This window comes from Gavia stellata, chromosome 1 (assembly GCF_030936135.1).
Source record: "Gavia stellata isolate bGavSte3 chromosome 1, bGavSte3.hap2, whole genome shotgun sequence".
Lineage (NCBI taxonomy): Eukaryota > Metazoa > Chordata > Aves > Gaviiformes > Gaviidae > Gavia > Gavia stellata.
This window is the reverse complement of record NC_082594.1, coordinates 96703387-96775475: the sequence shown is the minus strand read 5'-3', so window position 1 is coordinate 96775475 and position 72089 is coordinate 96703387.

Genomic DNA, 72089 nt, shown 5'->3' with positions numbered 1-72089 from the left:
TTTCTTGCAAAAAGATCTTGTGAATCTTTTCTTTCACAATGTCTTTCAGTGGAAAGAAACACTTTTTTTAAAAAAAAGAATTGAACCATCTCTTTTTTTTTTTTTTTTTTGCATAGACAGACCTGGAAAATTTCAACCTAAAAAAGGATTGCTTTGCATTTGTGGGGCTGGGGCATGGGGAAGAGTGGTAGTAGTGCTCGTAATGAGTTTTGAAACCTTCAGAAGGTAGCAGTCATTTCAAGAAGTCTGCTATAGGTCCTTTGGTTCAGCAAAACTTAGAAAGCTCATAAGAATTTGAAGCCAAATGGACTACTTACTTGCTTAAATACTTTGCTGAGCTGTTCGTAAGCTGTGACTGGTTCAATAATTACCTTGAGTTTGATTTCATTTTAATGATTCAAGTTAGAAGAAAGTTTTGTCCCACAGAAATTTCCTTTTGTTTTACTTCTCATTAATTAAGCAATGTCTTGGAACAGTGAAGAGCAGATCAAACCTATGGATGATGTAAAGCTGTGAAGCTGGAAAGTTCTTATGGAATTAGAATTAAATCAAACTTAGTTGTGAGGCTTTTGGTTGGCATGGTGTACAAAATGAAGTTTTAGAAAGAAAAACATGTAGCCATTATCAAAAGCACAGACATTAAATAACTTGGTGAGGAGTGGCACTCAGGCAAGAATTTTGAAGCTAGTAGTAGAGGTTAAGTTGGTTAGTGGGAAAGAGGAACGTGTGCCTAGATTTCATATCTGTCAGGTTCTTTACATTTACTGCAGTCAGAGGTTGTGACAAAAATTTATCAAAAAGTCTAGGGAATAAAAAACAAAAGGAAAAGGTAGCCCAGGCAAAAGACATAATGGCTGAATAACTAAACAGGTATTATTAAAAAGGTCCATTTAACCGCCATTTTGTCAAATTAGTCTTGTTACACGTGATTCCTGTTTTTCATCTGAATTTTGACTGCTACCTGCTTGCTGAGGGTTTATTCCTATTCTTCAGTGGTCATGCTCTGTCAAAATATGTCCATCTAATTGTCCACATTTGAACTGGGTAATAATTTATTCAGAAAATGCTATGGAACTTCAATGCTCAAATTTGGTATTTTTATACTGAAGTGTATCAGAACTGATAAAAAGTTTTTTCTTAGCCCAAATGTTTCTGAAATAGCACAGGACTTTCCTTGAGTGGCAGCTGCATGTTTTGTTGGTTATGTGATGAAAGAAATGCTGCCGTCTTGTTATTAAAGTTCATAGATGTTTTTGTTGCCTGCTGTAGTTGTCTCAGATGTTCTTTTACCTTTTCCATCTCCAGCCTGTATTACTCTAAGGCCCTTGCGAAGAAGCTTCTCTTCTCTTATTTTACAAGTTGGTTACATGGTTACCATTTAGTCACCTATGTTTTTGACCAACTCTATTGGTAAAGACATTTGGCCTGCATGACACCCTGAAAATCTAGCGTGTTTTTTCTCTTGCAAGGCAGTCACTTTACTGTGATTTTTTTTCTTTTTTTAACACTGAATGTTAATCTGTCTCAAGCTGGTTTTACTGAAATGTTCATTATTATCATCCTTTCCCTCCCCCTCTGATAAATCCATTTTATGCTCCCACTTTGTCAGACTAGACTTTTTTCCCCTCTTTTAGGCAGCGTTATGTTCTGCTGGAGTATTAGTTGAAGGGCATTAGCTTTGGTGACTTTGGTGGGGCATTCACAAAGGCTGTCTTTAGTTTAGTGGGAATACTGACTGTTTCCTCCCTGGCTAATGGAAAGTTATTGGGGTTTCTAGGGCAATTCTGAGTTTCCAAGTTAGGCTTTTTTTCTGAATTGCCCTCCAGACAAAGCCACAGCTTTTGCAGATGGTGCCAGCTGAAGTATCCCTTCTGTTGTTTCTGCAGTCCTGTAAGTGAAGGGCAGAGGCTCCTTTCTGACTCCTGTAGCTGCAGCAAGGCTGGATTAGATGGCCACTGGTGAAGAGCTAGATCTCCCTGTCCTTAGCAGCTGGATCTATCGGGAGAGGAGAAATAAGATGAAAGTTCGAGAATTCTGCCTTTTTGTTAGGTTACAGGGCCTAGGGGTTTATGTTGGCGTAGACTGTGTACACTTGATACAAAATACACCTTACAGGCATTTCAGTGCTGGAGTTGTGTTTCTGTTTTTAGTGACTGCTGGAAATTAGAGAATCCAAGCAGTTTAGCTGGGATTTTCTCAGAGTGCCTCTCATAATGAGGCTACAAATACTTGGTGGCTGGTGCTGTTACAAACTTGTCACCGATGAATTAATTTTAACTCAAGAAATTTAGTTATTGTAGTACATCCCTATCTTTGTTCTTTTTCTAGAAAAAGTTGAGACTTCTATGGAGAGAGTCTTCCTCCTTATCCCTTTATGTGTGGTTGCATGAGATCTGCTTCCAGTCTATTATTAAATCAATAATTATTATTTGCTGCTAAGGATATACATGATGCTTCACAATGCATAGATTTTGGGACTTTTAGAAGAAAATGGTGTCTCTGTTCTAAAATAGCTTTTTATAGAGTATGAAAGACACTAGACAACAGGTGAAGCCTTTGCTGTGTGCTCCTTTGCTTTCTCTTAATTCATTATTTTCTTTCTCATCATATCAGCTATTAGTCTATCTAATCTCATTCAGAAAGTTTACCTCAGATGCATATACTCTTGTGTTTTAAAGCCAAACTCCAAGCTCACATTTGTAGTATTTGTTATTTGTATCTCATGCAATTCACGTAGAAACCCATTGTTGAAACCTGCATGATAGGTTGATTAACTTAATTGTATTTCTCCATTTTTAATGCGAGTGGGTTTAATACTTGCACTTCTTGACCTTGCTATTCTGTTACAGATTTTTTTCCCATGTTTCTACATGTATTTTAATTTTCTCTTGTTTTCATTTTCTATGTTAATTTTTCTACACATACTGGGAGGGGATTGAGGGTGGTGGAAGTACGCGAAGACATGCGGAGAGACCCATGGCCTTGTGAGGCATATAATTAAATTGTTTATTTGATGTTAATGATTTGCTTAATACTATACCTAAAATCTAAGTTTGGAAGAAGAATCTGGGGAATTCCTTTAAAAAGTGACACAAAGTAGGAAAGAATGTTAACAGACAGTGATTAATTACTTTATTGCAAAAGGGGAGCTTTTTGTATCTCTTCTTGGTTTGAAATGAGTTGCCATATGTTGAGAAGGTAGAGACTGGCAGAAGACTTTCCTGTCTTACTAAGTTGTGAGATCAGGAAATAACTAAATTTACCATGGGGAGTTTACCTAACTAACCACAACCTTTTACTAATATATTCACTTTGTCCTTACACACAAATTTTGAAATAAAAATGCCAGTACTCATGTGTCACTGATGGGAAGTAAAAGGCAATATTTTGGTCATAATTGGTAGGAGGTGAGACTGACATTCACATAAATTTTCCCCAGTTACAGAATGAGCACAAAATATTTCATAGAAATTAAATTATTTCTTAATTTCTGTTATGCTAACCTGGTGTTTGGAAATGCTTGTACTTTCCCACTCTTAATGCTTAGTCTTTAAAAGTTTTTTTCTTTAAATAGAAAATATACTAGTTGTTTAAAATGTTAAATATTTTCTTTAGATTTCAGTCTTCAGCTTTAGCACAGCCCTCAGAATCTTGTTTTCAAGGCCAGAAAGATCCTCATGCTATCTTTTAAAACCTCCTGCATGCCGAAGGACACAGCAGTGTGCTCAGCCATGATTCTGCTGTGTTCAATATCTTGTAAAAAAATTAAGGGGATGACAGAGAATCCATCACTTGGCCTGGTACTCTGTTCAAACAAATTGTCCTCACCGATAATTTATATAGACTTAAATTCTTAAGTCCCACTTGAAGACGCTTCATTTTTATCCCTTAAATCACTTGGGGCTTTTTCTATTTCTTCTCCACTTTTTTTAGCACCTTTTGCATACAGTTCTGATGTCTATGTATTCTAGTATTGATCTCACCATACATAGAAAAAGCAAGATCCGCAAGCTGACTTCTGTTAGGTGTCTAGGGATTGCCCTAATCCTTTTTTGCCATAGCATTACCTGCAAGGCACATGTTAAGTGATTTCTTCAGTGATTTAACACCTCTGAAAGTAGCTGCCGTTCCGGTTACAGTCCCAGGTTTCAGACATGCACCAACTTTCTGTGTGCTTAGAGGAGTATGACCTTGCATTTGCATTACAGTTTGCCTTCACTGGGTCTTATTTGTGTATGCAGCTGGGAATTTGGGGAAATACCAGGCCTGACTAGAGATAAATCTGCTTATATAGGGTATCTGAGTCTTGTAGCACTCCTTTAGACCCGATTCTACTGTGTGAGCCTTAAGAGTAAGAAACAGTCCTAAACTGTGTCTTCTCTAACTCCTTGTGTTTTGTAATTGTTTAAAAATTAGTTGTCTACATGTATGCTTTCTCACATTTTACATTACGCTTTGCAGTTAAGTCAAACTGTACTTTCCTCTTATGTAGGGAAAAACTAGAAAAATGTTACTTTTTTTTCTGCAAACTCTAGGAGCTCTTGAACTCCACTGTTCCCAGCTTGCCCCTTTGCAATCTGTTTCCATCTTTCTGTTAAGTTAGGTTATTTTTTTTCCTAAGCTAGAGGACATCCATACAGGCTATGTCACTTCCATGATCTTGACCATCTGCAGTCTCATATCTGGGGTGCCTTTGTTAGAGGGTACGGGTACTAGCCTGGGTGGTTGACTGCAAAAGCAAGTTTATCTGCAGACTGTGAAGGGATGAGATCTGCAGTGCTTGGCATTCAGGCCCCATTTTGCCTGGTGGCTTGCAGTCGTTAGTCTCCTGACTATGGGAGGGGGAAAGTTAAAATGCCTGTTTGACAGTTCGTGCCTTCTGTTCGTATCTGATACGTAAGCTATGTTTTGCTGTCTTACAAAGTAACTCCATTGTGCCTGGCACCTTGTACTTAAACCAAGGTAATGCTCTGTATTTATAGAACCACTTTCTGGAGCCCTTCAAAACCTCCTCAGAGCTGCTTACAAGTCAAATAACTGTCTTCTAAAGTTCTGGTTTATTGAAATGACTTTGGAAAGGTAATGTCATCTTAAATTAAAGTAGGCATTCATCTCTTCCGCAGGTTCTTCACCTCCTGGTTGATCTTGGCAGATCTTTCTGAAACCCATGTCTGGTAGTTTGTAACTAACCACAGGCAGACTAAACCAGGCCTTCCAAAGCTCCTTCTCTCATAAGTAGTCTAGTATGTCCCTCTGACTCTGTCGTAGATTCTGGCAATGGTAGGTAAATAGGTACCAGAGACTCTTAACTGCTCAATGTCCTGGAAGTCCTAGCAGAGCTGCCTGACAAATTTGGGAGGAGATGCAAACAGTATTTCTTCTGTTACGATGTGATATGAAATGTTGGCTTTTGCATGAATGAAGCTGGAACTATTGATCTGTTTTGGACAACTGACAAGTCAGGATGATCACAGAGCTGTTCAGCTTCCCCCACATGTGCACTTTCTGTCCACTTAAAACCCTTTATTTTTCCAGCCTCTTACATGTTGCAATAGTGATCGGCTTTGGCAGCCACTACGTATTCTTGGTGTGTGGTGGTTCCCTGTAACAAGTTACACTCGCAGAGAAAGGACTGTAGAGATTCAGCCTAAAGACTTCTTTCATACAAAAACGTATTCTGTATTCCTATCCAATATAAACTAGACTAGGGCTACTCAGCTGCAGAAGTCCATACGTGGCTTGACAGGACTGTTCATGTAATCCTCTTTCCTTAGCTATGCCTGAGTTGTGGCTGGGGATAACTGAGGTCGCTTATAAGCGGTGTGAATTATCTAAGCGGTAACTGCCCATTCCTGGCAGCTGTTTTCCCATCCCAAAGGGTAGATGAGGGTACAGACTGTGTTGTGTAACATATGTTCAGGAAGCCTGATGCTTCGAGGGAGCATCCAGGATTTGCGTAGACTGTGGTGTGCTTATGTGAATTTGTGCTGCTAAGATGTACAGAGCCCCAGTGTGTGAATGAAGGGTGACACTGTTGGGGTCTCAATGATGTACACAGGGCTGGAGCAGGAACCATAGTGTCATGGTGTTTGGCAGTGCCATGCCATCACATCTGTGTGGTGCAGAGTTTTGAGAGGCTGGGGGCATTGTCTGTGCTCCTCAGCTAGTCCAGTTTGTTAGGTGGCCGTGAACACCAGTTCTTGAGGAGGCCATGGAAACTGGAGAATCAAGTCATAGTGGGAATACTGGGACTCCCTTATCTGTCCCTTGGAATATCAAGTTGCTTACCCTAGCAAACAATTTTTTGGGTCATTGGGGGAATTCAGAAACCCCACACATGCTGCATTTGTACTTTTTTTTTTTTTTTTTTTTTTTTGTTTTGCTCCTTTCGGGAAAGGGAAAAGGGCTGCAAAGCAGGAAACTGATCTTGTCATTGGGAGCTGGGAAGGGCCAAAGACAAATGCACAGCAGGGGTCCATCGTGCATGGCGTGTTCAGGCAAGATGGCCCAGAGTGACACTAAGCAAGGTACAAGGTCTTACAATCTGGTTTGGCTTGGGACTGGAGCAGTACTGTCATGGTGTAGTGGGTCTTCCTCTTCTACTGTATAGTTTATCAGTGTGTATGCAGGAGGTCGGGTCACATGCAAAGGAAAAGGAGCAGTTACAGAATCACAGAATCACTAAGGCTGGAAAAGACCTCTAAGATCATCAAGTCCAACCATCAACTAACACCACCATGCCCACTAAACCATGTCCCACAATGCCTCGTCCACACATTCCTTGAACACCTCCAGTGATGGTGATTCTACCACCTCCCTGGGCAGCCTGTTCCAGTATTTCACCACTCTCTCAGTGAAGAAATTTTTCCTAATATCCAGCCTGAACCTCCCCTGGCACAATTTGAGGCCGTTTCCTCTAGTCCTGTCACTAGTCACTTGGGAGAAGAGACCAACACCCACCTCTCTGCAACCCCCTTTCAGGTAACTGTAGAGAGCGATGAGGTCTCCCCTCAGCTTCCTCTTCTCCAGACTGAACAACCCCAGTTTCCTTAGCCGCTCCTCATAAGACTTGTGCTCCAGACCCCTTACCAGCTTCGTCACCCTTCTCTGGACATGCTCCAGCACCTCAGTGTCCTTTTTGTTGTGAGGGGCCCAAAACTGAACACAGTAGTTGAGGTGCGGCCTCACAAGCGCCGAGTACAGGGGCATGATCACCTCCTTACTCCTGTAAACTCAATTTCTAGAGGAGAGGGCAGTGGGAAAGGATGATAACAAACAATGGAGTGAGCATACATGATCAACTCCTGCAGTGTTAAATCGACTTCAAAATAAAAGATGCGCACTTTGAGTGATGTTACTTTGAGTTTTTGAGACTTAAGTGTGCAGCATACTGGAACTTGAAACTAAGAATGTCAGATATTGTTGTGACAAAGGTGAGGTCCATCTACAGACTATTCAGGCCTCTGAAAGCAGATAACCAGCTGAAGAGAGTTGAATGGGTTGCTTCAGGTAAAATTCTGTAGACAGTCCTTATATTTTTAAAAATAGTGAACATGTTGATATTTTTCTGGAAAAATGAAGAGTTTGTTTCAGAGTTAAGTGTTTAAATTCATAAAAAAGAGGGAATCATACTATTGTATACATCATGAAAAATAGGGGAACAATGCAGATCTGGACTGTTATTCCCAATAGGTTTTTCTTTTCTGTGTTGCCTAGTACATGCTAAAAATATTTTCAATATCTTAACATCTGCATTGTGATGAAAAATGGCATGTCTTTGTTTTGTTTTCAGCTGTGTCATTCTTGCATTACATTTTGTTCCATGTGCTCTCTTCAGTTGGGATGTGAAGTCATTTTCTTTTGTCAGCTGTAGACCTAATTGCCTTGACTCCAGAACTGTGCTGTGCACCACTTGGAAGAAGTTATTTCTTTTGTTCTGCCTTAAAACCCCCCAATCTCTATGTTGGGGAATATGGAGTTATCTGAATGTGAAAGTGTCTTCTGATTGGCAGAGAGGGGCAGAAAACAGGGTAAAAATGAAGAGAGCTAAGCCCCCTTAAAGGTAGAAAACATGAGGTTGAAGAAAGACTGGGTATGTGAGTGTATTTTGCATACTACTGTGTATTAGCACGACTGATCTTAAATGCACCAGCGTGTGCCATTGATTTCAACTGGAGTCTGGGATGCACAGGTAAGGTAGACCCTCTCATGCTTATCCATGCCCCTGGCAGGCTCCTAAGCACCGTGCAGCAGAGGAAGATGGGTGAGTGAAGGTTGGCTGCAGTTCTGATTCACGTGTCAAGTAGAAGCAGCAACACAGGCAAGAAACAGGCTGGACTTGCTGTGAACACATGAAAGGGAAACATTAAGACAGGCTGGTAATGAGGACAACATGGCAGTAGGTGAGGGACAGCCAGGGGAGGTCATTAGCTGTTGGATGCTGTTGCTTTCCAGTACACTGCTTGGAACACAAGATTCCTGGGTTCCTCTTTGTCTCCTAACCTGGGGCACTGCAAAAGATGATACCCACACACTGGTTTTGGTTTCTTGTTTGACTCGAGCAACAGAGTTGAGTGTTAATGCTCTCACTCTCTCAGGTGTGCAATTGTCACTAGTTTGCCACAAAAAATGAATTTGACTGCCTGGTTTGATTATTTTTTTCCCCCTCTAAAGTTGAAGAAACTTTGTATGTACACAATGCACTTTAAAAGACATGTTAAGGGGCCAAAGCCAGGCTGCCAGAACTGGGAAATGCTGAAACTGGGGTTGCATGTGTTACTTTAATTGTACTTCCTTGGATGTGTGTGTTGGTGCAAAATCTTCTAATAAATAGCAACTGTTGGGTTTTTTCCAGAAGAAACATGCCTGTAACAAAATGATGGTGTTTATGGGATGAATTGGGGATATGTAGTAGATGAGATGATCACAATGTTCCTGAGATGATTTGCTTGCACAAAGCTGTAGCAGACATTTGGCTGCCCTAGGCAACCTCCTCCTCCTAGGGTTCCTGCTGGGTGCCTTGATCTGCAACTCCCCTCTTCAGGGCACCAGCACTCATGGCAACAACAACCTCTGGGGCTTACATATGTTTAGTGCCTTTCCTTAGACAATCTCTAGAGGTAGGGGTTTCCCTTTTTTGTACCCTTGCATCGAGCCAGCAGGTCCTGGCTTTATACAAGCTTCCCATGTGCTTCAAAGGAGGTGCTGGGCTGTGCAGGCAGCCTTCATTTATCATTTTGAAGTAGCCAGCATCCCACTAATGGTGCGTGTGCTGTACTTTGGGAACATCTCATCTCTAAATTTCTTCTTGTCACAAGAGTGGTAAAGTGTGAATGACATAGGGCATTGGACAAGGACAGAGGAGGGTCTCACGACTAAGACATCAGATGGAATGAGAGCGCGCTGCGTTCTGGCACTTCTGCCTGTACCACAGAGTTTCTGCATGAAGCTGTCATTTTTGTGGCCAACTGCTCAAATGCTGGTGCGTGTCTTGTTTTCTGGATTTCCAAATCAACTCCAGGGGCCACATAGTCATTCAAAGCCAGTTTTAGATGATTTGTCATGAGGAATTCAATAAAAGGCACAACCCCTATTAAGGAGTAATAGGGAGTGAGACTTAACTATTGAATATATTACGTAAGACTGGAAGAATCAGACAGCTGGAGGGCTGGAATGGTCTAGTGTTTGAATTTGCAATTTCAGGTCAAACACAACTTACTGGAATTTTTCCCCCCAACTTTTATATTCCACAGAGAGCGACGTGCTTAAATACAAGTGATTGAATCCAAAAATGCAGTAGATGTGTCAGTTAATCTATAGCTCTTTTCTATATTAGGTTAGTTTTAAATAGCCTTAAAGGCTTAGTTTAGCAAAGCACTTAGTAAGGCATCTAACTGCATATTTGAATTGAGGCCAGGATTGATAAACTTGGATACTGTGTGATAATACATTCAAATAGGAACACTGAATCCACAATGGTTAATGTGTACGTACCAAACAGGGCTGTATCTTCCTTCAGATGAGATTTGGGGCTGCAGGTTTCAAAGCCGGTTTATTTGTAGGTTTGGTTCACACATTTCCAGTAAGAATGGGATACAAAGGAATTTTTTTGTAAGTGATGGATTTATAAGCAAATAATATTCTCTAATTTCCCAAATACCTGCTGTCTGTCACAGATCTCACTCTTGTTTTGATTCCTTTAGCACTACTTTATTTTTTCCAGTAGGTATTGGATCATTTGCTGTCACTGTACAAGATCCAGTTACAGCAGGTTTTCTGAAAGAGTGTTCTGAGACTTCAGAAAACTGCAAAGGAAAAAACATGCTTTAAGTAGACTAGCATTAAAACAATACTCATTCTTAATTTATGGGGAACATTTAAATTGTGTCTGAAAGGTCACTGTAATGAGGCCTTGGCAATTAAAAGTAAGAGATTATTTGCCAGCTTTAAAAAGCACAAAAATATTAGAAATAAGACTTTCACGACTTCCAAAAGATAGACCTCTGGGCAGTTATCCTCTTAAAAGAGGGGATACATATTAAAGGTCTCTAAAACACATGAATGACGAACAAGAAAGGGAGACTTCATGCAAGGAATAAAGAGTGTAATTAAGGTCCTATCTATAGAAGAGGCACAAGATAGATGTACTTAAAATATTAACAGAATTTTTGAAGTCTTGCTAAACTCATGTCAACCTGAACTATCATAAGCAGAAACAAAATTAAGATACATTGTTTTCACCTGACCTTCCGGTGGAAAAATATTGGCTTTTTTTCTTAATTCCTGAAAAAATTTTCAAAGTTATTTCTTTTGGCTTGGGGAAGAGCACCTTGGCCAAATGTTATTATTTAAAAATCTTGTAAAACCTTTCATAGTGTATAGGGAATAATAATATATTAAAGTGTATTTTCCTTAGCCTTGTGGACTGAGTTATACTTTCAAAAACTAAAATTAATGTTAGTGGCTCTATTCTCTTTAAGTCTCTCTGTAAATCAAATGAATAATCAACAAAATGCTACACTTCCTAAATGAGGATGTGACTTCTAGAAAATACTGTCTTTAGGTTATAAGAAAACTTAACCAAAACATGTACGTTCAAAACAAAATAGCTTTTATAGCAAGGAAGAGTATATTTGATTATTTTAGAATAAAATGTAATTGCGTTTGTTGTTAATAGACCGATGAAGTAGATACATTCAGAAACTCCTTTATGAGATAGAATGGCGTTTCCCACTGTATCCTCATAAAACTAAACAAAGCAAGTAATATTTCGTTTTCATGATGCATTTGATCAGCATGTTAAAAAAAAAACATGATTTGAATTAGAATTTAATAAATATATTACCACCTTTGTTTACGGAAAAAGAAAATGAAGTTGTCTCCTTTTTTGCTTATAACTTGTGATCCTTAGATGAAGGATTCTGTCTGGAAATCCTCCCACAAATTGAGGAATCATAGGAAACACTAATTTCAATTTTTCACCTTTTTCTTTAAAAAGAAAGCCTAAGTAAATTTGGTGAAGATTACTCATAAATGTATGTCTCTGCTAGGCAAAGTACCAAAATAACAAAGTATAACTTCCTTTTGTCTTTTTTGTAGATGTCATAAAAGTAATTATACCACTTTATTTCCTTTCCTTTTCCAAATTTAGGCTCTTGTTTCCTGTATGCATAAAGACCTAACTCATTTTTTAAAAAACAAACAGTCAACAATGATGTAAAGATCTTTTTTTATCAAGAATGTGATCCTATATTGTCCCATCTGGCTAGGGTACATTCCTCTAGGGTGTAGCCCCAACTGGCTGATCATTGTAGAGGAGTTGCCTGTGTATGGATAGATGATGCATCTATAAATTAGAATATGCTTTAACCCAAAAACATTTAAAACAGTAGGCATGGAAGGGTAATCTGTAGTCTTTCCTCTCCTTCCTGGAATAATCATTCTATAAAAATTACTTTTCACCGTTGTCTTCTTTTGTAGTATTTCAGACTCAAAAAAACCCTGGGTAGCTGATACTGGCTTAGTGATTAACCTTTTTATTTTTTTGCCAGCTCTTGCAAATGTATTAGGCCATTTGAATATTTGTTTGATATATATGTTTTAAGTATATGTGTGTATTTTTTCTATATATAAAAATATATGGGATATGTGTGCATATATTAAAAAATATATGGGGTGTGTATGTATATATGTATAAAAAATATATGGGGTGTGTATATATATACACACATATATATGATACCTATCCAACTTTGTTTGTTTCTATCATTGTGACTGAGACAGAATGTTTCTTCTTCAATGGTAATGCTTCTTGTGGTAGCTGATTTGTAACTGTAGTTGTCCTGTGTATCCAATTCCTCTTGTGGAACTACCCCTACAGAGAACATACTAAGGGAGTAACTCTGGGTGATTCATATGAACTAATAAAGAGCAGGGATAAAATTTTGACACAGAAGTCAATGGCAAAAGCCCTATTTACTCTAGTGGGATGAGAATATGTGGTGAGAGGGTGCACAGTAATACACTACCATATTAAATCACTGTTGCCCTCAAATGGACTTTGTGCTTCACCATGATTCACTGACTGTACCTGACTATTCAGCTTATGAAAACTAATTCAATTAGTAGCAAAATTCAGATAAATCTCAAAATATACTAGTGGTTTTGTTGTGATTATTATGCAACAAATTAAAATACTATTAAAAAGGTGTTCAACAAAATCAACCTCAGTTAGTTTTAAGTTTTTTTTAGGACCTTGTGCTGTCATGTATTTTTACTCTTTTGGAAAAAAAAAATTCTTTTCAGTTACAGATTCTACAGTTAAGTAGCGATCAAGAAGAGCATTGATAGTCAGCTCAGACTTGAGAAACTTAGTGGGTTTACATGATGAAGAGTAGTGAAATAATATAAGGAATCTGGGGCTGTTTGACTTGGACTTGCTGTACTTCTGATGTACATCCTTCTGCTGATAACTAGACATGTAAATCGCCCTAGTATGGCTGCTTACATGTGTAGCATTAAAAAGTTATGCACATGACTAAGATCAGCCCTCTGTAGCACAGTCGTCAAATCCTTTGGGGTGTGTACTTTGACTTCTGTGGGCTATGTGAATGCTTAGATATCAAAATTAAAGTCTATGTCTCAGCCTTGGAGAGTCTGTGCTGCGTTTGTGTACCTGAAGTCCAGCTGGTGGAGCGTGGATGGTAAAGCTGGTGTTCCTCTACATGACTTCAGTTAAAAATGGGGTAGGTTTGAAGCACGAACCTAATGTTTTGTTGCAAGTTCAGTGAATAATAGTGAGATGTTACAAAGCTGCTTATTGCTTTTTATCTAAGGAGAGATTGATGCATTGCCCTGTAGAAAATGATAAAACTAGAAGATAGTATCTAGGATATCAACATCTAGTATTTGTGATACTAGAATATCATACACAGTAGTGTTAAGATTTTAAATACTCAATTTATTCAGAACATATGTATTAAACTTGTTTTGCAAACGTAAAGCTGTGTACTTGGTAGTTTACAGATACGCTAATTTTGCTACAAGTTGCTAAGAAGTTGACAGTTTGGACCAAGGATTGCTGTGGTTGCTATGTGCAAAAGCCTAGAACAAGCCAGCGGGAAATAATACCAGGGTGGGAAAGTATTGCTATGGTTACAGAGTATTTTCTTTAAAGGAGAGGTGGATAACACAGCAAGAATCGCTGAAACTTAGGTAATATTGTATTATGCAAAAAGCAAAAAGACTGAAAGATAATAATTGTCTTGTGCTTTTAATGGCATTTTGCTAGTTTCCAGCAAAGAGGGATTTAATTAAAGTAGAAATAATTTGTGAAAGCTTTGTTAGAAAAATATACTTAGCTTTTATTTTTTAAAAGTGGAATGCCAGCACAATATCTTGCATATTTTGGCTCTGTCTCTTTGTTTTTTAAAACAGAAATATTTTTTTTGTCAAGTGGATTAAGAGTTCTTTTAAAAAGAATAAAAGTGTAATTATACCCAAATAATTGAATTCATGTGAACTATTAAGTCAGCTTTTCAGTATATCAAGAACTGTAAAATAACTGCATTTTGCAAAAATACACATAATGCAAAATAATTACAAAATGCAAAACAAATCATAATAAATAATAAAAGCCTGCTTTAAGTGGTGCTGTAAATCTGAACTGTAAAATTCATCTAGGAAACATCCTTTTTCACTTATAGACATCCTCTGGGATTTAGTCGAAATCACTCTGTTGGTTTGATCCTGAAAATCAGGAAGTAGAAGACCACTGCACAGCTCAGAGTTTCCATTTTTGATATTTGGGAAGAGCCTCTCTTCTCCTCTGCCATGTTTATCACGAGGTACGGTGTGAAGCATCTCGACAGCCTGGGATGGACCATGCCCAGCTCACCCCATCAGCTGTTCAGAAATGCTCTGCTGGGAAAGGTGGGGCGGGGGTCCAAGTAGTCTGGTGGGAGGGACAGGATAGATCTGTGCTCTAGGACCAGGAAAAGGGAAACTGTAAGAAGTGGCTTTTTTCCATGGCTACTGTACTGTGTTTATCTGTCACTCTGTAATAGCCGTGCCTCTGAAAGCTGTATTTATTGCTCAACTGCACTTTGAGGCCGATCACTGCAGTTTACTTGAGTCTGGTTGATGGAACCAGACATACATGGCAGAACTCCGACTGGTGTAACTGTATGGAAGGTCCACACCTGACCTTCGCTAACGTGCCCATTTCATTCCTTGTCTGTGCTGGAGGGCATGGAACAGAATTGATAATGATGGGGGTAAGGAATGGAAAGAGGCAGAGACGGACAGTATCTTTGCTCACAGGAGCCTGCTCTTCTTTAGAGCATGACTCCACCACACCACATAAATTGTCCATGTCACATCTCTGCCTTGGGCGCATTTTGTTGAAGGTAAGGAGGGAAAGGATTTAAATTGTCAAGTGAAATATGTTCAGCTACTTGTGGCTGTTTTCCATAGTTTTATTGCTGTTTTGCCTGTGCATTTTGAAACTTGGAGGTCAGGCCCTGCCCTTTTACTTTGCTCTTGATGAGTATACCTAAACATGGAAATAACCCGCTGTATCTAGTAGTGCAGACCCTGGCTATTTCAACTGAGATCAAAGAATCTCTTTAAGATAATATTATAGCTTTGCCAGAGAAATTCTGACTTTTATGCAGTGGACACATAAGATGGACTGTGAAGTACAAATAGGGGAAAGAATGGTCCAGATGGGGACCAAGTATACAAGGACTGGAGTTCATCTGTGTAAGAACACTGAGACAAGGGTCTTGAGGAGAGAAGTCCAGGAGAAAGACCTGACATTGGGGAGAAGCAAGGAAACTGAGATCAACTGGGGAGATGGAGGGTGGCCACTTGGGCAGGATAATAGGGAATTTAAGCAAGAAGGCCCAAGAAGTATATGGGAACTGGGATTTGGAAACCTGATAGACTCAAAACTGGGATGAAATGAGGAACTGGAGACAGTGGAAGAGCACGATAATGATGAGGGCCAGTGCTTGGAAGCTTAAGTGTGAATGGAGAACAGCTCTTGTAAGGTAAAAGCAAAGGGTGTAAAAGCAGAAGACATCAAGGCTGAGGAAATGGGTCACAAGTTGTGTGCAACTCAAGTATACTGCTCTCTGCTGTGAAGAGCCAAAGATTTCTGAGCATGGCCTACCATCTCTTCTTGTCAGATGTCATTTGTAGCTGACCCACTGTCAAAATAATCGCTTATGGAAGAGAGCATCTTACTGCTGTTTTTACTCCCTCCATTAGTACGAATGATAGAGGTCTGTAGTGTGGATCCAACTATTCCACGCTGTGGTCAGGCCACTTTCCTGTGAAAGTATTTCTTTTACATTGCACTAATTACACTTTCACATAATGCTTATTCCAAGGGACTTCTTCCACTCAGTACTTCAGGTGGATTTCCATGGGGATGCATCAAATTTGATAGCTACAGACCCTGAAAAATATGTGGTGAATGAGACAAGTTTGCAGAGAAAGAATGACTTAAGGGATGGGCAACTGAGTGCTGCCTTGGGACTCTCTTCCTGCCTCTATCATAGAAGTCTGAGAGACAGCCTCTGTCGAGTCCTTCACCGCTGTTGAAAAGCTCATTTTCCCTACTCATTTATGCTGTTTTCAGAGCGTCTGACTGCTTGATTGTTGGCAGTGCTGAGCAGTCTTTTCCTTCAGTGAGGTCAGTGGTAGCTGCATTTTGAAGGTGTCTGACTCCTGGCTGGAGACACCTTACTCAGAGATGATTGCACCCTAGCCAAGAGCCATTGGAGTGTCTTGCTGTGGGGATGGCTGAGGTGGTTTTGAAGCAGCTGCTGAACCATTGCAGTTTACAGCTCAGCCTGTTAGGTCACCTGGCACCATTTCTCATTTTCTTTGCTATAGCTTAAATCGGATGACCGCAGTCAGTGGGAACTTTAAGCCTTACTCTCTTTACACATCAATTCCCCAGATGTGAAACGAAAATAATTCTTGTTCCTTTTTTCATAGGGAGATGGTGTTTATAAATATTATGGAAGTAATTTTCACAGTATACATACAGTGGCGATAAGCCCATGAAGAAATTTGTGCTTTCTCTCTCTCAAAGCTGGAGTTGAATAGGATACAGCAGGAAAATCTATGGCCATGTGGTGAATGGCAGAGTAAATCGAAAATATCATTTTGCTCATTGAACAAACAGCTAATGATTTTGTGCACTGAATGGGATGGACCTGTACAAGAAAAATAACCCTAGGTTTTGAACAATAACTGAAGACTTACCGTGTGTGCACGCATAAAAGAAGATGGACTTAAGATGCACAAGTGTCCTTCAGTCTGGCTCCATCTGCCTTTTGAGTGCTCAACTTCATGCTATTTAAGATAGCCTTTTGTGCATCATATGTTTTTAAAAGTACTAGTATTTTACAGACCTGTATGCCTTTTTACCTTGTTAATGATTCCATAAAAACATTAAGTAACTGGGAGTACTAATGCAGTGATAAAGTTTACCTGATATAACTTATAAAAAAGAGTTCTTAAAAGCTGGTCACCAGGCCAGTCCGCATGTACCTCCATCTGGCTAACAGCGTGAAAGACAGATTTAGAAAGTAATTGGCATGTTCTCTGTAAAAATCATGGGTTTCAATCCTATTGTTAGGTGCAATGGAAGACTAGCATAAGCAAACTTCACGTTTGGTAGGACTGAAAAATGCTCTTCCTTCTCTCTGTCTTGTCTTCACTCTTGCCTGAAAGCTAGCTTTCATTCTGTTTGCCAAGGGTCCTCCACTTTCTTTCGTTTTCCTGTGATTCTCAAATTAAACAGGACTTGATTTAACTAGTGACATGCTATTGAAAAGTTAGGCTTCTAGCCATGAAAACTGTGAACAAGCTATTTGAATTTTAATTAATGCCTCACATTTGTAGAGGAAAAATTTTTGAAATAAGCTGTTGAAACTTTTTGGAGGGAAAAAATTAATAGTTTCTCAAAGACCAGTGAACTTCAACTCTCTTTTTTTTTTTAAGACCACTTTTTTGATGTTATGTAACATGCTTTAATTTTTTGATACAGCACCAGTAAAAGCAAGTGTAGTTCTTGTGCAGAATGGCACTGCTTATGAAGTATAGCATTAAATAGCTATAAGACAGCTTGGTCTAACAAGTCCAGAGACTAGGGTGCTTGATTGCTGGTCATCAGTCTGTGTTTACGCTGTTAAGCTTTTGATGTCCTGAATAACCCTGGTGAGATAACACTGAACAAGAACAATAGATATGGAGCCCCTGAAATCTTCCACCTTCTCTTCTACTGGGAATCACTGCAGATTCTTCATTTTGAGTATAATCATCGCTTCAGATTTCATAACAAGATATTAGTATGCTGAAAAATACTGAGCAGGTGTTCCTACAGACAAATATAAAAGACAAATATTCTTCCTCATTTTGTATACATGGAACAAATGCTCACTTGCATAGGAACACTGCAGGTATGAGAGATATTGTTGTCCTCCTGTTTGTGTGCTTATGTACAGCAGAGTGAGATTATTTACAGGCATGTTGCATAATAGCCATTAAGCCCCAAAAGGAGGCTTTAAGGATATCCATTCATGCCACAATCACAAAATTAGTATTGTATATCAAACAGAAGATCACCACACCAAAAGCCTGAAACTACAGCATGCCATGATAACACCGCAGAAGAGATGAGACTAATCATTGGTCCTGTGTCCCTTGATTGGCCTTTCTGAAGAAACAGAATACATGCCAATACACTTGCAATGCTGCTAGTCCCTGAGGACTCAGTTCAGAGCTCAAATATCCCGGTACCTCTCTGAGCCAAGTGATTGAGTTCATCTTTTCCTTAGATATCTTGGTCTGGAGCTGCTTTTCATTGGTTTTGTATTGTATTTTTCTGTTTTTCATTTGTGTATTGATGGTAAAGAAAAAATATGAGGATACCTTTCCCTCTTTTTTTAAATTGAAAAGGTCATGGGTCTGTAGATATTTTGGAATATAAAACAGGAGTTGAAAATATGGAGAACACTGGAAGAGATGCAAAGAGAATTTAAGCAGTGACAATGTAATTATTTTTTTGTGACAGATTCTGTGAAATTTCATTGGTGATATGAGGTACAGGTGTGGGACCCTGTTATGTTTTGGCTGGTTTGCTTGTGCTGCCAGTATCTGAAGGGGTCTCTGGGAACTTCGTGCTATAAGAAAAGACACTGGGTCACCTAGTTTGTTTCTTTTCTTATGTAGTGGTAAGATGGCCTAGGTTTGCCCCTGTTCCTTGTTGAATTAGAAGTAGTTTCTAGTTTATTGCTTAACATAATTGCTCTTGCTTTGGGACAGACAATGTATACACTTGTGTGAATAGATTGTTGTTTTTTAGGAAGAGAAGGATTACTGCAGTAAGGAGGAAGGGAGGCAGTTGGTTGCAAATTGGAGCACAAAGCTTTAGTCAACTGATTCTTTTTCCTTATCGCTCTTGACTTCTGTCTTCTCTGGACTGTTTTGCTGTTGATTCAACAGCACAGAGGACTGAGTGTCGCTTTATACCCACGTCTCACCCAACTTATTTAACTGTGTGCATGAGCAAGAGTCACGTTGTCATTTGGGTGCTTAGGGTGGGTTTTGGTTGCCTACACGCCATTGGTGCTCTTCGAGGTGCTGCAGCATGTCCCAGGCCTTTGCATAGGACATGTAGGTCTGGTGCAGATCTTGAGCCCTTTGGAATTTGGAGGACTTGCTGCAGGAGGTCGAGGGACACACAGCACCAGAGGCCTGGACTGAAGGAACTGAGTTGCACCCATAAAATCTGAAGAGAATTTGTTGTTACTGTTTTTGTATCACTAAAGTTGTTTGTTTTCTAACTAGCTAGCCCATTTAGCAGTAGACTGTGTGACAATGGGACCCAAAAGAAAACATTTTCTACTCTCCTTAGCTGCCTATGACAGTTTGACACTTCAGAGACTGCAATGGGATGCTACTAGTTCATCAGTCAAACTCAAAGAGAGTGCTTTTGCTGCTTCCATTCTGTTTAAAAGCACCACAAGAACATCCTACAAACAAATACCTGAACAAGTTTACTACTTTTAATTATGTAAATGTTTTACGTATTCTTTTTCTTTAAGTTCTCTATTCTAAGCCCATTCTCCCAAAATGCTGAAAAACTGTGGCAGTAAAAGGCAGAAAATCTCAAGGTAACAAAAATGAACTGTCACTAAAATCTTACTACTTCTATTCCAGAGAATAACTGGTATTTGAGAGAGCGGAGAGAGTAATGAGCCTGAGGGATTCCTTGTCAAGGAGGGAAGGAAAGTAAAACCTCTTTCATAAAGTCCAGCCTGTAGTTGAAAGGAAGATACAATGGTGTTAATGAAAGCAGTGTGCACCTTAGTCAAAGTATGCAACTTTTTGTAACTTCTTGAAAGACCTGGACATCTGAAAGACCTGCATGGGCAAGTGCCAAGTCCTGCACCTGGGGAGGAACAACCCCATGCACAAGTAAATGCTGGGGGCTGCCTGGCTGGAAAGCAGCTTTGTAGAAAAGGTCCAGTGGTCCTGGTGGACACCAAGTTGACAATGAGCCAGCAATGTGCCCTTGCCTTGAAAAAGGCTAATGGTATCCTGGGCTGCATTAGGAGGAGTGCTGCCAGCAGATCAGCGGAAGTGATCCTTCTCCTCTACTGAGCACTGGCGATGCCATATCTGGAGTGCTGTGTCCAGTTCTGGGCTCCCCAGTACAAGAGAGACATGGAGCTACTGGAGAGACTCGAGTGAAGGGCCACTAAGATGATGAAGGGACTGGAGCATCTTTCCTATAAGGAAAGGCTGAGAGAGCTGGGACTGTTTAGCCTGGAGAAGAGGAGGCTCAGAGGGGATCTTACCAATGCGTTCAAATACCTGAAGGGACGTTGCAAAGAGGACAGAGCCAGGCTCTGTTCGGTGGTTCCCAGTGACAGGACAAGAGGCAATGGGCACAAACTGAAACACAGGAGGTTCTATCTGAACATCAGGAATCACTTTTTCACTGTGAGGGTGACAGCATTGGCACAGGTTGCCCAGAGAGGTTGTGAAGTCTCCATCCTTGGAGGTATTCAAAAGCTTTCTGGACCCAATCCTGGGCTGTGTGCTCTAGATGGCCTTGCTTGAGCAAGTGGGTTGGACCAGATGACCTCCAGAGGTCCTTTCCAACCTCAACCATTCTATGATCTTGTAGTTCTAGTGAGATGCCTCCTCTACCATATTTCTTTAACAATAAAGAAGGTGGAAATTACCATTCTGCTGCCCTTCACTACTGTTGCATCTGCCTCTGTTTATTTAGCCCTCAAAAGATCTTCTAAAAGTTATTTTTAATTTATAACATAAATTTATATTACTGTCTAAAAGTTGTTATTTCTTTTAAAAGCCATAGTTAATAGTTCTACTGTTCCTCTGTAGTACTAAAACATCTGTGAATAGTTCCTGTATTTGTGCTGCATTGCACAGCCTACATGGCTCTGATGCTTGCTGATACAAGTAAACAACAGCTAGTATGGCAGAACACCGCTGCTCTGTGGAATGTAAGTCTACTCAATTTATAGACTCTTAGAAAACAGCTATGACTGGAGGCAAAACAAATATTAAAACTCTCTAAACATATCTAAGCTCCTAGATATAAATTTGTATACATTGTCTGACCAGACTTTTGGCATACTTTGATCACATGGATTATTCTGGGATAGTTGGACAATTCTTTTCCCTCTGATTTCTTTAGATTTTCCTTTTTCAGTTGATTGTTACCTTACCATTACTTTGATGTGTATTTATATGTAATTCCATTCATTCTTGCTTAGGGCCATAATGTAGTTTTGAGACAGTCATGCATACTGAACAATGTACCAATCTGATCGTTATTACTGTACCAAAGTCTCCTTTGGTACAATACTACTCCTCTCTTTTCCCATCCAGCTTTCCTTGCTTGTCTAAGTAGCAAAATGCTGATTAAGTTCCTTGTGCTTGGAAATTTTGTCCTGCTTATGGACATTAAGACTTTTTGGTTTCTTTTTTTTTTTTAACCTACCTCCAGGTAGAAGTAGTGATAATCTTTCTCTTCTGACACAGTTTTCTCTGAAATAATTTATTTGATGCTATTTGTTCTCCAGAACATCCGTGTTTAGGTAGTGACTCAGTAGTCTGGATGTGCTGGTGGAGGTTGCTAGTTTGGAGGACATAGTCATGCTAGTTAACTCCACAAAGAATTTTTCTTGTATGTTGATTCAAGACAGCTATTTTGAAGAAGATAAACTTCGAAATGTTTGCAACATTTTTTCTTTCTTTTACTGCTTTTTTGGGTGCAATTTTTTTTAAAAAGTGAACTCTCATGCCATCTTTGGAAGAATTTTCATCAGTATTTTGTCTTTTTCTTCCTCTTTCTTCCTGCTACAAGTTATCAAGCCATTAATGATCATTGGTGCTGAAATAGTCTATTAGTTACAGTAAACCTGCTTGATGTGAGCTAGGCTATATTTATTATATCTAACAGCCAAGTGTGGGGTTTCTTATATTTGTTTTATAGTTCAGCTCTCCTCACAGTTCCTTGGGGACTGAAAACTAAAAATATGTTTAACTGTACAGATTGTTCTAGTTGCTAAAGAGCATTTCCTTATTCCTGTAAGGACTTGCTGTGGGAGCAGCTCTGAGTTGACTGAAGGGCAAGTTTTTGGCAGAACAAATGTCTGCCACCTAATACCAGATCAGGAGACCATCTTTCTCAGATAGATGCTATTGGAATAAAAAAAAAAATGTCCTTTTGAGAATTAGAAGCTTGAAAGTCACAATTAGAAAAGCAGCTACCATGGCTCTGCAAACAAGCTGACTGGTTTAAAAATAAAAAGCGCGGGAGCATCAGTAAGTTGACCACTGACAGTGTCTGGTCTTGCAAAATTCCATGTAAATGTTATCATTCCATCCATAATGTTCTGCCTTGGGGACATGTTTTTGTATCTCGGTATTAATAGACTTGCTACCACATAATCAGTGAACTTGTTGCAGCAAGAGCCTTGGAATAAGAATTGCATTTGAGTTCATCCCAATAGTGCAAGACAGTAGGACACCTAAAAGGGACCCATGTATGTAAAGATATTTAGGATGGCTTTTGCTCAACATTATAGAATGCTGTCCCTTTGGCAAAATGACTTAGATATAAAATTTCTTGAATTTCGTTGTTTTAAGAACTAGATGTTGCTTCAAGTGAAATCTGAGAACTTTATTGATATTAGTGTACCAAATTTTAATGTCTTGAAAAGTTTGAAAATGTATGTTATAAATAAATCTCTTTCCAGGCACAGTATGTGCTTTTCCTGCAACAGTGAAACATGAACAAATGCACTTTGCTATTCTAACCTGAATTCCTTTAAAAGTGTTATTCAAAACTGAAGTTTGTAAATTATTCTGGTGTAAAGTTGGGTTACTGGATCACATTGTTTCCCTATCCCTGCAGAAAATACCTGTGCACCACAGTTCATTTTATTAGGTTAAAACTTTCAGGACTATTGAACCTTGTGATGCTTGTTAGTATAAAGCAAGGAAATTAGTCTTTTTGTCGGGCACAGGACTGGTAACCAGGGGATGAAGGTCTGTTCTTGCCTTAGTCTCCAAGCCTTCCTGTATGACCTGGAGAAAATAATTTAGTCTTCTTGAGGCCTTATGCTCTGCACCTATAAACAGGAGAAAGTTCTGCAAGTACTTGCTAATGAGGCCTTTTAAATCCTGAGTGTTGTCATGATGCTTTGGGATCCTGAAAAGGAAGGTACCAGATAAAGGCAAAGGACAGATTGTGATGTTCTTCCTTTTCAAGATTTGAAAGCACAATTTGGAAAAGCCTCTTGAAGTTTGAAGTCCTGTTTCCTTAATATAGACATCATCAAACATAAATACCTTTTTTTTTCCCCCCCCTCTGGCTTACTTTTCAGGTTTTATTTCTTATTCCTCACCAAAATCTCCTAAAACTGGTCCATATGTTTCTGCTAATTATTACTCTATGCCATTTTAGAAAAATGAAGAAAAATTAAGTAGTTAGAGGTACTGGGCAGTAAAAGGGGTAGCTTTTGGACAATTCATGAAATAGTCGGTGCCTTTTAGTGGTAGGGTACTCCCTCTGCTCATGAATTATTCATTTTAATGCTTTTGTTATAATGGCGACAGTGTTCAGTCTCTGAGGCAGTTCTGGATAGCCTTCCTCTGTTGAAATACCGCACAGCAGCGGCTACCATTTGTTTTACAAACTAATGCATCTAAGTCAATAACATAGTGAGTTAATGTATTTTCACAATCAAGAAAATGAGAAAAGGGGAAGAATAACAATATTATAACTCAGAGGGTCTGTTTTACTGAAGGGTTCAGTTTATTTACTTTTCTGGGAACTATTTAGGGAAATCATTTAAATATTTTTACAGATTATTGTGTTTAGTATTAGATGCAAATTATATCTATAATGAAAACAGACATTAGTGTCTCTGCTCTGTATAGCATTGTGCAATAAAAGGCAGTTTAAAAACATTCATTGTACATAAACACATCAAGTTTTTCTTAAAACTAATGTTTAAAGGTCTCTTTCAAACAGATTTTTAAGATGAAACATAACATAACCACATAACCCACACAGAAAATGTATCTGAGTCATGTGTGTACAGAAATAAAAGTTTCTTTGTGATATCTAGTATCAGTCTTTCATTAAAGCATGGACTTTCCTAAAGAGAAATTCCAGTGCAGACGGTTAAGGGTTCTCCCCCATCTTCCCCCCTGCCTCCCTACACTGACTGAAGCCCCTGAATCTTGCAGGGTGCATTAGGGACGGTCCCCGCGCAGGGCGGGGAATTCAGGGCTGGAGACTCCGTGGTACTCGTCTCAGTGGGCACAAGCATGTGCTCCAGCACAGCGCGCCCGCTCTCTCTGATGTCATTTAAAAAGGGGTGTTTTCTCCTAAGCCATACATGTACTCCTAAAATGCTTTCAAGCAACAGATAAGTGCGTGTGGGGGACGGAAGCGGTGAACAGATAGATGAGCGATTAGGTCATTTGGATTAGGACGGCGGGTTTTTTACGCTGAACTCTCGTCTCGTTCCTTGCTGATCAGATTCTCCGCATACACAGAGGGTTGAAACTGCGTAAGTAGAGAAAAGAAAACTCCATAGATGGATATAGTTGCAGAAGTATAAGGAGCATTGAAGAAGAGAAAAGTTTGAACTGAAAGTATATGTGGTTTCGGGGAATCTGAATCATGCAGTATTACTTTCACTTTTTCTAGGCTTGTATTTGCTACGAACAAACCATGGGGGAGATAGAAGTTCTGATTTAGATAATGTCTTGCAGTCTTTGGAATAACACATTCTGCTGGAGGGGGAGTCCTTTCGGCAAAGGTCGCGCTCCGTGAGCGGAGAGCTTTCTCCGCTGCCCACATTCACATTGTTTCTGCCGGGAATGTCAACTTTGGGCCTTTTCCTGCGAATTTTTCATATATTTAAGTGGCTACCTCATGTAAAATGGAAGCACTGATAGGAACCCCTCCTTTCCTTTTTCCTGTAGCTCTGCTCAGACCATTCTCTGTTAGCATGGTAGTGGTACAAAGTGTGTGGTCTTTCAGCTCTGACTAATGCATTTTGTGCTGTGTGACTGAAAATGCCTCATAGTCTGCCAGGGCTGACTGAGGGTTGTGGAATGTGGTGCCTTTTCTCTGTTTCTCTCTGATTATTTTTTTCTTTTTTTTTTTTTTCAGTAGAAGTGTGTAGGCAGCTTGTTGAGAAACCTCGAGATGCAGGGGAAATGCTTGTACGTTGTGGAATGCGGCTTCCCCTGGGAGACCCCAGCCGGGCGGGCAGTGAATGAGCAAAGTGGAAGAATGAGAAAGGGAGGAGGTTGGAAGCAGGGACAGATAGGAAAGAGTGAGAGAGGAGGAAGGAAGGAGGTGGAAACAGAGGGGCCCGTTTCCCTTTTTCTGAAGCAATGACAGCTGGTTCTGTCCTGCCTCACATGACGAACTGCTGTGGAGAGGAGTATTAAAGCTGGAAGCCAGAGAGCAAGGGTGGTCAGCTGATTTTATTTTATTTTTTTTTTCCAGGCTTTAGTCAGGTGATCACTGATGACTAGTCAGCCCACCAAGAAGGGACTTCAGCACACAGGTAAGAGAGAAGCTGTATACTCTTACATGCAACTGGGGGGTCCAGACCAGGGAGGTAAACAGCCCTAACATTGTTTGGATAGTTTAAAAAAAAAATATTCCTGACTTGCTTGGGTGTGTAGCACTGATTGTCTCTTTCAATGCTGCTACTTTTGATATTCAGTCTTGTTCTCACATTTTTGGGTTTTTTAAAAAAATGTGTCCTTAATTAGAAGCTTTATTGGAAAAAAAAAAAGACCTATTGTGTGTTGCTAAATATAGTCCTGGGTGTTGCATGAATGTTGCATTCTGTTACTTTTTGAATAAAATAACTTTCCATAATGCAAGTGTGTCAAACTCATATTTAGAGGGGAATTCCCAAATACTTAAACTATGAGTCATAAAATGTTAAAGGACCGGTACAACAGTTCAGGATAAAAACTCCGTTCAGCCTTGGGTAGCTGCTTTTGTATGTGCTGGTAGTTAAATACGTCTTCAAAAAACCCCAGAGATGTGCAAAAGCTGAAGCAGTTACAACTCTGCTGTGACTGTCACCCAAAACATACATAGCAGAGGCTAAACAGATGACTGGGGAGGAGGATTGTTTGAGCGCTCTCGGTTTCATGCATCTTTTCTTTCATTGTTTGTATCTAAGAACCTGGTGAAAGAGTCTTCTCACGTGCTGAGCGTGCTTCAAAGGGCTCTGACTCCCTAATTCCTTTTATGTAATGTCTTAGAAATAAAACAAAACAGCCAGTAATAAGTACACTTACTAAAAGTGAAAAATCACAAAATAAAAATACCTAGTGAGTGTGACAGATAGAAATGGTGTTCAGCTGGTTGTATGCCTGGCTATTGTGCCACATTCCCTTCTCTTTAAACATAACTATGTAATGTGTTCTTCCTTACCATTGCTTGTCTTTACTACAAGATCTCAGATACTCTCTGAAACTTTGAATGACTTGTATTAAAATATGCGTTCAAGAGTTTTTATGATGAAAAAGACAAGTGTTCCCAGCGCCCACCTGTAGCTCTGAAAAACTCCTCGTGGTCTAGCATTGAAGAAGACTTTATTTTGAAAAGCTGTCATACAAATTTCCATATTTTACTGCTAACCTTATTCCTGTCCACTACTTTGCAGTATTTAAATAAAAACTATTTGAGACATGCTTTTTCCTATCAGTATATGCAGTGTTTCATAAGATAGTGGCGCTGTACACAACAGGGATAAAGATGCATGACTTTCCAATTACTTTTAATTTCTTGATGTTTCTCTTTTCTCATTGTTGCAAACATCTCTACTCATGACAAGCTGGCTGTGGGATGCTGGTATTGTCTTATAACAACAGCTGATGCTTAGATGCTCAGACGTACTGAGGTTTAATCTGGGGGAAGGAGACCATGGAATTGGGGTAGTGGGATAGGTGGAGGACTGTTTCTGTTGACTTCAGTGGACCTTTATCGCATGCAAGCCTGAGGAAACACCCAGCTTCGAGTGACAGACAGGGAGGGTGATTGCAAGAAGCATGGAAAGCATCAGAGACGTTGATAGTGGTAACAGTGTATTTACAAAAAGGGATAAGAGCTGTGAAGTTGGCTTTCATACTAGATCGTGTTCTTAGGTTTCAGATACTCTTTGGCAATAGTTCTCTACTAAAGGATTTCAAGACATATTTTTCTCTTTTTATGGGATGGGAGGAGGAGAGGTTTCAGGAGGTGAGGAAAGATTAATGAAATGAAACAGTGTCAGGCGATAATGATTGGTCAGCAGAGATTGCTGTGAAGAGACTGGTCTACTTGCCATAAGGGCCAACAACAAGGCACTTGCTCTTCAGTGTTCCCTTTCTCAATGAGAACTGGGAATTGAATAGGCTTGGGGCTCTGGAGAAGTTAGGTATCAACTCTGAAAGTACCCCAGGTTCCTGTAAGCCATTCCACGTTGGCGTCATCTTAAGCAAAGTGATCTTTTATGAATGGATGCAAATCTTCTTAGATTTCATGCAGTTGTCCTTAGGGGAATTTCTGGCAGGTGGGCTTGTCTGGGCTGCGCGCTGCAGAAACACTGTTGGCGCACGCACGTGAACAAGACAGTTCATGTTGTTACGTATGGGCACTACTGTGGCATGAGAGAGGATCGGACGTGTAAAACTGGAGTGGGTAAATATAAAACTATTTCAGAGAGTACTGATTTCTTTTCCTCATTTTTTTTAATTTAGTGGGTTTTTTGTTGTGATGGTGTTTGTTTGCGTTTTTTTTAATCTATGGGGTTTCTTTAATTTATTGATTGTCTATGAGCACTAGCACCTTTAAACTCCTGGCAAGGTAGCCTGTCTAGTTCAAATATGTCTCAAAACTAGGAAATATTTTGATTTCAGGTGTATTTCTGCCTTTTCATTTGTGTTTTTAATATGTTTGCATCTGAAGAGAGGCGTTTGTTTGAAATATTTCAAGTGCAGTTCCTAGATTTTCACTTATTGATGTGAGAATGTGTCTTTCAAATAACTTCTGACGTGTGATCACTTTAGGTCATGTTTATTTAACCCTGGCATTGCCTAATGATCATGATTGCCTTGAAGCTAAGTAGGAAAAAATAAATAACTTGCATATAAATGAGGAACTGATTCTGTGTATATGGCATTATAAAGGATAACATCTGCAATATTTAATTTCCCTTAGAGTAGTGGAAGAAGAATTAAGAGTTCAACAGCTGTATTGAGTAAACTTGCAAGAACATGAGCTCTTAACACCTTTAAATACAGAGACGCTTACTTTCATAACTAAAATCAGTTTAAGAATGTCAAGAAAGAATAGCTGAATCATGTTATTTTAATGAAATATTTATTATAATGAAGTGTTTCACTGTACATTTTCTCATTGTTTTTATTAACTTTGGAGAGTAAAGATCGCAGATTTTTTTGGTTTTTTAATTACTAGATAAAGGACAGACCTTGCTGTTACTCATTTTAGTAAGACCTCTATACATGTATTTCAGGGCTTAATTTGACAGCAGAACAGTCATGATTTAAGTGTTACCACTTCTGTTTCAGTCGGACAGTGTTTTAGTTGTTCAAAACCAAAACTCTTCTTACCCCTCTTTCCTAGTTATGAGCGGACTTATGAGCGCAGACATCAGAAATCTGGAATAGGATTTTCCACTTCTGAGGAACTAAGCAGCTTAGACCTTTTTGGTATTACTCATGTGTAGCTCTTAAGGCTTTCATTTGCATACTCAAATACATAGAACTCAAATTTTACTATTGCCAGGCAAAAGCCTTCTTGTGCCTTTAAGATCCTCTTAGACGTCTTGATAGTTTATTGCGCTGCTTTAATTTTAAAGTAGTCCGAAAGCTTACTGCTTTAAGCCGTCGTTGTTGCTGCAAACCGAGCAGTGCAATTACTGGCTTTTCCTCGTGGCCCTGAGGCTCCCGCAGCACTCGCCGTACCGCGGGGCTTGCAGCGGGGCCGGCGGGTCGCCACCCGGCGGGGGCCCGGCAGTACTGCACCGCCCCGCCCCGCCCCGCGCTCGGCCTCGGGCCCCCCGGCCGGCAGCTTCCCTACGTTGGTGGCTCTACAACTGGAAGAGAGTTGTGTGCTGGGCTTCGTGCCTCTTTTTCCATTTTCCGGGGGAAAAAGAGGCTGTTAGAGGCAGCTCTAGCAAGTTCAACGTTCCTCTAGTTTCTCGCTTTTCCCCGACAGTTTATGCGTGTTTTCTGTATTAGTGCAGATTACACGATACAATACACTGCAAGTGGTGATTAATTGTGTGCAAAGTCATGCTAAAAAAAATCCACCTCAGTGCAAACTGATATTTTTCCAAAACAATGAGAGAAGACTGAAGAAGTCTCTATATTTACTGAAATGTGACATGACTGTCAGCAAACCACATTTAGTCTTGATGCAAAAGCATACCAGCAGAATCATTTTTAATATGGCTGGATAACTGGGAAATGTTGTTTGTAAACTTCACAGAATCTGTTGGACTGTAGCAAAATGTTAGAAATAGCTAAAGCTTCCTAAATGAAGTGTTTCATGTTAATATTTAACATCAATATATGTGAGCTATTTCCCAAAGCAATTTTGCTTTCTCTCTTAGCAGTTGAGAAGAAGAGAAAAAAAATTCTCTTACAACTATATGCATTGACAGAAGTAACAAGCTTCTAAAGTAGTCATGATCTCTGACACTTAATCACTCTTTCTGACAAATGATTATTCAGAAGTGAAAGTCCTGCCACAACATGCTTATATTTCAGTTGAAAGCTGTCATTGCGGCACATTCTCTAAACCTGTTACATGGACTGAATATCCAGTCAGTTCACCGTGGGAAAGGAATAAGTAAGAAACTATATTTGATATTAAAATGCCTCTGTACTTTTGGAGCATCCTAAGAATAAAGTGGATACTCCTATAAAATGCAAGAGCTAGATGTAGGGGAACTGCTTGCATGGGACTTGTCACTGGCAGCTTGCCATTTTTCCCCCCTGCCACCACATGTACCACTTTGACCAGCGATAGCAGACTGCACTCTCTGGAAGCTGATGAGAAGGATTTTTCAGAGCCTGAACACAGAAGGTGCCATAACAAGCATCACAAAATGTCCTGTATTATAAAATTACTAAAGACGAGGAAGTATGAAAAGAGTAAGTGATGCTAATGATGTGCAAAATTCTTTAGCAAAATCAGGGCTCAGTACTTGCTCACAGAAAGCAAAGTATGACTGAAATGAAGAAAAAAATGCTGCAATTTAAATGAAGTAAACTGGCTTTTGATAAGTTTATTTGTTTTCCTGTTCATTCACTGTAAAGCTAGCTATGATCTGAATCACCTTTTCTAAGGAATTTATTTGTGTGTGCGCTTTTTCTAAAATAGTGTTATGATTTGTCGTTTGTAAGAGGAGAATATGGGTAAGCCCCATAATGGTAACCTGCAACTGAGGTTGGCAATCATTTACATCTTAACAAGAGTAATCAGAAAATCCACATTGGGGTGCTTTCCCAAGGGCTGTGTTCCAAGCTTTTTAGTATTACTGTATATTCTGAAGCTCATATTTAGTTTGTTATTCAATCAAAATTCATACCAACAGAAGCAACATATTATGACAAGTTAATATAGTTTGTACTGTGCAGTGCCACTGCTCAAGATGTTGTTTTCCTGCAGATTTTTTTTCCTTAAAAATGTAGAGGCCTGTTTTTATTGCACATCTTCTCTTCTGTCATAGTAATAGAAGCTCTATACCTACTTTTCCAAATGATTTCTCCTCGTTTATATAATTATTAAATATCTGAGTGTGCACTGCCTGATAGAGAAGTTTTGATCCTCTAACCTCTGCATTTCATCCGTGATACAAATTCATTGCTCTTTTCCAAATAAGACTGCCCCCTGCTTAGGAGCTACTGGGTAGGAATTGCCGCTTTTCGGAGCAGGGTATACAGTCTTGTTCTCTCTAAATCTATGGGAAGTTTGCTCATGAGGAGAGGCCAGATCTGAAGTGTTGTAATAAATCTTGCAAATGGGCAATTATGGGTTTAATTGTCCTTTAATCTGTGCATGCTCAAACTGTACAGTTGGTTCTGAGCAATGGCTACATGGGATCTCTTATTGACCACTCTGTATGAAAAATTTATAAGACTGTGTATTTTTCTAAAGAATATTGAAGAAATTCAGTTCATTGGTTTGCTCAATTTAAAAGGTCTCCTAAAGGATGAGTTCTTTACTGAGTGCTGTTGTGAGAACTCTGAAGCTGTAATTGAAAGAGCCTTCCCCCAGCCCACCCTGGGCACCTTCTCACTGAATTCCACTTCCTTTGAAGAAAAATGGGCCATAGTGTTCAAGCTTCTTCACTGGACTTCTTGCACTGTGGGGAGCTGCCGTGCAAACCGCTGCCCGATACGGGGACGTACGTTGTGTGCTAAAGCTTGAATATTCTCCTTAATTGAAGGCAAAGCTCTTTTCAGGTCAGCCTCCGAGAAATGCTTTGTAGATACTGATGTGCAAATGTTTCCTGAGAATACCGGGGGAATCCCCCCAAAAACACTCTCCGGCTGGAAGAAGAGTTTAGCGCAGCAAGTTAAGATGGGAATTTACTGGTTGGGGGTGGTGGCTGTTGTGGGTTTTGGGGTTTATTTGGTTTCGGCCCGTTCTGGGAGAGGCTTTAAGGCAGGCCCTTGCCGTGCACCAAGCCCACGGGAAGGGAACTTCCACGCTGCCCCCGCGAGCCCCCTGCCAGGGGGGCAGCCCCGGCGCGGGGGCCCGGGGGCGGGGCCGGGGGCGGGGCCGCGCCGAGGGGGCGGGGCCGCCCACTCACAGGATGCCGGGGGCAGCGGGCGCGGCGCGCCGCGGAGCGCAGCGCCGGGGGCGGGCCCGGCCCCGGGCCCGGAGGGCAGCCCCAGTTTCCATCGCCTAACGCGGCGGGTTGGTCGGGCAGGGCGGATTTCAGGATGCTGGGTGCGTGGGCAGCGGCGGCTCTGACACGGCGGTGGGTGGAGATTACGGCATTTCATCTGCTTTTCCTCTGACACCTTTTAAAGATACAGCCCACGACGATCTTCAGGGGTTCGTGCCAAGTGCGGCTAGACTCAGCTCGCAGTCGAGCTCGAAATTTGTAGCTCGCCTCGCTGTAAAAATAGGAGTAATTCTGGGCAAAATCTAAAGCTTCTCCGCATTAGCCCGCCACCCCCCAGCTCCCATGCAGAAGTGGGGCGTTTCTTTGGTCAGATGCTTTTGATTTCCCATTAACTTCATACAAACTTATGTAAAAGTACTTTCTAGAAGCAGAGCTGCCTTGTAAGTAACGTCTTGGGGTAAGAATTGTTCTCTTCAGTCTCGGCCAAGGTGGAGAAAGATGTGTTTCTTTCCCTTTTGATTTTCTTAGCTCTTCTTCTGTCTTGCTGTAGCTATGAATGTATTCTGTGTTCAGTATTTTTGCAAGCCATTTGGCTCAAAAAGTGGTGAACAGCTTGTTGTTACTGGTGCCTGTTTCCCCCTGAAGCACATAGCATTTTTTTAATTTAAAGGAATAACAAGAATTTGCCTCTAGTAGAAAACATTTGCCTATTTAAAGTTCTCCTTTCAGTTATAAAAGCGCAAAATCATATTAATTGCCTACTCTAAACTCTTTTTTGTTCTGTAAAAAGCTTAGAAGCTGTTATCGATAAAATACTTGTCAATTTTTTCAGTATTAGTACTGCCTGGGTTTGAGAAAATGCAGGCATAGAGTGGGTTACAGTACTCGGGTTATTTTGTTTTCTCTTTTTATTAGGCTTATTCTTCAAGTAATAATGTCCAGTTAGTCAGCTACTGGGTGGACAGGTTGAATAGATTCCAACTTTATAAACGTTAATGCACGTTATGACTAGCCTTGAGTAATAATGAATGACAGGATAACATTCAATCAGAGAGGACGCCTGAACCATTCCAGTACGACTCTGCTGTGTACTTTTGGGGAGGACATAAGCGTTTCTCAAAAATAGGAAAGAATCTGGTAAATGCAAAAAGCTGCTGGGGTAATGCAGCTTTGTTTTTCCAAGGAAAACAACAGGCAAAGTCTTAAGAGATGGCTTATCCTCCTAATTAAGTGCCTTGATATGTGTTATACCATACCTTCATTTTGAGATTTGTCGGCTTTCTGCTTCTGAAAAATCTTACCCTTAGTCTTCAGGCATTTTGTAACCATTACCTTATTCAAAAATTGAGCCCTGCTATGGATGTTAATCTAGAAAAAGAAAAGTGAAGCGGTTGTGGATTGATACTTACAAAACTGAATGAGGCAGCAGCAATCCTCTAATCCTGTAGCTGTTGAGTTGGTATGAATGATACTTGTCGTATGTCCCTAAAGTATGAGCTGACATTTGTTTATTCCTTGCTAATTTAAGCACAAGCATTGTCTTGTAAAATTGTTTAATCCTTACTGGAAAAATATAGGCACTTTATCAACCAATGTTGATAATGAAAATTCATCTGTTCTTTATTTTTTAATATAATTATTTAACACGTACAGCTGACATTTGGAAACTTTAACTGAAATTAGTCTCTCTTAAATGTGTTTGTTGCTAAGATTTAAATGGGCTTCAGTATATTTGTTTCATGTAGTGGAGGAGGAGGGGAAGTAACATTTGAAAGTTATCACCATTTGCCTGGAAGTATACAAATGCTACCATATGTCCGGAGGTTTTACATCATTTATTAAGATGAGAAAATAACTTAATCGTTCCTACTTTGAATAAGACTAAAAAAATAAAATCTAAAACTGGCATTTTATTTCTCTGAGGACAGTATTGTACAGTCCATTCAGTTTCTGAGAGGTAAGAGTGATTATCATTGGCTCTAGACACAATATTGCTAAATAGCAATACATCAGGTATTTTTAAGCTACTGTGTGAGCAGGAATACGTTAATGTACCGGCACCACTTGTCTTTCAGACCTGACTGAGCAGACATATTTTAAAATAAGTTTGTTATAGTATATTTTTAATCTAACCTGCTTCCGACAACATTTATTTGTGGAGGTGTGTAAGTGGTTAGCTGTCCTGGACTTAAATGCAGGGTAGTCGGAACCTGCAGGAAATCAAAAGATGTACTCTTGCCAAGCTTTGCTGCATCTGTATCACGAGAGGATTGCTGTGGGGCAGGAAGGTGGAAGCAGAACTCTTGGTCTACCTAAACATGCAACCTTTCTTTATGCACAGCTTTTGAATTTGTAGCCAGCATGCCCTTCATGGCCACCGGCGTGAGTGAGCACCAGGTGTTGATACTACATGTGCAGTGTCGCCTGGAGTTAGTTTTGGGAGGGATTTAACTGAAGGATTTCCCTTGTGAAAGAGAGTGATTTGGGTGTTGGGGGCAGGGGGCGTTCAATAACAGAACTGTTAGTGTCCTTAACATGAAGGAAAGAAGATACGCTGGTCGCTCTTCATCTGCTTTTGAAGGGTTTAGTAACTGTTTGCACGCATTTTCCCAGTGGAGGTCTGTGAATGAGATCTTTAGGCAGTTGAGCAAACAGGGAGCTTAAAGAGCTTTGATGAGAAGTTACCAAGGTGGCACTTTTGGGAGTACTGGCCAGACAAACACTTCGAAGATTGTACAAAGTTCCCAGTGGCTTAAGCAATGATTCAGGTTTATCAATTTAATTGCAGTAACAGTTGTGGCACGTCTCCCTTGAAAAAGGTGCATAAGAGGTGGGTGCATAAGAGAAAGGAAAAGTTAGGGGTATGGAAGCAGGGAAGTCATTCTTGCAAACTTGTTTGTTACTCCTGGAGCTTTCTTGTCTTTAGTTGCTGCTCTGCTGTTCATGCTGTCTTCTACACGCGCGCACATCCCGCGCTGGTCCTTCCTCTCCAGGTTGATAGGATTTCCATAGGAGTGTTTCACAATTGTCCCTGTGTGTGTGTGTGTGTGAGGGGGGGGGGTGTGATAATCACACAAGGGATGTTATCTCTGAGTGCCGTATTTGCCAAGGCTCTCCCTGAGAAAACCAGTAAGCAAGGACCTAGCCAACCCAACCTCCCATACAGTGGTGATTGCAGAGCAGATAGCATTGAGGATAAGGCAGTCTCTCCTCTTTTTCCAAGCCCTTGCTAGCCAGATCTCCAGAAGATTTTCTTTAGGACAAGATAGCTGGCTTAGAGGAGAAAATTTAATATTACTGGAGTGCTTTTTGTTTGGAAGTGAAGATTTCTCTAGGGCTTTTCTGCATACATGTGGAGTAGCTCTTCAGGATGTCATTTGTGGTCATTTTTTGCTAGCAAAGAGGTTCTGCCAGAGCAGATTTTTAGCTATAGTCATGTGTCATAGCAGTCAAGGCATAAAATGGTGGTACCCAGAGCTGGCTGTTTGGGCAGATAACAGCAGGACAGTATTGTCCCTCGTTAAGCACCTGATTGCTGGGCAGGTCTGGGTCACCTGGCAGCCCTGGTTTTGATTCTTAGTTGGCAGTGTCTGCAGAGGAGTCTGGGCTGCTTGTGGAAGCTAAGGACCATGAATTGGGAAACTAAGTGTCTCGGCTGTGTGCTGGAGGAGGCTGGCTGTGGCTTGGTTTAAGGCTGTACATCTCTGTCTTCTAGGTGAAGTCTGGTTGGGAGTTCTACAAGCCAGGTTCCCCACACTTTGTTGGGCAACTTCTTGCAGGGATGATTATGCTGGCTCTTTTGAATACTTATGTGACACATAGGGGTTGCAGAGAGTGGTATTATAGACCAGGCTCTGTTTCCCTGCCTTGTAAGGTATGTATTGGCAGTTTTGGTTAACATTTTTCAGGGACAGTCTGTGATGCGCAGCTGTCCAGACTGCCTCTGGTGTGCCCTGTAGGGAGGAACCAGCTGGATCCTTGACTTTCCATCTGTCTTCCAGTTGGGGCACTCTCAAAGTGCCTTTAATTGTGTATGGTCAAGGAATTCAGTCTTGACAAAGTTGCTGGGAGCATCTTAACAGTGTAGTGAAAATGCATCCCTGCTTAGCAGGATTTGAGTGTTGTTAGTTAACTGGTCATAGTGAACAAAACTCTGCCATTCTGCAGTTACTCTTTAGTGCAATCTGCTCGCAGTCCAAAATGCTGTTGGATAAGCGAACTGATGAAGTATTTTGGTGGAGCTATAACCCTGCCTCCTAACCCTGCAAATTCTGCATGCAGGAAGGAGATCCTCTTCTGAAGTCCCTGTCAGCTGAGCCCCGTACAGGTGGTGAGAGCTCTGGTCCCTGAGACTTGAGTATGCCCCCATTCTCAAAGGGGCTCCAGAATTATCTGCTGCAGTAAGTAGAAGGATGGATGAAGAGAAAGACAGGAAACCTGTTGTTATTTTTGATGTGACGTAAAGCTCTTTCTCACCAGCTTTTGGCAAGAACACTGTATAAGTCTGGAAATAAAATTTCTTTAAATTGTCCTAAATAAAACCAACATACTTGTCAATGTTTTGATCTAGCATCCAATATTGAGCCAAATTGGAAATTTATCTTTCAGGAAGAAGTCTTACCTCAACAGCTCTCCCTTTCTTATTACCCTTTTTTTTCAGCGTGAAAATCTTTTGAATTCTAGTTTTTATAGTATAAAAGTTTTTATAGTATTCTAGTTTTTATAGTATAAAATACATTTCTTATCCATGTACTCCATGCAAAAGTACTGGTGTGTTGTCAAAGTCACAGGGAAGTTACTATGAGATACCTATATATTTCACGTGACTCCAGATATGGAGGGATTCCATGTTGGCTGAGCAATATAACATTTCTCAACCTTTGGGGCAAGGTATTTTTGTAAGGGATTTTTTATTTTTCCCTCAGTAATAGAGCTTGATTTGTTTGAACTTTAATAGTTGGGATAGACAAGGGCCACTGGCTACATCCCGTTTTTCAGCTTAGAGAATTTATATGGAATTACTGCTTGTAAATTTTACGTGATGTTTAGATTGTTAAAGAACAAAGTGATTAAATTACATGATTTGGATCCTCTGAAGTTTTTCTAAAGATCTGAGTATTGTTTGGTTTCAGGATGCTTGCTTTAGTGCGTTGGTTAGGGCTCTTCATAAACAAAACACAAACATTATCTTTATTACTCACAGTGCTGCTGCGTACTTGCGGTTTAGATTTTGCCAACTATTTGCAATGTATAGCCACAGACTCTGTCTGGGTGGCATAAACAAAAACAAAGTCTTTCTGTTCCTATCAGGACTTGTTTTTTCAATTAGGCACATTAGTGTATCATTAGGTAGAGAGGTAAGAGTATGCCTGTGTGTGTGACTCTCCTCTAGTCTGAAGTGGCAAAAAACCACATCAGAATAGATTTACATGCATCTTATTAGCCTTAAGCACCCATGACATGATTAATGCTCTACAAGAGAGACAGACAAGACCGTCTCAGCCCCGAGAAGCTTACAGTCTAACACTGATAAGACTTGCCTTGTAATTTAGGAAGTGTGAAATTAATTTTGTATTTATTAATATCGTGACCCTCTGGATGTAGTTCTGGGGTACAGAAACTGTTGTACGCATGTGAATTAGCCTGCAGTGGCTTCACTAATCCATGCAAATCAAACACCTCCTGTTAGCTGTGTATAAAGTGCAAGATCAGAATTGCCTCTCTTCCATTCACGGGCTAATTTAAATACTCACATGTGCATCCATCCCTAAATCACCAAAAAATCATAGTCCTGGACTTCCTTTTAAAGTTAACAGGGCAGGAGAAAAAATTCGCAGTGGAGGGCAAGCAATAGTGTGTACCCAAAGCCGTACTGTGCCTATGAGTTTTGAAGAAAAAAAGTTCTATATTTTATTATGAGTTTAGTGGTGTATTATGTGCTTGACTACAACTGCAATTTCCTCACAGTCGTTCACACCCCCACCCCCAACCTTCCTATCGTTTTCCTTCATAGGATTGGAGAAATAAAATATATAATCGTGGAGAACTGTTTGTGCTTTGGTTTTGATCATGTTCCCATCCCATGCTTCAAGTTGTATTTGCAAGTGTTGGCATTTTCAAATGGAATTTCCCATCAGTTTTTCTTGAACTGTTTCAGCAATTCTAGAAATGTACGGGATGTGTGACTTTTTTGAAAGCAAAACAGAATTTCAGTTTTCAATAACTACTTTCAGAAATATCTCTTAAGCCATTGAAGTAAATAAGTATTAGTAATGTATGTACTAATTTAAAGCCACTGAGTTTACAGGAGGTTTTCTACCAAAATCTGTGGTGTTTAGGAAAACCCTTAATGATTTTGCCAAGTGCATAAGTATATTTTTTCTGTACTCGGGATAAAAATTGCTCTCTACCCTTTATCTGGTTTTGTGGCCGAAGTGGCTAGATAGCAGGCTTCCTTTTGAATTTGACACTGAGACAGCTTAGAAGAGCAGGTAGCAAAGATATTTTCTAGCAACTAGTTTAAAGCCTCGTAGCTAAAATATACAAAATTATATTATATATAATAATAATATTATTCAGAACATGATTAGTATCTGGGACCGGGGTGTGAGAGCTTTCTGCTTAGTGGCTGGGAATGTTACTGCTCTGAGCTATATTGATATAGAGTGATTTTTTGCCAAAGAAAAGTGTTCTTTTCCTTTCTGAAGCTATCTGTCTAACACCTGCAAGAAATGGCGGCTATTTGCTATGGAAAGCTGGGAATTAACATTACCAAGCAGTGTATAACTTCTGGAGGGAAGTTAGCAGTCCTGCTAAGCTCTGCCATTGTATGCCAAAATAAGGAGAGGGAGCATTTGAGGAGTTTGGTTTATGCACAGTAACTGAGAAATAATTTAATCAGAAATGTAAAAGAAATTCAGCTGTGGTAATCTATACTGTTGTGTTATATATAATGATGACCACTGGCGAAGCACAGATAATGGTAAAGATGCTGGTTTATCCTTGAATACGAGATATTCAGCAGCATCTCTGGCTAACTTCTGACAACTTGTATTTTATTGCTACTTGGAACTTATTCTTCATTGCAAGTAGAAGCTATAATTAGAGAAAATCAGTGATTTTTGTCTTGGGGAAAGTGGAGGAGAATTGACCTTCCTTGAGATTGTGACTATAAAGAAAAATTTTCTTACATGCTTATTATACTACCACACCCGTAAGCACTCTCAAAATACTGGTGGCTACAAAGTAGCACTGATGTCTTTGCAGGAGAGTTCCTATTTCTATGTTTTGAGGGGCTTTGGGGATTTGTTGGAGCGTTTCTATTGCTATGTTTTACCGAGTGATTCCAGTGGATGCTGTTGTCTAATAATGAGTCCTGAGTGTTTTATTGCAAAGCGGTCTTCTGAGTTATTTAGTTCCCCCTCCCATATGTCCTGCGTGTGAGGTAGGACTATGAGATGCTTTTAAGTCTGTGATAATCCGTGTGAGACATGTTCAAATATGCCTCTCACCAAGCACTGATAAGTTGGCTGGGCTCTCCTACTACCTGGCAACTGTCTGAGGCTTGGATGAAACTGGGTACTGAGTGATACTGAAAAAAGGGAGGGACAACTTCCACAAGGTAGCAAGGAGGCTCTTTGGCCACCAAACTTAATGTTTGCCATGGTCAAAGGGAGCCTTCCAGCAGGAGAGCCAAGGGAATTCTCACGTGCTGTTGGCCATGAAACTTTCTGACCACCTGTGGGCAGACAGTCTGTCCGCCAGGTCTCTAAAGCACCCATTTAGTTTTGTTTTTTAAGTTATAATTGACTGTTCTTGAAGACCACTGGGAGACGTCAACAGGAATGAAGCTGGCTTGCACGTTGGCAAGAACATCAGTGGGGTCATCAGCTGGCAGCAGGCAGGAACACGAGCCACAGCTTCTGCCGGAGCTTGTGACCTTCGGCTGGTGTAAGAGCAGGGTGAGGGTAAGACCTTGCTCCAGAGCGGGTGTTGGCTTCCTGTTCACAGGCCAGTTTGAATGGGGATTGTAAAACACATGCACGCACACGTTACTCCTCTTGGGGCTTGGCTCAGGTTACCCAAGAGATGTTCCATTTTCTTCCTTCCCCCACATACGCCACTGGAAAGTCACAGCAGCTGCGGAGGTCTCCGCAGAAGTTTTCTGTCTGTCTGGGAACCGCGTCTTTAAGGCTCGTAGTTCAGCTGACTTCCCGAACACGCTGTATAGCAGTCCTTTCTACACAGATTTTTGCTGGGCACGTGCAAGAGAATTACTATGGGAAAGATCTGGAGTTGTTTAGGGGGAGGAATTGGTTCCAAATGATGTCTTGCTGTAGCTTTATTGTGTTTTTTTTAGACAAGGAATTAAATACCATTTTCTCCATACTAGGAACTTTGAGACAAATACTCTCTACCTTTTTAGTTACCAAAATCGGTGGTTTCTTACCTAGTACAAGAAAAACATATGTCCTTGGTTATCTACCTAGCTAATAATTAAGAACGCGTGGGTTTGTTTCCAAGTATCTATGTTGGCCTCTTTAGAAAGTGGTTTTATGTTCTGTGCCCATTACAGTTTTCCCAGTATCGTGTACTTAAATGGCTATTCCAGAGTGCAAAAAATCCAGTGTCTAACACACCTTTTCCAATATTTTATCTCACTCTTACAGGAAGAGACAATTAAAGGGCTATTGAATGTTTTTCTGTCTGCATTTTTCATTAAATAAGTTGTCTTTATTAGAAAGCCTAATAAAGTGTCTGTGCTAAAGTGGTAAAGCATGTACTCCATGGACTTTCATCCTCAAGCTAGCCCCAACTGATGAAATTACATGTGGTCTAATATCTACTTTTCGTTATTAGCAGCAGTTCTTTTGCCACTGGAGCAAAAAGGCATCTTAAAGATTAAGCAAGATTTTCTTTAAAGATGCTAATCTCTTCCTGTTACAATAGGAAAAATTAAAAGGAAGAGGAAAGTAATTGAAAGATTTTAATTCATGAGAATTTTTTTAATGGATTATACTGATTAACAAAATTGCTGCATCTTATGGCAGAAACTTTTTAGAAGGCGGCAGTAATTGTAATTAATTTTTAGTCTGTGCCACATATTTGATGATAGCTCTGATTCATGCTATTATATTCTCTCTTCCTTCACCCACAGCAAAACAAATTTAATTTGATTCATACCCTTAAGAAAAAAAAAAACACAAAATTACTCACATGGTTATGATTCAGCTCTTGGCATAAAACCCTGTCCTCCTCCATCCTCCTCTTCTCCCACCCAAACCACCCCCACCCTCACCCACTGTATATTTATGTCACTGTAGTCTGAACAAGTTGAGTAGCTCTTTAAAAACAGAGCAAATGAAATCCTTCTTCAAGCTGCCATATTACTTACGTTGATAACGAGTCTAATAAGACTTCCTTTTCACAAGTGGTATGGAGGCAGCAGCGGTACTCTGTTTTTCTTCTTACTTTAACAGACAACAGTACTGCATTGGTCTTGAGATGTGCTTGCTTTTAGCAGTTTAGCAAAGCTACAGCAAACGATGCTAAAATTGCTCAAGTTCTTGTATCCATGAATTTGTCTTTCCAAAAAAAAAAAAAAAAAATTTTTGAGGAAACCATGTATAGGGACTCTTGTTGACACGGAGTACTGGAAGAGTTTACTTTAATATTATTTTTGTCTTAATTAGTCTTAATGGTCTCATTGTTAGACCTTAACAAGCTTTTCCCCAAGAAGATATAAAAGCTGCACTGCTTTCATTACACAAACTGATAGTGGTGTGTCCTGTTTCCTACAGCTTGTGTCAGATACCTCTTTGTGTGGGTGATGGCAACCTTCTGTCTTCACCTACCACTGGAAGTATGAATGTTAAGGTACAGCTCACCATTGTATCTGACAAGCCGTGGTTCCTAAGAGCTGAAGGCTGAACACAGCTCAAGTTCTGTGATCAGACTCTGGAAGCATTCAAAGGAGGTGCTTTATACATGAAAAAGAGATGTTTACAGAGATCTGATATGCAGAGGTGATGCAGTCCGACAATCCCAGTGGAAGCTAGAAGCAGCTCAGTGCCTCTGAAAGCTGACACGTGTGTTTGTGTATGTAACACTGAGCACAGAGGACTTCATGCACACTGATGCTATGTAACAGTCACAGTAAGTACCACAACTTGTGTAAGTTGGTGGGAAAGTGTATTTTTAACCAAGCACTCTAACGCAGCCCTTCCACTCTTACTAAAAGAGTCAAATGGGTGGTACCTTAAGGGTAGATATCAAAGGGGATTTAAAAAAAAAAATATTCTCAGAGCCTAGATCACATCTTTACCCAAAAAATATTAATTTATTAACCTATTAGTTAAATGACGCATGTTTCATTAGCTCTGTGCTTACAAGCTTTACTTTTTCGATAAAGGCAAGAGCTATCCCAAGAAAAGGGAAGGGGATCTATAGGGGAGAAAAGAGAAAGTTCATTTCTTCCTCCTCTCCCTAACATCCTCTGCTTCTGTATAGGTACTATAAGGAAACTATGGATACACATATGTATACACACATGTCTGTGGTCTGTGACCATGTACCTAGTTCACACGTCCCAGTGATGCTGGGTGCTTCCCTGTGGGCTGGGCTCTTCCCCTCCAGCAGAGGAGGGCCTTCAGTGCAATCAGCATTAAGGGTGGTGTCAGCTTAATGTGGAGCTCGCTCCTTTCCTGGGGCTCTGGAACCTTGAGTGGATCAGGCTCTCTTGCCTGTGTCATCAACTGGATGGCCCCTGCGTCCGATACCGGTGATGAGCATCTTAAAAGGAATCAGGCAATTCACCCCTCGTGTTTGGACCAAGACACAAAGGTGAGAAAGTCAAAGGGAAAAATAGGGAAACTTCCCTATGGGGAGAGGAGAATTGCTGAGTATGGCAGGAAACGGGCTCTGCTGGAACAATAAAGAAAAACAGGTCAACTGAGGAAATAGTCAACAGAGAAAAACGTAGAATAGGGGGGTGCTTTTGTCTGTGAGAGTGCATGGAGTAGGATGAACAGAACAGTGCTTTCCCTCTCACATTCCTTGTTTTCCCCCTTCCTGGTCTAATTGGGTTTCTGTGTTAAAATGAAGTACCCCTCTCCCAGAAAGTAAAACAGACAGAATCCAGCTGAACTTCAGTCATGCTTGCGTAGCTAAGTTGCTGAAATTAGACCATCACTACCAGCAAATCAGTGATGCACTTTTCTATGTTCCTTTTCTGCAGTAGGACAAAAGTCTCAGCCTCTGACCCTAATCCCTCTAACAAAAGCTAAAATGCTGTCACCATAAAATATACTGACTTTACCCAAAAAATCTTTCTCAACAATGAGGTCAACAATGCAAACGCATCTCTTCCCATTAGACACCAGCTGCTATCACTTTTGAATGTTATGTTTTAGCCACGTAGAAGGTGACTGCAGATCATCCAGCTCAGCACTAGGTTGGAATGAGATGCACAGCCTGCTCCAAGAGATGCAGCGTGGGACAGGGAGCCAAGAGCTGCTTAGGTGCAACCCAGTTCCTGATGGAAACTTCTGTGATGTTGGTCAAGTCATTTTAAGTATTCCTGGCTTCTGTTTTCTCATTTTCTAAAGGAAACTAAAGTCTACCGTTTCACAGGGATATTATGAGGATTTACCTTAAAATGTACTTCTGAGGTATTTATAATGGTTAATCAGCTTTTCCATTATGGAGTACTTATGTTATTTGGCTGGCTTCAGCCACATGAATTCACACAAACGCTATACATAGAATACTTCAGTGGGATATTTTTTGTTTGGCTCATCTGAGTCATGGTTTCCATTCAAAAAGAACAGTAAAATAATTTGATTGTTTTAATCTACAATATTTTCATGAAGAACCTCATAATAAACGCTTTGAGAAGAAATCCGAGATGAAGCGTGATAAAATCATTAGGCCTAAATACCTCATTAAGGTCAAAGGCAGATATGACTGCTGTCTACCAGTAAGCTGCAAAATGGCAGACTGAGGGCATTTGTGGTATAGCTCAGGAAAAGGAAAAGAACTGTTTTAGCGAAGAGAGGATGATGCTGATCATTTGGTGTTGTGCCAACAGCTGGCCCTGAATAAGTTTGGGATGGAAATTTTGGAAAAAAGTTCCAAACCATCAGAGAGACTTCTGGAACAACTTTCCAATTGCAGGTGCTGAGGAGAAGCTGCAGCTTTTCTCAAGATGGAGATACGGTCATGTTCAAAAAGTCATCAAAGAGGTGTTGTCTGGTTTGCTTTCCAGTCCCTAATTTCTTCAGCTATATTTGTTGGCCTCGGTCTCTTCTTCAGTTCTGTTATCTATCATTAAACTTCCAGTAAGAGTGGGCAGTTCATCTCCCATTTTTTATGTTAATAGAAAACCCATGGCCATTTTGAGAGATTTATTCACTGTCCCTCAAGAAGATGGAAGGTGTAACTCTCCATAAGCTAATCTGACTATCTGTTACTTAAAATCACTTACCGGCTTAAAGCTCATGGCAGGATAAAGACTAAGATTTTGAAGTAGTCTGGTATCTTTATTCTGATCAAATCACTTTAATCAAAGATAAATAAAGGTTAAAACTTATGATCTTTTTATTTAAAAAAATGCAATAGATGAAAAACTGATACGGAGTTTTATATGCATACACTGCGAGTGTGAAATCTTTATTAGGTCATCTGCCTTTAATTAAACATACCATTTTTTGTTATCCCGATGCTATTCTAGGATAGGATGTTTTTGTCGTTTTATGGTTTCATTGGGCTATGGAATATTCCAAACAATATGAAAATGTGGTTAGATTAGTTTTCCCTTGGGTTTGACCTCAGTAAACTTCTCTTGCGGTCTTTATTGCGTTTATTACCTCAAGACGGTTGTTGTGAGTTTAATTAATATACTGTGAAAAGGGGGGGGGGGGGGGGGGGGTGTTTTCTGTCCTGTTGGGGTTTTTTCCCCTACCCCTGAGAGCCACTTTGAGTCATTCCTCCAAGAGGTCCCACTCCCCGTTGCTGAAGAGGGCTGTTGTTCTGTGGAACAGGAGGGTGGGGGAGAGGCGATTTGAGTCATCTCGACTGGTTTGTCCTGGCATACGTTTCCTGCCCATAAATTGGGATTGGCAAGAGCTGTCGGTGGCAGGCAGCCTCGCCGTTGTTCCGGTTTTGCCTCGGACGGCGTTTGCTGTGCCCGTGTGATGTTCGTGGCCACATGCGTTTCTTCAGGGTAGGAAAATGGAGATGAAGCGCGGCTCCAGCAGGCATTGAAGGCGCTCAGAGGTGTTGGCCTGTGTTCCTTGAGGGTTTGAGGGCAGGTGAGGCTTTCAATGTTGCTTTTAAGTCAGAGTCTGTTTCTTATATACCATTCATCTCTTCTCGCAGCGATTCCTCAAAATAAAACCATAAAGCGATAGTTAGCATGGGCGCATTTTTCTTGCGGGAGTCTTTTCTGGCACGGAGAGCTGGTAATTGCCAATTGTTCAACGCCTTTCAGTAATTCCTATTTTTATTGCCTTGCACGGTCTGCTGCATGCAAAAGTTTTTCAGAGCTATGCCGGCACACCGGTCACCACCAGCCTTCGCTTTGCAAACCATTTCCAGCTTCTACTTGAAAAAACCCCACATGTATTTAACAAACGGGGCTTCTTTCCGCCGTCGGGCGGGAGGTGCCGGTTTTCGCCTTTCCCCCCACCGTCCAGCGCCTCGGCAGGGGGAAGAGAGCGAGGCGATGGCCGCGATGGCTGTGTAAACCCAACCTCGGGGGCGAGGATTAGCGTAATGTGCGCCAGACATTCCTCCCGCGGAGATGCTGGCCGGTGCTGAATGCGGCCGTGTCTGTGTGAGGCGAGGGAGTTTCCTGCTTTAAATCACCAGCAGGCTCCGGCTGGGCGTTCCCGCTCCCGCTCGCTGCCCTTTTTTCCTTCCCCCTCAATGAGTGTCCTTTGTGTAACCCCGCTAATTCAGAAAATTCTCCGCGGTAATTGGAACTGCCCCGTCACGTGGCTGCCGCCCGCCCATTGGCCGCCCTTAATTGGCGGGTCGCTATAAGAGCGGCGTGCGGCGGCGGCGGGCGCGCAGCCCCGCTCCGTTCCCGGCTCGGATCCGCGGCTCCGCTCCGGCCGCCGCTGGGGCGGGAGGCGGGTTCCGCCGGGGGCCGCGGGGCTCTGCCCGCCGGCGGCGGGCGGTGCTGGCGCCCGCCCCCGCCCGTCCTCACCGGCGGCGCGGCCGCCCCTCGGCGGAGCCCGGGGCGCGCGGGAGCCGCCTGTCATCAGGAAGCGCCGCTCCGCTCGGCACGGGTGAGTGAGGAGCGGCGGCTTCGCCCGCTCGGGGGGATCGCCCGGCCCGCGCTCGGGTGGCGAGGGCTGCTGGCGGGCGGCGTGACCGGGCTCTGTACCGCGGCCGGGCGCTCCCGGTTTGCCGCGCCGGTGGGCGCCGGCTGGGAGGCGAGCGCACCTGGGGGGGGGGCGGCGGCGCAGTTTGAGTGCTGGAACTCTCTCAGCTCTTCCCCCCTTCTCTCCCCTTTTCGTGGAGGGGGAAGTTTCTCGGGCCCCTGTCTGGGTAAGAGTAACTCTAGCGTGTGTGGCTGCGACTTCCATGTCGCGGTGAACTTCTTTCTCCTTCTCTGGAAGGCGTGAGCGTGGATCGCGGTGTTCAGGTGTGAATTGTAACGAGCGAAATGTCTCCTGTGCGCGGAGGTCGGGGCTCCTGCCGAAGGGGGGAAGGCTGGAGCGGCAGCCTGCCCCAAGTCCACTTAGCTATTGTTTTTCATGTGGCGAAACTGAAGTGGCTTTAAATCACTAGCCAGGCACATTCGTGGCAAAATCGCTTGCTTTCTGCATGTTAAAAGTAGATATCACTTCCCACGTGCCTGTTACTTAATTTCCTCTTAAGTAGTCAGAGAAAAAAAAAGTACTACAGCTCAAAGACATTATTCTCTTCAAGGTTGAAATAGTGACACTCAGAATGTTGGTTTTTACTAGACTCCTGACTAGAGTGGGATCCTAGAAACTAAAGAAACCAAGTTACCGTGTGAGTGTATATAAAAATGTTTCTTGTTATTATATTGGAGTATGGTACCTTAATTGTTGCTGTGAAAGCTGCTTGCAAGTCGGATGGGAAATGGTAGTGCCTGTAATAATACATCGTAGACCTTGTGTGTTGGTCGAAAGAGGGGATATGTTATGGGGAAATTGGAACTTACGTTTCAAATCTGCTGTTAACTTGGTGAGCTTTATTTTTTTACTTTCTTTTTGAGCTGTAACTTCAAGATACGTTTAGAAAGTGCTTTGGTTACAGGTTAAAAGGTGTCATCCAGACTACGCTCTTCTCAGTTGGTTCTGATGCAGAAAGTACTGGTTTTCGTATTTTTAAATCTCTTGCTTTCATCTGTCTCTCTTCCCTGCATGAAGATTTTTCCAAAAAAGAAACTAGCGAGTGTTGAGATTACATTTCTGTTATGAAGCTTGTCTTAATTGTTCAAAGGCCTTTCTCTCTTTCCTAATACAATTTTCGGAAGCTCTTTGAACAATGCTGTATATAAAAATAGAGCTCAAGGTTGTTGTGTAGCTAAATTTATTGCATAAACGAGTAGGAAATGTCTAATAAGAGAAGCAATAAAAAAGAATAGATTTTGAGATAAGCGTGTCTTCTAGAGGCACTATGCCTTTGCAAATTGGAGAGTGTAACCCAGCCTCTGCTATCGGAGTCTCCTTAGCTCAGGTGTGGCTGGACACCACCTGAGGAATATGCTCTGTCTTCAGGCTTGAGCAAGTGGCTCTGAGGTTCTATGGCTGTGGTGGGGCTGGGGAGCAGCTCCCTGCAGCTGGGTACGTTTTCACTTATAGATTTACCAATTAAAATTCCAGAGGAAGAATTCATAAGGTTACCATTCTTGCCAGAGGTCCCCCAGCTCCCTTCCCCCCACTCCCCCGAAAATAAAAAGCACATACTACTCTGCTTAAATAGTCAAAGCTTGAAAAACTGTAACTGTAGTTGATTTGTTGTCTATTAATAAAATGATCAGCCATCTCCTGCTGGGTTTCACTCACCTGTTTTGAAATACTTGTATGAGGTGAAGGCTGACTGATTTAAGCATAAACTGAAATTTCAGGAATTAAATAAACATGTTCCAGTCTAATTCTGTTTAGATCATGTCTGTTACTTGTGTTTTGGTTTGTGTCATACTGTTGACTGTTCCAGTTTATTCATTAAAAAAAACCTTACGTTTTGTGTATATGATCTCATGCAAAACCTCATTTTACGCTTATTCTGTTAGTGTGTTTTTGCTGTCTGATTTTTGTGAGCATATGTAATGAAAATACTTGTTCTAAAAAGACAACACTTGGAATTACAAAATGCTGGGAGGGGGAGAAATCTGAAATTAAAGCTGCCACAAGTAAGTTTTGCTGTGTATCGTAATGACTGTTTTTATTAATTATTGCAAGTGGTGGTGCTTGATATGATTGATGTAGAGAAGGGCAGACATGAGAAATGTGTAAAACAGGCTTTTTTTTTTTTATGGTGACAGTTGTAGTCTGCGTCAGCTGGCATCTTAGATGCTGAAAGGGTTACGTGGCTGGCTCACTTCTGTCCTGGTTTATTCAGTTGTTTAGTAGCATTTCAGTGGTGGATGGGTTCTGTAAAATATTTTGATTGTGTGGATGGCAAGATGTATGTGTGGAGATGCTTGCCTGTGTGATACAACAGCACTGGATGGTCTTACCCAGAAGTGTCAGATAACAGCAAAATCTATGACTCCTTATTAATTTTGATATGTACCAGCACGTTGTCTAAGAATGTCACGCTTCTCTCTTGTTTCACACATACGCACACCCACCTCCTGGATACAGAGAGCTTTTTCCAACCAAATGGGTTTTTGAGTGAGGGAGAGCAGAAATCATTCTAATAGCTACAATGACCTATGGAAAGTTCCAATGCATGGTTGTGTGTGTGTCCCCAGCATCTTGAACTGGTTAGATTACGTAGGTCATTTCAATGTCTGAACAGATTTTATTTTTTTTCTCCCTAAAATGTGGCAGTGGGGGATTGCTTTTGGTAGTACTATGGTTCACCACATCTTAGAACGTTATTCTTTCCCCTGCCCAGGAATTGGTTTTTTTGATTAGTCCTTATACCTCTAATAGCCTTAACTTAGGGAAAGCTTTTAATAGTCAAGGATACTTGTTTTGAATCTCTGAAAATGTTACATAAAGGGAAGAAGGGGTTGCCCCTTGGTTTACTTATCTTGACAGCAGTTCTTTGAGCAGTAAGATTTTTTTTTTTTCCCCCATTTATATTCTTCCTGTGCTGCGGTTTGAAAACTGGATTCTTTATGTGGAAGCCATTCTGTGTAAATGCAGAAATATTTTGTTCACACGTCTGTAACTTTAGTACTGCAGATGGTTCTTCTTCACCTATACCTGTTAGAAATGCAGTGTAATATGACTGAAGTAGTTTTCCTGAGGGGGCGATTGGGCTATTATGTCTGACTTGATTTGTTCTTACAAATTACTTATCGCAGCAAGAGCTGAAAAGCTGAACTGATGTCACTTGTTTCCTTGGGATTTGTAAGAAAGAGGAAACGCCTCTTAAAATACATGCGTAAGAGACATGGCGCATGTATAGGCTTGTGATAGGCTGTTAATATTGCTTTAAATACCTTATTGAAAATTCTCAGCACCAAAAGAAAGTTAAACCTAAGCTGTTGGATGGGCAGACTGAGGTGGAGTGTATATCTAAATACTTCTGTCTCCTACACACATGATAACTGTAATCATAGTGGCTTCAGCTTATAATGCCAAAACATCATCATCAGCTCATTTCTGTTAGTATCTTGTATTGCTCATAAAAGCTGATGAGCAGTAAAGATTTAAATAAGTGATTTACTGGTACAAATAGCAGTATATTAGAAGTTCAATAGTCACAGGACAGAAAATCTGCTTTTATGGCTCAGATGGATGAAGCAAGGTTTAAGAATAAATTGACTCAAGAAACCTTAGAATTGCTGCATGGCTTTGAAGCTGATGATGGGAGTGATGACCTACAAATAGAAGGTGTGAAAAAGAAAGAACTGTGTGGCACTTAACAGGTTCTCTAGACCATCATCCTGCCCCCAAAGGGTTAGGCTAACTGGTTTTAAGCAAATCCTGCTGGCTGTATTTCTGACCTATTCTTAGAGATACCCGACACGGGCATATTGTGCAATTCCATGCAGAAAAGCTTGCCTTCCGAACAATAAAGATGCTGCCTAACCTGACTGCTCCTAGTGATAAGTTTGAACTGCAACTATTTGCCTAAGAAGAACAGTTTATACCTCCTTTTCAAGCTGATATGCTTGTGCACTGTTACGTCTTTGCACTGTCTCACAGAATCAGATCATCTTGTTGCCTAAATAGAGCTTGGGAAAGGTGGGACTGGGCATGGTTCACAGGAGAGCGCTGTCCGTAGTCTCCTAGAAATTACTCTGTTTCTAGAGAATCTGATTTCTTTTTAAAGATGAAAGTTTTCATCTTTGACTGTAATATACAACAGCTGGATAACATGCATCTAAGTTTAGGGAAGAAGCTGTAGTTGTTCTTTTTAAAAAGTATATTACATTGGCACAGCTCATACTATGTATTCTAAGATGGGATATTGAACCAAGGAAACTGATGATCTGACAGAATTATTGCCTAGAAACACTGAGCAGGCAGTATTTTTTCTGAAGTGGAAATACTCACCTACTTCTTGTATACCCCTGTTTAGATTCTTGCCTACTCCAAAAAAGCGCTTTATTTCTCTGTTAGAGCACATCATGGATGATCTGTTCTAATGTGCACACAAGAAATAAGTTTTCTAGGCCAGAGTAGTTCTGTTGCAGGTTTTTGCTATTACCTTACTGATCACACTCAGAAGCCATACTTCTACACTAGTGTCAATGTGTATAACTTGAAATATTTTTGCATGACATCCAGCCGTGTCGAACTCTTATTAGTGCAGCCATCCATGCTGATAATTTCTTGGTGTCTCTAAAGATCTTTGTAGATGAGGGAGGAAAAAAAACCACCTTAGTTCTGTTACAACAATACATGCTTGCTTTTAGTAGCAGATAGTGATGCAACTCTCCCAGTGACTCTGCAGGTGGTAATTGTTCTCTTTATAGTATGAAGTTAATGTCAACAGCTTGAAAAAAATTACCTTGGCCTTCTAATGGTCATTCTAAACTACATCTTGGCAATAACTATGCCAATGCATGTGTGAGTATCTTTCTGCAGACTTCTGGGTTTCTTCTTGCCCATTGGCTTGTGCTATTGAAAAGTTATGCTCTGTAGTTATTATGTGATTAGACTTACCTGTTTCACAATCATCTTGAACCAGATGTTTCACTTTTCTTCACTGTCAGAAATATCTATTATAAATAGGTGCATAGTGCTGTTCAGTTTTGTAGCTGTCTTGGTGAAACGGCATGTTTAAATCGGTGCTCATTTTAAGAGCAACATCTGGTCTAAATTTTGCAGCCAGCTGTTCACACCTTAAGGAAAACATCACAGGTCGGGATGACTTCTGAATAATTAAATATTTGTATTTTACTAATCTTTTGCTGCCCTTGCTTAACAAGTGTGTAGTTGGGCAATAAAAATGAAATGGTTTCTATTAGCAAATGTTGCCTGTATCTTCACCAAAAATACTTCAAGTAGTTGTGGTTTTGAGGGGCCTGTTTTGCTTTGTCTTTTTAATTTGGGGGGGATGATGGGGGACACAAGTTAAACCCCTGAATAACACCACTGAAAGTATTTTAAAAGAACAGACTTACAATTTCATCATATTTAAACCCAATCTTGCTTTAAATTTCAGGCTTAGTTAAAAGCTATGATATTGTGATAAGGAAGGTTCAGCATTCAGAGGTGTGCTTTACAGAATGGGATTCGAATGCTTTGAATGGGAGGTGATCATGTGAATGATCACAAAACCAGGAATGTTACTGTAAAAAGGGAGATATTTGCCAGTATCCATCTGCAAGCACAAAGGATAAGTTAGTATGCTAGCAAACTGGCAAAAAAAGGTGTGGAGAAAATCAAGTGTGTGATGAGATGGAGTACTTGGCCATCCTGGTCATTTCAGAAGGCATCTAAAGAAATTTGAGGATTTGGTCTTTTTTGAGCTATTTCCTTATGTTATTTAACACATGCAAAGATTAAACTTCCAGGCAGATCTTGCAAGTTGGAAAAGTTCTCACCAAATTCATTAGTTAGTAAGATGACAGCCTTTGCATGGGGGAGATCATCATGTAGCACCAACAAATACTTAACTCTTCAAACCTATGGCCTTGGATAAGCGTTTGAATGAATTCATATGAGAGGTGTAGTATGCAAATGCACATCATTAATAGCTACATTTGTAGTACCACTAATAACTTATCAGTGCATAATTCTTTCTAAATCAGTTGAATATGTCTCTTCAAAAGCTTGAGGGTATTTCCGTAGGTGCTTGATAAAGCACTGACTTCTCAATGAGTAAATTAGAGTAATAGTGTTCTGCTGGTTACTGTTTGTGCTTCAAATATGTGTGCTAGTATTAATCAGTTTGCACTGTGGTTACTAATGAGCCTCAAAAATGAAGTTGCACTTGACGTAGTCCCTTGTGAATGAAAAAAAATTGATATTATCGTCAATAATTGGCACTTCCAATTTACCTCTAACAATAGCAAACCTAGCCTTCAGGATGCCAGCTCCCTAAACAGGCAGGTATTTTGTTGTACAAAATGACATGCAGGCGAAGTGCCTGATGCGCCCGGTGGCGTTTGGCGGGCGGCAGCTGAAGTAGGCATGCTGCGGCACAGGCAGCTGGAGCCCTGGCTGGGAGAGCTCTGCTCCTCCACCGAAATTCCTCAGGGGAGGAAGGAGTGGATGGGAGGCCTCCTTCCCCACAAGCAGCTGTGGAATGAGAATGAAATCCAGTGTTTATTCTTTCTTCCGGAAACTATAGGAAATGTAGTGCTCATGTAAGTTGCATAATTGTATTTGCAGTTGCAACAGTGACAGCCTGAGTAGGGCGCAAGGAGAGCGAGGCGTTAGGAACTTTGATGCTCTTGGAGAGGAAAAACTGCAGTGTGGGCTATGAAAGTATTAAACTGCTTTATCAGGGAACTGCCCTGATCCTTGCTTAAGGGAATTTTTCTTCTGGTTTCTGAGCATCCTTAAAAGGTTTTTAATCTTCAGTTAGTAGGTGCCCACTAAACCATGCTGCAGTGCAGTGTCGTTAACACTCAGGCGTAACTGTTAGTTGCAGGTAGACAAGAGGAGATGTGCCTTGTGGCTGGGGTGAGGAACTGGAAGTCAAGTGACAGATTCGTTTCCACTCTGCTGCTGGTCTGCTGCCTACTGTAGGCAATCCTTTGGTGGAAGTTGTCTGTGATTTTTTTTTTTTTTTTTTTTTTGGTCCCTTTTTTTCTTTTAAGGGGGCTGCTCACTTGAATGATATTAGTTGTCTCCTCCACTGTTGTCAGCTCCAGGAGCCTAGCTCTGCTTTGTGATGCTTCGATGTCTGAGAGGTTGAAATGAGTGATGATACCCAAACTCTCCATCTTCACATATAGAACATAAAAAATGCTACCCTTGGTCAAACGGGTGTGATGTGAGTGAGACTTTTAATAGTAGCACTGCTTTAGCTGGGCAATCACCTGCCTCACTGGAACTGCTTAAAAACTGTTAGTTGAGGAATATCAAACAGGTCCTTATTAAGACCTTCTGTAATACAGCAAGCTGGAGAAGGCAACAATCTCACTTCACATTCGGAAAACCAAAATGCTTTCTTACAACTGGTTTATGGCTGTGGGAAGAATGAACCTCTGGGACTCTGACTGAAATCCATGTGTAATCTTAGTGCAAGTACACTGATGTCAGGATGATCCTCAAAGTTGGAGCTGCCTTCCTGGTTTTGTTCACCCATTTTCAGTAGGCAGAGTGAAGGGGAGGAATGGTTCATTTCTGAATATGAGAGGCAATGTCTTGTCTTCTAGTAGTTACATCAGTAATAGCAGCAAGGTTACTGTAGGAGATACCTTTATGTAATAAAAACTGAAATGTACCACTTCATTCTTATGCCACAAAAGAAACCTTTCATGACTGTTATCCCATCTAGATGTCTCTTCCTTGGAAATGATGTATTTTAGTAGCACTGTTTTATATAGCAAAAATTCCTCTGAAAAAGATATGTGGATGATATAGTAGAAAATAAGTACAGAAGGTGGCATTGTATTTGAATAAAAACTTCTAATTGCTTCTTAAATGTAAAGTATGTCTTGCTCTCCTGTTAGGCACAGAACACATCTGCTAGATTATATGATCTGGTAGGGAGGAAAAAAAGCGGTATTGACAAGTGAGTGCTGTATTTGCCCCAGGAGTTTCTGCCCAAAGAGTTGCATGTTGTAGCCAGAATGCCCCTCAATAATGTGTAACTTCAGAGATTGTGACCAGTTTGGTTTGGGTACTTTCAATATAATTTTGCTGCCTGATAAATTGGCCTACTGGAACTTTCTAACTTCTTGGCTGAGGTTAAGAGTATGTAATTCTGTGGTGGAGGAGCAGTATGCAATTCAATACCATGTAAGTACATATGAATTAAAAAGTGCAAGGATGCTTAGTCAAATATTCCTTTAGGGGAGAAAAAAAACCCACCAAAAACAACAACAACAAAACCAAAACACTTCTACATTGTAAATAAAGCTGCTGCTTCTTGACAGCCTGTTGAGCCAAAACCATTGGGAAAACCATTCCTGGGATGTCAGGTTAACCTTTTTCTAATAGGTTGCATTCAGAAGTCCAGTTAGATTCGAGCAGCAAAGGCGCTAATGGACATCCTGAGCAGCATAGTTCTGTAGTCAGACCAAAAGTTTTTTCTTCCTGGAATCCAGCATTTACTTTCCCTAATCTGTTTGGTGCGGAGTTGCTTCGTTGGCATCTTGTGCTTGTAACTGCAATTTTTATGGAATTTAGGAGATAGGCTTTTGGGATATCCTGCTAATCAAAAATTGTTAAAAGAACTTGCTTAGCAGACACCTTGATTTAAAAACAACACACCCACTTCATTGTGATGCTATTCAGGGAAGTGATTCAGTGCAGTTTCGGTGGGTTTAAACAATAGCTTAGTGGCACACCTATTTTGTAGAAAGCTGACTTTTAAATGGGATGTCGGTTTTCTGCAAGTCTATACATAGCTAACAGCTTCAAGGTGATACTTGGTAGTATACATGTCCTCTACAGAGCCTACTTCATTGCATATTATTTTCCCATGCACTGAGGTTTGCCAAGTGAATTGGAAATATTGGAATGATTTGTTGGATCCTTCAAGATAAAACAGTTCTGAAAGTGAAACTTGCAGTAAAATGTAACTAGGAATGAGTTGATTCACACACTGTATGTACAGTCAAGTCCTTTTGAAATGGTACACTTGGGGTTTTTTTTTTCCACTCTACACACAGGTTGTAATAGCATGCTAGCTCATTTATCTTTATCTCTTTGTTCATGGCCAGTTTGAGTCGCAAATAGTAAAATACACTGCGGAGAGTTCGTGGTCTTGAGCTCAGCTCACAGTCTTCAGTTCTGTGCATAAATTTGTGTACAGAAATAGTAAAGCCGACACTGACAGTGAGTGGCAGCCTGTAGTGGTAAAGATGCTTTGTGAGCACACTTTCACGTGGAGTGCTGGCATGTTGATAAAAAGAGTCCCTAACTGAAGTCTCTCAAATACAATGTGAGTTTTGACTGCTTTATCCCTGCCTGCGTACATCTCTGGCGCACATCTGAGAGTGACTGTGCAGTGGATGGGTACTGTACAAATGAGTCAGTTCCTGTTCCTTTGGCTGAAGCTTCGTTAGGAGTTCTCAAAAAAGTATTTCAGAATGTGGATGTGGTCAACATAGTCATTTTCCAGGCATCTTAAAGGAAACCCACATCAACTGTGAAAGTGAACTTTGAACTCTTCTGTCCTGCCACTAGCAGAACTAGAGCAGTGCTGGACGGGAATACTTGTTTGCTCTGCTCTGGTCTACGTCATCCCTCACAGTTTGCACTTCTTGCCCTTGAGATTAAGCACTCGGTTATTTTTCAGGAGAATTTCTAATGGTGCCTATGTGTACAACTGATTCACTACTCTACCGGTGGTATGTCAACTAGACACGTAGTTAGAAACAGCTTCTGACAAATTTTAGGCCACATTTAGTTGTTCAGCACATTTAAGTAATACTGAAAGCAGTTAAACCCACTAGAACCTGTAGTGTTATTTCCCAGTTACTACGGCAAGATATGGCACAAAGCACCTTATTTGTACTGCACCTTCTAGGATTTTTTATATAATTTTGGCTGAGTAAGTTCTCTTGAAGACATTAAAAGGGGAGCTTTTTTTTGAGATGTCAGATGGATTACTGTCACTGAAAATGTTTGTATTTTACTCTGAATCTTTGCCTATTTACAATGGCTTATTTTTAAACAACTCTACCGTAGTCTTCCTGATCTATGCAGTGGATTTTTTTGTTCCTATAGTACTTGTGATTATGCAAGCTATGACTATACCAGGATCTAGGCTCTGAATGGCGTTATCCCCAAAATGACTATTTTAATATGCTTCCTCTAGTTATTGATATGTGCAGCTCTGCCATCTAATTGTTATCTTGTGCTGATGTTTGTATTCATATAGTGCCCTGGATTTCCCCATTGGTTACCCAGTGATGCTGTATGAGGCATTCTGCCAACAAAAAGGAGATGTTTTCCCCTGAGAGCCTTTAGGAGGCTACTACAGTGGGATGGTAAAGCAAGTCTCCAAATGGCAGCATACGCTTCATTTAGAAGAAAATGCTACTACGCAGATGCTGGGAAAATTTTTTGAAAGTGTGTTGGAAAATATAACTCTCAGGTCTCTTATCTGGAAACCTGTGCATTATATACAGTGCTAACTGTGCTGTATAGGTAGAAAACAATTGGAGTTGAAAACCTGTGTTATCCATAACTCTAAAGGTTGTAAAGAAGTGACTCTGCTTTATTAGTAGTGCATTCAGCCTTCCTTACAGTTTTTGACAGGAAAAAGGAATTGTTTTGTGCCTTAATTCACATGTTTGCAGCAGCAGTTGTGAACCTCTTATAGGCAGAGGGATAAAAAGAAGTAAGACTTAATATGAAGCTGATCATGCCATTGGCAGACATAGAATGGAAAGTCAAGAGTGCCTGTTGTCCTTGCTGCCTATCGGAAGTGTTCATGTGCATGTTTTTGTTTTGGGCTTCCCCCTTCACCCTCAGAAAAGAGTGAGGATTAATAAGACTGGCTATTTGATAGTGGTTCCTGTGTTACTGCTGTGCATTACAAAATATCAGGTGTATCTAGACTTTACCAATGGTTTATCGGGACAAATCTACCTGGTGTTTTTAAAATATGCTTTAATAATAGTTAGACTTTTAAACCACTATTACACTACAAAGACGTCTTTCCTTTTTCTTCTCTTCATCTGATACTAAGAATGAAAATATACAGTGCGAGATCTGAATTTAATATGGCCATGTTTAAGTTTTCTTAATGTCATCTTGACCTGTAATAGGAATCTCGCTCTAAAGGTTTTGCTTCAGAGATTAAAATGTAATTGTAGTAACGGATCTGATACATTCCTGACTGTTGTGCAGTTTATTTTGCAGTGAATGTAACTTTCCTTTTTCAGGCAACCTTACTTTTAGATAAACTACTTTACTGTGAGTGAATATAGAACTCTCTGCCACTTGTCTTCTGTGCTTATTACAGAGATTGCTACTGCTTATTTTTAAAAAAAAACAAACAATGTGTACTGACATCCTTATGTCAGTATGTCTTGCAGCTGTGGAGAGATGGAGACCACCTCCCTTGCTCTAAACCATTTCTGTTCTGAAGTGCAATCTTCATTCACAATACTGACACAAATGCACATGTGAAACGGTTGGTCTGTATCCTCTGCTTGCTAATTCATACTTAATCTTAAGTTGGTTTGGAGCTTTCTGCTTTTGAAATGTTTATAGTGTTCAGATGTACAGTAGGTTTTTGGTTTGGTCATCTTCACTATCCTGCTTGGATGCTTGGTCTTTAAAACTCTACCTTTAGAGTATACTCTGCCATCATTTCTTCATGCTGTATCTTTGGTAATAAAAAAACCCCACAACCTTTTGGGTAGAAAATTACTCAGTTGGAGTAGGCCTGATTCAAAAAAGCTTTCTTGTTTACTCTGATGTACTGTGGATAATGCAGCTACTTGAATACCTTAAAAATACTTGGAATAAAAAAAATCCCACAGAACTCATAAAACTTCCCAGAGGAATACTTAGGACTTGCTCATGCTCTGCAATGATGTTCTTAGAAGTAGGAATAGATAATACTTGCATTTAAGATATGATGTCCTATTAAGCAACTGAATCTAATAATGTAATGAGTGGGTATTGCAGTAAATCAAACTGGATGAAATAGGTCAGGTATAGCCTATGTATCTATAATGTAGCCTGTAGTCACAGTCTGTTTTGAGTTAGTTTTTTTAAGGATGTGTTAGAAACCAGGAATAATGGCTTCTCAGAAGAGTTCTCCACTTGGAGACTGAAATCCTTTCTGTGTATATCATGGGCACTTCACGTACCCTTCAAGTAGTGCTTATTTGGATCAGGTCAGGAGTCCTCATGAGAAGCTCCAGTTCAGATCTGTTGTAATGCAGTGTTCATAACTCTCCAAGAAGAGCTTCTCAATTTGCAGAATGAGTTTAATCACTGTCCACCACTACATGCTGTAGTAGTGGAGTGTTAATCTCAAAGTTTTGGTAGCAGATATTGCTTAATATACAGTTCAAAACTGACACCACCTTGTGATTGTTGTTGTCTACTGTTCTGTCATAACCTGAACCTATGAGCAATCCATACAACATTAAATATTACTGATATTTCTTACTATTTAGGATTTCCCTTCAAGAGTCCTTTTTCAAACCCATTGGTATGCTAGTCCTTATTATTTTCTCAGTATTGTGAATTCCTTTCACCATAGTGCCTGCCCTGAATAAATTTGCCTTCTTCATTCTAAGATCACCGTAGCAAAGGACAATATTGCTTCCCATTTGTCTGTCGTGGATAGAATCTCCGAATATTCCCGAGATTCTTGAGGTATCTCATCCCAATCAATTGGATACTCAAGTGAACTACTTTTTGGTTCTTTCCAGTTACATTTTACGCAACAACAGTCCTTGGCTAATTTTTGTCTTGGAGATGGTCTAAGAACAGTTCATGGTATGGAAAAACTAGAAAGATAATCTTGGCAAGACTCTTGAGTGGATACAACAGCCTGGAGATTGTATCTACTGTGGGAGAAGATGCTTCTCCAGATGGTGCCTCCTCTATTCTGTTCCGTGGTAGTTATACCACTTGCACAAAATATTTCCACAAGTTCAATCTTTTCTTCCAGGTTTCGTATTTCCCTTTTTGAGAAAGGGATAAAGTAAAAGTTAAATCCTAATACTACAATGTGATCACATATACTTTTTGAACTATTAAGTTTGTGGCTTTATGGTTTTTCTTCAGTATCCCATTTATCTCCCCCTTCTAGTATTAGGTTGCTAAACTATGCCAAAGTCATTTTTGTATGTCACAAGTAGCCTTTAATTTATCAGCAGTAGTATTGTCAGCATCTCTTGCATTCTTGAGACTTACCACAGACTTTTGTGCCTTTTTACCTTAGTTATTGTGACATTTTCTAAAAACTTAATAATTATGGGTCAGTATGTATAGAGTGCTTTTGCACTGATGAGTGCAGCCACTTGTTTTGTGTACCTCTTAATTATTGGTATGATGTCAAACATGAGAGGGCAGTCTGGCTTTGACTTGCACATGTCACTCAAATGTTAATAGCCTTATTAAACAACTCAGCTGATGGCCCATGTAGTATGGTCCCAGATCTAAGTAGGTCTTTCTGCTTAAATGCTTAGAGGAGGTAAAGTAGTACTGACAGCCATCTCTCTCCCCTGCCAATGCACTTGTTTGTTTGTGTTTATCTAATCTCATCACTCTAGTGCAAGTGTGTGTATATGTCTGTATATTTATATATGGGGAGAGGGCAGGGGATCTTCATTTAAATGGTTGTTTCAGTAAGACACAATCTTCTTGTTTCTGTATGGACCCTCAGTCCTCTGTGAATTTTAAAACTCCTTTGCTGGTTAACTTGTAAAGCTAGATTTGTGTGACTTCTTCCACAATATGTCTGGGAGTACCAACGTGGAGTAAGAAATTGAATATCTTTAAAAGCATTTGTCAGCATCAATGCCACTGTGTCCCTTACACATCACTATTCCTGCTTTCTCTTAAGTTAAATATAGAATGTTGCCTGTCTAGAGCTGTGTGAATTGGTGTTTGTAACCTGCGTGTGACTTGCTGGTGTGTACTACTTCATGCAGGTTTAATATCAAAATATTAGCCCTGATTCTGTAAAATAGATGTCTATTTTTGGGAAGCTTCTTAGTACATTGTACCTGTTGCTCTTCTGCTGGGCACATTTCTCTTCACCATTTATAGTCTAAAGGAAGTAAAGTCATGTGAGCTGTGGGATAAACATACGTGTTTAGGTCTCTTTGGCATAGTAGCATGCTGTTGTCATGTGATAATCTTCAGGCAGGATAAAATGTGTCCCTGGCTTTCAGATTTCTCTTGTGAAGATTTCTTAACATGTCAAGAATTGTGATCCTTATTTTTGTGAGGTGCTTCATCTTCTAAATAATTTGAAGAATACTTACTTAGAATACCAATTCTGGTTTAATTTCAAATTTCCTGAAGACCTTAACTGCATCTGTACTGTAATCTGGGAGTTACGTTCAGATTTCCAGGCTTCTGAGGGCTTTAATGTTCCCTAATGATTTTTTTAGGTGTCCACCTTAAGTAATGTTAAGACGTATGTTTTTGTTGAAGTTGTAGACTCTGCATTTTCTTAATTTATATGTGGATAATGTAACACTCAGACCTTCCTAACACATGTAACTTGCCCCTTGTTTTTTCCAAAGTAAAGCTTGCTGCTCTGCAAGATAGCAGGTGTGACACCTTGGGTGGACTTTTTCTCCTTCTTGTTGGGATGGTTCTAGTGTTTACCAGGGGAAGGAAGGTGGCTGTCATCTTGCTGCATGTCTCAGAGGGAGAAAGTGAGTTCCATTTAAAACTCATATCTAGGTAGTCATCGTATCTTCCTTACCCAGGTCTGCTGGGGGGGACAGTGTTATTTTTCCTGTAGAATAGTAAGGTGATCAGAAACAGTTTAAGTTCACAGCATAAACGTAGTAAATTTCATATTGCACTTGGTTGAAAGTGGGGTGTGTGTGGATGTTTACCTCCCCTAGTTGAGTTCACTTCACAGGAAGGCAATTAAGAGGAGAGTGTGGGGAACAGGACAATAAATGAATTTATATTCACCACCCTCCTATTGCATATTAGGGGGTGATACAGGACCAGGTGGCTTTGTAGCATCATCTCCATAACTAAATAATCAAGTACTTTATATTGCAAAGCTCGAGTAACATATGAATGCTGTTCTCCGAAGTAAGTACTAACTGCACTTGGAAGAGTAATTATCTTCAAAGTACATACTTGAGGAGTATACAGAAGGATCACATGGTCAGTGCTGGGAATTAGTCTTAGGAATTGTTGCCCCTTGGCTTGTTACCCGATTTCTGGATCAAACCTGTCTCATCCCTGGCATGCTTTCACTTATTCACTAGGTTGCTGTTTCACATTGATACTTACTTTCCCCGATACTCTGTGCACACAGGTATCCAGCATGAGTAAATGACTGATAATAAAGATGAGGCCCCCTATTTTCCACACACACTGGGTACTATGCAAGCTTGAACTGTACGGCAGCTTGAATTGAATTGCATAGTGAAGACATAGTAGGGCTGTCAGAGCCCAGCTATCAAAGATTATGTGCTGTAGGGGTATTTAGAGAGGCTTGTTTGAGTAATTTCAGCCAGCATCAGAATTTAGTAGCATTTACTCTTAATCTCAACTGAATCATATGTGCACTAAAAATACCGTATTTTGTGTTTAACCCATTCAGTTTCTACTCATGTTTCAGTTGGATTGCTAGTCAAATTGTTAATATTTGGCATACTGGGGGTGTGCTGTTACAAGGTGTATACATGCTGTTCAGAAGAAAAAAAATTAAGCTACCTAAAGATCTGATTTAAAATAAGTCTTTGACACTTGTTGAATCTTGCTTAGCATCTCTACTATGGCAACATTGATATGCTGTGAGCACCAACTATTGCCTCTTAAATGGCTGGGTGGGCCTCTTCCATATATGCACTATGCCCTGATGTATGCCTGTAACACCTGTGCGCAGTAAGTCTGGCAAACCTATTGCCCAGGCATGGGGGCTGCCGACAGTCTGGGACTCGCACCCTGCATAGGTCTGAGTTAGAGAGGAACCCAGGGGCACACAGGTTTGGGAGGGAGTGTGTTTTTTCACTTTCCCTTCCTACCTCTTTTCTGCTTTGGCAATCTCCTGCACTGTAACCCTACCTTATGCTTTGGAAACACTGGTTTTGTGTCCACGCAAGCAGATCTAGCTGTAGGTGTTTCTGTAATACCATTAGCGTGCAGAAAGTGACCTTCCAAATGTCTTGTAAAAAACTGAGCTGGAATCCTCTGGCAAGGTGTTTGTTTAAGACCGTGGACCTGACAGAAACTTCACTGGCGCTGTTTGCTCTCTTTTATATAAATTACCTTACTGCTCATAAAATTGTGATTTGGTGAATAAGTTAATTCAGTTTCTCCTATTATATTACCATCCAGTGGACAGTTACAATGCACTGGGGTATGAGCACTTACTGACAATAGCTGGCAACTGAATGCTACTCGCTTGCAGAACCAGTGTGGTCCTGATGCAGGCGTTACAGAAAGGAAGTTCATTACTTCTTAGCGTACAGAGGCCTCTAGTTTAGGAACCTTAACTCATGCTTATACCCTTCCATGGAAACTTTGTGCCACTCTTCAAAGTTGTAGGCTCACTTATTCATTATTCCATCAAATTTTGGTGAACAGTTTGCTTAACTCCATATCAAACTTATTTTATTTATGCTTATATAACTTATTTTGAGTTGATCTGTAGGGGGTTTTTTGCATGCTAGAATAAATAATTATTTACAGTATCCTTTATGGGTTTTTACAACTAAGATTCTTATCTATTTGTATAAAATCCTTCAAAGACTATGTCTGTGAAGTCAACTCAAAAATAGGTCCTGGTTAAAGGTAACTGTGTTTGCGTTTATCAGCAATGAAGTTTTTTAAAACAAGCTAGTTAGTTGGCCTCTGAGAATGAAAGTGGTTTTGCCTTTAGGAAGTTGTTTTAGAAGGCTCTGCCAACTCTATACCTCCCTAGGCTTGCTCATACTAGTGTTCTCTGGCAAAGCAATTTAAAAAATGTCTTGGGCAGGATTTTCATGAATCTCTTCAGCCCAATCAGAAGCTTCACTTAATGGAGCAATGTATAAATAGTGCGGAGAGTCAAGTGACCATCAGCTGGTCTGAATGGGTTTGACCACTACAGTCACAGGGTCTGAGGTATGCAGGAGCTGGGATCACTGAAAACATGCTTTGCTGCAGAGATATCCTGGCTCTGGCGTAATTATGTAACTGCTGAGGAATTCATGTGTGTAAGAATGTGTTTTAATTAGACACCTGTATTTAATGTTGGTTTCACCTTCTGTATCATTACTGTGGGCTTTAAAAAAAGTTACTGCCTTGGTTAACTTTGCCATTTCATTAAGTAGTGCATATAGCAATGCATAGCTGAACTCCACAATTATGCATTTCCTTTATAAAGTGTATGCCTACTCGGCTGAAACAATGCACTGATCTGACTTACTGAATTTGGAACTTCAAACATAATGGCTCTTTGCCTAAGTTCATATTAGGTAATTAGAAGTTCTTGGCATGCTTTGTAAATACTGAAATTCCATTGTATTGCGCATTAAGCATGGAGAAATTTCTTCAATCGCAGTGCTAGTGCACTGAAATATAAGTGTTTTGGCTGTCCCTGGTGATGGCTTTATCAAACCTCAGTGAAACCGTCAGCTCTGAGCTTGCAAAGATGCTGGCTTGCTTTCTGTTTGGGAAGTTACTGAAGCTAACATCCAGGTATTGACTTCTTTATTGAAAGCATCCCCCTGTCCCGCTTAGAAATCTCATAATATGGATTCTAAGCAAAATAGTGAAATGGCACCTATTTCTTTGTGTTCAGTTTACTTGACACCTGTGGCAGTGCTGTTCAGAACAAGAAAATCCTACCAATTTCAGTAACTTAATGGGAAGAACTATTGTTCAAACCCAAGTAATTGGTATTTCTCTTCTTCTTTCCTCACCTTCCTTGGTCTTTTCCCCCTTTTCATTATAGATTTTAATGCTTGTCAGTGCCATCCCTATCCTTATAACGTATTACCCCATGATGTGACTCTTCCACAGCAAAGCTGGTGGTTGAGGACCTGTTCTCTTTACTGTCAATTCAACAGCTAGGCCTTTGATTTAAAAAATTGAGTTATTGGCTTTATTCAAACTGGAAAAAAATACAGTGGTGTATGTATCAGTTACCTTTCTTGCCTTGATTTGATCTACTTAAAGATCATTCAATCATATTAAATGTATCTTGATTCAGCAAGTAAAGGTAGGACTCTGTTAGGAGGTGATTCACAAGTGTTCTAGTCGCCTGCCTTTATTTGATGCACAACACACGTCCAGTAGTTTTTTCTAATTTTTACTTGATCTGTTGGTGAGCTCAGTTGCCTCTTGCATTTTTGGCAATAAACCTTCATATTAGTAGAGTTCACCAGTGTCAAAAACTTCACCTCTTGACTTTATACATGTCAGGGTTTTTCTCAGTAGCTTGGCATTTCTTGCTTTCATGAAGCAGTAGGACTCCTACCTGCACAAATATCAAACCCAGGCACTGCTCAACTGCCAACAAACCAGAAGTGCCTGTAGTGGAAGAGCTCTGTCCCTGTATGGAATAGGGTAGGATGAACCTTGCCTCCTGCATGCTGCTAGGCCCTAACCGAGAGGGAAGCTGGGAGCATTGCTTGCTCTGAGGTTGGGGATGGCTAGCCCTAGGCTGGAGCATGGTGGCAATACAGTAGGGGGTTATGGTGGTTTGTCTTGAGGAGGATTGAAGCCAGGGAAGTGTAAAATTGTTGTGTACAAAAGGAGGGAGAAGTGGATGGGTTGCAGTAAATGAATTGTGCAAATCAACTGAGGCGAGTTCTCCAGCAGAGAAATGCCAGTATTAATTTCCAAACTTCAGTGCTGCTGCTCTGTGCTTCAGTGTTATGTACTTACTTCTGGCAAACTTCTGTCAGTTGTGCAAGCTCCAGAGGTTAGCACAGGTACTGTATAGGGATTAAATAATGTTGATTCATGCTTAATAAATGCTGTTTGTCAAACTGTAATGTGGAAAAGTTCAGCAGGGCATGCGTGCAACTCTTGTGTTTCTCTTACAATGGGGGCGTAACAGCAACCACTCTTTTCCAGAAGTATTTGATAGCAAGCTGCTCCAGTTATTTCCTTTCCAATGGACCAGTCTTTAATCACTGATATTATTGCTATAATCTAGTCAAACATTAGTGGTAGAACTGCTCTAAAAAATTAAATTATTAAAAATACGTAAAAATGCTCTTAGAGTCAGTTAACAGTTCTGTGTTTAAAAAACACTTGTCAGGCCAGTGGCAGTGTTAAAATACTCTGTCCTTAAAGTTGAAAGTCTCACCAGTTCCCAAATAAATGTTTTAATTAAACAAATACTTGAAATACTTAATGAGCAGTTCTAACTTGATGGCCTTTTTTTTTTTCCTTTACTGATACAGACTTACTTTTTGCAATGTAAAATCTTAATGCTTACTCGAAGAGTTAAAGGAGTTACCTAGTATATATTTCAGTCACCATTGGAAGGCCAAGCTAGGCATGTATCCACTGTTTTTTTTTTTTCTCAGATGCGCTGCACTACGCTATGGTAGTTCCTGAGCTGGTGGAGGGGAGCTGGGATTCCTTCATTTGACACCAGAGGTGAAAGGATTTCATATCACCATGAATGGGAGTTTTTATGCGAAGACTCGAAATGCTGCACTGATTTCTAATAGAAGTTAACTCTAAGCAGCTCCCCTCCTCTCTGCTAAATTATGTAGGAATTATACTTTTTCTCACTCCAAGGTGGAATATGTTTCTCCATTTCAGGTTTACCTCTGTGCATTTAAGTTTACTTTTATTTACTTGAATGCCCTTTCTGACAGCATAAGAACAGCCTTTTTTTAATAATTCATGGCTTCTTGTACAATATTGTTTGAGGATTAATGAGAAACTTAAGACGACTTTGGTTCTGCTATTATTCTACTTCACATTTGTGAGAATTTTTTATTATCTGCTTTTGGGAACAGGTCTTTACTAATATGTGGGGATGAAACAGGTTATTTCAGAACAAAGATACAGGAACATTGAGTGCTTGTTAATTATAAAAGCTAATGACTGCATACCTGAGGTGACTGTTCTGGCAACACACTTTTCTGTTTACTGTCTGCAAGAAATCTGTGTAATGCCAACTGTAGAAAATTCTTTCTTTAAGAAGGCTTATCTCCAGAACTGTTTCACATACTGATTCCTTTTTTCTAATTGTTTCTGCAGGTCGTGTCGGATTAATGCTGTGGATCGGTCAACCCAGAACCTGTAGTTGCCCATCAATCGCTCAGTAGTCAGTGTAGATTCTGTCTTTACAATCAGCAGCTACATCTGGCTACTGGGTCTCTGATGACATCTTATATCTTCTATGTAGACTTCTTGTTGGATCTTTATCTTCTCTCCTGGGTGCAGAGCAAGTTCACAGTGCTAACAAGTTAACGTCTGAGGTGTGGCCCCAAATAAAGGATTGGATATCTGTTGGATCTACTTCACAGTGGGAATCAGATTAAATACCTGGATGTTGTGTATTTGAAAGCAACAGTCTTTTCTATAGCCTAGTCTTGGGGCTTGTAGTAGTCAAAACTGATGGGAATGGTGTTTGGCAAATTTGAGCTAAGATGATAGTTGGACTTCACTTTTTTCAGCAAAGAATCTTTAACCTCTCCTGCAAAAGATAGGTTTGAAACAGGCATCTTGGCTGATTGCATGACTACTATGCATTAGGGGAGGAAATGTACTGTGAACTGTGATATGCACAGGTGGTTTTTATCGGTTGTATGGGAAGACTGTCCAGGTTTGGGGCATGAACCTGGCATACAATGTAGATTTCTGTGTTTGTTAAGCAACAGCTACATTGTCTGCTGGGTTTCCAGCTGCCTGGAAATACAAAGTGGAAGGGTATCTACACTTTTTTTGGTCAAGTTACCTCCCTTATATCTCTGAGGAAGACAATGTAATTGAGGTCCAATTTGCTGCCTCTCCCCCTCTGTTCTCACACAAAGGATCCAGCTGGTATCAACTAGAGCTCGGAGCCAGGGCAGATCTGAAACTAGTTAAGCAGAAAAAGTTCATGGGATTGAAGTGTTCAGACACCTGAGCATGGGTAGCTTTTGGGCAGAAGCTAGTGCCTGCTGCCTGTGTAACCATTAGTTTGACTTGCTAATGGTGCTTTACTCTTTTTTTCTATTTTTTAACTTCAGATGGAGAACTATATATGTGTGTGCTGTACAGTTAGGGAATTCTTTTTGGAGAAGGAAGTAGTGGGGAGCTATTTATAAGTCTGACTTTTTTTTTTTAAAAAACACATGCTGCACATAGCATGGCTTAGGCACAGAAAGTGCCTGGAAATAATTGGGGAGGAATAAGATAATGTCTTGAGTGCTGATAGCAGCTGGATCTCTTGTTTCTTGAGCAGCACCAAAACTAGTGTGCTTCATTTGTGCACAGTGTCCAGCCACGCAGTGACAAAACAGGCAGTTTCAATTTGAGACGATTAGGCCTGGAATAGCAGGGGTCTGTTGTCCTTTCAGACCTGGACTACAGTCACAGTAGTAAATGGGGAAGCTTGTATAGCATATGTCTGTACTGTTAACCCTTTATTAGCAAGCTCCATGCCATTTGTACTTTTGCCATGGAAATCGGGAGAGTTGTGATGGCCACTCAAAGCGTGAAGGAATGTATGATTTGGCTAAGCTTGTCTGTCTGTTGGACTATACATGGGTGGCCTCCAGAACCCTTCCTCTTGAAGGGCAATGCTTCAGGAGGCAGAAGCGTTCCTAAGTGAGTGCTGCTGTTAAAAACTGCTCTTTTGTTAAAACAAATAAAACTTCTCATGCAAAAGAACTGTGTGTCTTTTCCTGTTTGCTGTATCAAACTAGGTTTGCACCAAGTCTTCTAGGACCTGGGGAATATAAAGCTGTTCATTACAATGTCTAGCGTAGACAGCCCCTCAGTACTTGCATCAGCTTGACTGTGCTCAAAAATACGCATTCACTTACGCATTTCTACATTAAGTAAAAATGTATAGACAATTGCCTACAGCCAATAGTTGGTGCAAATAATCACTCACCATTGAAGTAGCTGTGGATTGTCTATATAGCTTTGAAAGCTGCTTGTTAAGGTTGAACAAGTGTTTGTCCTTTGCTTTATATCTTGTTTTCTTTGGTGCCAGTCTGTTGGCATCTAGGTGTCTGACTTCGCAAAATCGGTAAAGACTTATATATAGCTGAGTCTTTTTCTTAAATTAACTGGCACTTTATCAGTGCTTTTACTGATGTTTCATTCCTCATAGCCTCCTGAGTCTTGACCAGCATATGCACAATAATAATAAAAATAGCAATATATTACTCTGCAATGTTTCTGTGGCTCGTTTAGCTTCAACAGTATTAAGATATCAGCAGTTTTTATAGTGTTGCTTTGTTCCTGTGTTTATAGTTGTTCAACTCAGCTTTTTAAGGATTCATGTCAGAATAAGGTATGTCTACCCCACCTGTTTGTATGGCAAGCACAATAAAGCAATTCAAAAGCAGATCCACCTAATGTTCAGCATCATGCCCCTCTCCTGTTCAGTTTCACTTCCCCACTGTGTTTCAGTTAAACTTGCGATGTTGAAATCCCCTTTGTGGGCAGGTACTTCTGGTTCCTCTTATTTTTCTGTCATGCTACTTGCTTTTGTATACAGGCACCTTTTTTTAAAAAAAAAAAAAAAGCACACACCCTCCTCTGTTACCTTATTCTGAGGTTCTTGCTTTATTTTCAGTGTCTAGCATAGCTAATGGCAGCATGTAAAAGTGGTTACTCCTCCTACTGTGGTATTTTATTTTTTTTTTTAATTCTTTATTCCTTTTCTTCTATATGGATTTCAGGGAAACTGGCATAAATAAACCTCTGTCCCTTTCTCTCCCCCTCTGAGGGTACCATTACTACTCCTGATTAAACTGCTGCTAACAGCAGCCTGAAGTTCACCTTTGGTTTCTGTAGAAGAATGTCTCAACTGGATCCTGTGACATGCTGTTTTCCACATGTTCAACCTTAGTGGGGTTCTCAGTGTTCCCATTTTCTTTGATCACTCCCAACTGTAACCTTGGCCTTATTTTTATGATGCTTCTATGCTGTGATGCTCATGAGTGTGAGGACTGCCTAGTGTGCATGCTGTTTCTCAGAGGAAAAGTGAGACCAAGGCTCTTGCCTGGCCAGAGCTGTCCCTCTCATCACAGCATCTCTGAAGCCAGGTCAAGGCAGTAAATGCTGAGAACACAACTGCTAAATTACTCGGGTATATCCTTTCTCCAAAAGACAGAGCTTGAAGTTTGGCATTCAGACTTGACCCCCCCACCCCCCCACACAATTCACTAAGCAAGTAATGGGATCTAAGACAACAATGGCAGTTGGATCTGTTCGGACTAGTATATTGAAGGACATCACAGCCCTTTCATAATGTCATATTTACTGTTGTGTCTCAGTTTATGTAATACCTTCCCACACTGATACTTCTTCCAGTCCTCTGACTCTCTTAGCATTGACTTGAATATGTATTTAAATCTTAATACCAGGAAGAACAGTAATTTTACTTTCTGTCTCCACATAACTACTAGGAAAGCCTTACTGCATACTATTTCTCTATTCTGTGAAGGATACCTCTGTGAACTCTAAGCTGTATTTTCTTGGTTATGTTCATTCTTTCTCTGCAAATCAAGATTCAAAGAATTGAAAGGACGCATCTGGTCTGACCTTGACGCACTGATGATGAACTTGATGTTCTGTAAGTTTCTTCCAAAAAAAAAAATAAATCCTGGAGTCATTAAGTTTCTAAAACTGCAGTAACAAATTTAAAACCTGGGGGGAGACATGGACCAAAACCCTGCTTTAAATGTAACAGAATGGTGAATTTGTTGCTTTAATTGCCCAAAAGTGTGAATAGCCATTCCTAATGGGAGAGTTCCATCCATTGGGCAGATGGCTTGTAATTAAACTGTGGAAACCCTCTGTAATTTGGACCTCCCTTGCTGTCCTTAATAACTGAGCAGATTCTGTGTCTTGTGCGCAACTGCTTTCTGGGGCTGTTCGGTCGATGGGGGCTGATGGCGCTGTGGCTGTCTTCCCAGCTCTGCTCAGCACAAAGGAATTCCCTGAAGAGCTACCTATGGAAGGTCAGGGCAAGAAGGAAGGTGCTGAGGGCTTTGGAGCAGTCTTTCAAGAAACCTAACCGCAGGCACCTTTTCTTTCCCTCAGCATGAGTAAGCAGTTTTCCAAAGGCATAAACACACCTGGGACTCCTCACCAGAAGTACCCTCTTAACAACATACTTCAGTGTCTGACTTGAATGATGTAAATACCCCTCAGAGCTAACAGTGAAGATTTGTCTTCTGAAATGGTGTTTCAGGCAAGGTAGACAGCCCTGGGACCTCTGTATTGTACCTCTCTGGACCTTTCACATAGGGTCATAACACAAGTCCTGTAGCATAGGAGTGCTTGTATGCAGTGCTACAACATTCCTAGAGCCCATCTGCCAGGGATTGCTTGTAGTGCGACATGTTGGTTTTTACAATAAATTGGAAAACTAGACCTTGGTTGTGGGTGTATGAAAAACAAAGCTCTGCTAAAGAGGTGTTGAGCTTAAGTGGTCCTTGCCATTGGAGAGCCCCACAACTTCTGAATTTATTCTGTCCATGGCTAGCCAGCTACTCATAAAAGCACTTAACCAAAATTGTAGAAAGTCTTGAGATCAAGTTTAATATTGACATTTTTCTCTTGCAGTGTGGCTTACAGCTTCTGGTGGTACTCAAAGAAGATGCTCAATTGTTTTAGGAGATGAGAGGACTGCTCTTAAAATGAAGGAAGTGGCACACCATTGCTTGGCTAATATGATAGTTACTGTCTATGTATACAGCAGTAGGTTTTAGTTTGAAGGCTTTGAAGAACAGTTGCTGCTCCTACACATTAACAAACTTTATCCTTTTAAGTTGTTAATTTTTCTAGCTACTCTTAAAGTTTTGTTCTGTAGGTTGCTAAGTAACACCCGCACATACTCCATCTTCCATGTGCTCTGAATGCCAGTCTTCCATGCAAAACACCTTTCCAAAATTAGTGTCTGTCAAGCTCCTGAAAGGTAGTGGTGCTGTGATTCAAGTCAATCATGTTGCCTGCAGTAGGTGTTAGTTCTACCATCTAAAGACACTTGCAAAATCACTAATATGGTGAATCTCCGATTCTTTTTAGCTACAAGAAAACTGTCTTCTGGAACAGTTAGATGCTAATTCTGGAAAGAGAAGTAAATTGTAGGGGGCACGCTTACAATACACTTAGTTCATCATGGTGATAATATATCTCTTTAAAGCTTAGTTTGTTTAAAATGCAGAGTTCTGAAGGGAGCTGGGCTGAGTGATTAGGTAGGTAGTTTTCCTGTGCACCAAGGCTGGCCAACCCATACCTGAATGGGTAGGTGCTGAGGATTTTAGGGAGGGGCAAGCATTGGAAAGATGTGAAGGGAATGGCTGATGAAGAATATAGGACATTTTATTTTAATCTGTTTTATCTTACAGAAGGAAGGATCTATACCTTTCCTTCCCCCACCTCTAGAAATTCAGTATGCTGTTCCACTAGACACGTGCTATACCAGACACTGGGTATTTTTCTTCCTTTGTTCACCTGTACTTGTTCCCCAGTTGTTTGTATAGTCTGGGCAGGT